At 47.9% G+C, this 72089-nt stretch overlaps 1 protein-coding gene across 4 annotated transcripts; it reads right to left on the bottom strand.

The window, feature by feature from the left end:
- Nucleotides 1–21454: 21454 nt before the first annotated feature.
- thnsl2 (threonine synthase-like 2) lies at nt 21455–68145 on the bottom strand. Of its 4 annotated transcripts, none has more exons than XM_070861236.1 (9): nt 68069–68145; nt 49695–49931; nt 47224–47418; nt 43355–43507; nt 34118–34348; nt 30388–30536; nt 24204–24329; nt 23334–23485; nt 21455–21808 (listed from the first exon to the last, which is right to left on the bottom strand). In XM_070861236.1, exons 2-9 carry the CDS (start codon nt 49915–49917, stop codon nt 21604–21606), a joined length of 1434 nt encoding a protein of 477 aa, XP_070717337.1. In that variant the 5' UTR covers nt 49918–49931; nt 68069–68145; the 3' UTR covers nt 21455–21603. The 4 variants fall into 4 exon arrangements, with proteins under 4 accessions (XP_070717337.1, XP_070717352.1, XP_070717360.1 ...); XM_070861251.1 differs by having other exon boundaries at nt 49695–49954; nt 68069–68114; XM_070861259.1 differs by having other exon boundaries at nt 49695–49927; nt 68069–68091.
- Between the last annotated feature and the right edge of the window lie 3944 nt (nt 68146–72089).

Below are 72089 nucleotides of genomic sequence, written 5' to 3'. Positions count from 1 at the left end.
TGATTCAACAACACCAGCTTTCACACCGAGACGATCAACCAGGACAAGAAGGCCCCAGTTCGACTCACATTGTAAATAGTTACACTATTGATTTTGTGGGGGAGTGTTGTTATATATGTAAACTTGTATTTACTCCGTACAGCCACCAGAGGGCTCATCCACTGGAGTCCCAAGGGATCCCATAATCCCTTGGGAGCACAGGTATTTAAGGAGGCTTCACAGATTGGAGAGTCACTCTGGAGACCTGCAATAAAAGACTAAGGTCACACTTTACTTTAAGCTCACGGTGTTCAGTCTGACTCTTTCTCCATACACAAGGATCTTGCGGAGACATCGTTGGTGGTATTTCTCCAGCGACTTGAGGTGTCTACTGTACATGGTCCATGATTCTGAGCCATACAGGAGGGTGGGTATTACTACAGCCCTGTGAACCATGAGCTTGGTGGCAGATTTGAGGGCATGAGGCTAGATTTTCCACTTTTGCGCTTATCATCCAAAAATGGGCATTATTTTCAGTGTGGGCGGTAAAAATAGTTTTTCAATTTGTTGGCTTCTCGCCCATTCTCAAAGCACCTAGTATCCATTTTTTTAAATGGGTGTTACCGCGAGCGATATGAAATGGGCGGAAGCGTTACATCTCGCTAACCTTCTGTCGTCAAGTGTCGTCGTCCTTAGCAACAGCTTGGCAATGCTCGATTCCCGCGATTCAGGCGGTCATGGGTCCTCATGACAGGCGCAGAAGAGGAGACAGAGAGAGATGGAGCTCAGAGGAACTGAAGGCATGTCTGGATGTGGTGTGGCTGCTTTGGGAGCTAGGGGGGAGACTTTGGAGCTTTACAGCAAGTAGGGAAACAAAAACGAGCAATTACCAGCCACATACTTGCCCGAATTTGGCCTATAATGGAGGGAGAGAAAGAGGCATCACAGCACGCTGTGGAGACTGACGCTGGAGAGAGCAGTGAGGTGGGAGAGGAGCACATTGGAGGGTGCAAAAGAGCCAGGAGGTTCTCGGACGAGGTAAAAGCCTCCCTTCTACAGGAGGTCGAGACACGCTGCGGTGATTTGACACAGGGAGGTCGTGGGAAGCCCATCCCAAAGGCTTACCAGAGGATATGGACCGAGACAGCAGAGATGGTCTCATCGGCGACCAATACCGCAAACGATGGAATGACCTTGTGGGATCTGCAAGAGTAAGTATTACATTGATTTATATGTACTTATGTATTTATATAATTTGATTTGTAACAGTCATGAGTGACTATCATCAGATTTGAGGTCTTTCACTTTTACCTGGAATGTTTGACTGAAAGCCTGCAGTCACAGTGTACATCTTTAGGTAAAGAATGATAATTTTCATAATAATCATGATTATATCTGTCGGTTATATGTTGCATCAGTCTCTGTGACAGTACCTAGCAATGATATCACGCAATTATCTCATGCCATGTTGTCCTGCCACCTTTTACAGAAGAAGTTATCGATGATGAGGTCCGTGCAGAGGCGAACGGGTGGGGGGGTCACCAGTCCCCAGAGACATCACGGACAGCCACGGATGCATCTGCAGACCCTGAAGTGATGCCTCGTGAGTAAAGCTTACACCATTGCGTGATGTAAAGTCAATAGATGCCACACCCACTCATATCCGAACAATCATACATGATAGATGATTTCTAAAATTGTCATTGAAATAATACTGGCCTAATGAAAATCATTGGATTGCAAATGTGCTGATGGTCATGAAATGTGATGTCTGTGATGATTTTGAGAGCGGTGGTGCTTTTGCCGCGCATTTGCTGTGTGTAGACCAAAGGGTGGGGTCGCCGTGCCCGACTCTCCGGACAATCCTACATCTGCTGAAGAGCTCCGATTCGCGCCCATCAATCTGCTGGGTCTGTTATCCACGGATGAGAGCGCGGACTTCGAGGAACTTGAATCGCCACGCTCCAGAAGCCATTCCACCTCAACACCATCTAGTGGTCCTCCGGTCATTCCCACCTCCACTCTGGAGGTACCGGCCCCAAGCACCTCACCACAGGCACCCGATTTGTCTCCAAGATGGCGCCGACCCCGCTGAGGCCTCATGGATGTGGCAGGTCTGGTCTATGAGCGCCACATGAGAGCGGAGAGATGGTACAGTTGTCCTGGAGGACTGTAGACATTGGTGACCAGTTCACTGAAGCATTGGGTGGCATATCCCGACAGCTGGCCACCATGACTGAGTACATTCCGTGGATGGCAGAGGCCTTGGATGCAATAGCCAGGAACACTGGCATAGGCCTCGCAGTGGTCCCAAAGCGCGGCACTCCACCCCTAGGTTCCCCACCACCACTAAGAACGACAGATGAGAGCAAGGACCAAGATCCTGCTTCTGCATCAGAGAATGTTGCCCCCTCAGCACGCCCCGCTCCCATACCCATCCAACCAACACATCTGCGTTCATCCCCCACAATGAGGCACCACCTGAGGAATTCCTCGGCCAGGCGCCATGGAGTGAGGGGGGGAAGGGGTAGAGGTGGGGAAAAGAAGAGGAGTTGGGAAGGAAGGTGAGGTGCATGTGCGCAGGTGATGGCTGTGTTATATCTCCATCTGGGTGTATGCAATTTGTTGTAATGTATGGGGGCTGGGGACCACACTCCTGCTTTGTCTTTGTATTCTGTGTTGCTGGACATGTTGAACAATTGATTGACGTCAATGATGGAAAAAGTGAGGTGTAGGCGGGGTTTGGGTGTTGTTGGCTGTGATACTTATGATTTTAGACCAATGTTGGTATAAAATTTTTGTTATTGAACATAACCTTGTTGCGCATTGTCTCTGATAGCTAGACCGTTACACACTGATGATTCGTTAACATGAAAGGGTTAAATAAAACTTAACTTCAATCAACATAAACTTTAACTGGCACCAAGCTGATGGGCACCATTGATGTCTGAGCTGCACACACACAGCTGTGAGTCAGAATTGTCACTCACATCAACGTTCTTTCAGGCAAATCGTTCAGATATCAGATTCTCACGTAAGAGTCTTGCAGCTATAGAAACATAGAAATAGGTGCAGGAGTAGGCCATTCGGCCCTTCGAGCCTGCAACGCCATTCAATGAGTTAATGGCTGAACATGCAACTTCAGTACCCCATTCCTGCTTTCTCGCCATATCCCTTGATTCCCCCTAGTAGTAAGGACTACATCTAATTCCTTTTTGAATATATTTAGTGAATTGGCCTCAACAACTTTCTGTGGAAGAGAATTCCACAGGTTCACCACTCTCTGGGTGAAGAAGTTTCTCCTCATCTCAGTCCTAAATGGCTGACCCCTTATCCTTAGACTGTGACCCCTGGTTCTGGACTTCCCCAACATTGGGAACATTCTTCCTGCATCTAACCTGCCTAAACCCTTCAGAATTTTAAACGTTTCGATGAGATCCCCTCTCATTCTTCTGAACTCCAGTGAATACAAGCCCAGTTGATCCAGTCTTTCTTGATATGTCAGTCCCGCCATCCCGGGAATCAGTCTGGTGAACCTTCGCTGCACTCCCTCAATAGCAAGAATGTCCCTCCTCAAGTTAGGAGACCAAAACTGTACACAATACTCCAGGTGTGGCCTCACCAAGGCCCTGTACAACTGTAGTAACACCTCCCTGCCCCTGTACTCAAATCCCCTCGCTATGAAGGCCAACATGCCATTTGCTTTCTTAACCGCCTGCTGTACCTGCATGCCAACCTTCAATGACTGATGTACCATGACACCCAGGTCTCGTTGCACCTCCCCTTTTCCTAATCTGTCACCATTCAGATAATAGTCTGTCTCTCTGTTTTAACCACCAAAGTGGATAACCTCACATTTATCCACATTATACTTAATCTGCCACGCATTTGCCCCATTCACCTAACCTATCCAAATCACTCTGCAGCCTAATAGCATCCTCCTCGCAGCTCACACTGCCACCCAACTTAGTGTCATCCTTAAATTTGGAGATACGACATTTAATCCCCTCGTCTAAATCATTAATGTACAATGTAAACAGCTGGGGCCCCAGCACAGAATCTTGCGGTACCCCACTAGTCACTGCCTGCCATTCTGAAAAGTACCCATTTACTCCTACTCTTTGCTTCCTGTCTGCCAACCAGTTCTCAATCCATGTCAGTACACTACCCCCAATCCCATGTGCTTTAACTTTGCACATTAATCTCTTGTGTGGAACCTTGTCGAAAGCCTTCTGAAAGTCCAAATACACCACATCAACTGGTTCTCCCTTGTCCACTCTACTGGAAACATCCTCAAAAAGCTCCAGAAGATTTGTCAAGCATGATTTCCCTTTCACAAATCCATGCTGACTTGGACCTATCATGTCACCTCTTTCCAAATGCGCTGCTGTGACATCCTTAATAATTGATTCCAACATTTTCCCCACTACTGATGTCAGGCTAACCGGTCGATAATTATCCGTTTTCTCTCTCCCTCCTTTTTTAAAAAGTGGTGTTACATTAGCTACCCTCCAGTCCATAGAAACTGATCCAGAGTCGATAGACTGTTGGAAAATGATCACCAATGCATCCACTATTTCTAGGGCCACTTCCTTAAGTACTCTGGGATGCAGACTATCAGGCCCTGGGGATTTATCGGCCTTCAATCCCATCAATTTCCCCAACACAATTTCCTGACTAATAAGGATTTCCCTCAGTTCCTCCTTCTTACTCGACCCTCTGACCCCTTTTATATCCGGAAGGTTGTTTGTGTCCTCCTTAGTGAATACCGAACCAAAGTACTTGTTCAATTGGTCTGCCATTTCTTTGTTCCCCGTTATGACTTCCCCTGATTCTGGCTGCAGGGGACCTACATTTGTCTTTACTAACCTTTTTATCTTTACATATCTACAGAAGCTGTTGCAGTCCGTCTTAATGTTCCCTGCAAGCTTCCTCTCATACTCTATTTTCCCTGCCATAATCAAACCCTTTGTCCTCCTCTGCTGAGTTCTAAATTTCTCCCAGTCCCCGGGTTCACTGCTATTTCTGGCCAATTTGTATGCCACTGCCTTGGCTTTAATAATATCCCTGATTTCCCTTGATAGCCACGGTTGAGCCACCTTCCCTTTTTTATTTTTACGCCAGACAGGGCTGTACTATTGTTGTAGTTAATCCATGCGGTCTCTAAATGTCTGCCATTGCCCATCCACTGTCAACCCCTTAAGTATCATTCGCCAATCTATCCTAGCTATGTAGCTATCACGGGCTCTTTCCTGCGTTCTGGAGGGGGTCATGGGCATGGTTGCATAGCATGATTGTCTGGCCCTAGGTCAGCGTCCAGCCCCTCATCGTCCTCTTCCTCTCTCTCCTGAGGTGGAGCATCAATGCCTTCTGCCAATTCTTGGCCCCTCCTGATAGCTTGATGCTGCACAACCTGGCTAACGGCCACGAATTTACCTACTCACTCCGGGTTGTATTGTAGCTTCCCTCCTGAGAGGTCCAAACATCTGAAGCACTGCTTAAGCACAGTTATTGTTTTCTGGACCACATTGCGTGTGTCTCTGTGGCTCCGGTTGTATCGCTTCTCAGCCTCCGTGTGGGTGTCACGCAAGGGGGTTCATCAGCCAGGCCATATCGGTTATCATCAAGCATCCAGCATTGTCCTTGTGGCTGACTCTTAAAGATGTCAGAGACAGCGCTCTCACAAAGGATGTGAGCCTCATCGAAGGTACCCGGACATTTGACATTCACTGCCAGTATGATCTTGTTGTGGTCGACAACTAGTTGGACCTTCAGGGAGTGAAATCCTTATCTGTTACAAAAAAGTTCTGGGTCCTGAGAAAGTGCCCGCATGGTGATGTGAGTGCACTGTATAGCTCCCTGCACACTGGGGAACTTAGCAATGTGGTAAAATGCTCCCGCCCTATCAGTTTGAGCCTCCGTGGTCATGGGGAAGCTGATAAAGTCCATCCTTCTCGCGTACAGGGCCTCCGTGACCTGTCTAATGCAGCAATGGGTGGCATGGTGAGACAGAGGGCAAATCTCGACTGCGGAGGCCCAAAAGGAACCGGACGCGTAGAAAGACAGTGCCGTGGTGAACTTGACCTCGACCGACACTGATGTTATGATGGCAGGCTGCATATGTGGCCTGATGTGCTCACATATTTCATTGATTACCACCTTATGGAAGCGCAGTCTCCGAAGGCAGGTGTGCTCGGACGGGTCGAGGTAAGACCTCTTTTCCTTGTACGTGGTGGGTGTGTATGGTCTGGCTCTCCTCCTCAATCTTGCACGTTTTAAATTGGGGACATAATGATGTGCATCACACATTGAGCCATCTGCACTCTGCAGCATCTGCGTATTAATCGATGCAGGCTGAGAAATGGCTGGCCCCATTGCAATGAAAGTATAATAGCGATTGATCAGAAGCAATAATTTCTTCACTAAAATATACGTAGAGTAAACCCCCAATTGTCCAGAGTCAGAAAATATGTCTGTTGAGATGGTCACTTCACCTGAGAAGAACTCCAGAGTCAATGCAAGCTCCCCCGAAGTTGAAGCAGCCTTTTGAATGAAGCGACCTGCAATTTTAAAAATGCCAGCCACACCGCTGGCATTCGTTCAGGACGGCTCCACTTTTTCTGGGCGTTTTTTTGGGCGAGTGATATTGTGGGCGATATATGTGCGAGGTGGTGAAAGTGATCTCCTGGACGTTAGTTTCACCAAATGTGCTCTTTACGACAAAAAAAAGTGGGCAGGCGGTATTATTGAATCTCGGCGTTAATTCCTTGCGGAAAGTAACACTGGGCGATATTATGGGCGTTGATTTCGCGCATTCTGATGATTCCGCCCAAAAATAGTGAGTGGGTGGTAATATTTTTTCCCGGCGTTAAGCACATGGGGAAAGTAACGCTCGGCGATAAGTTTCCTAAAAATGCCCGTCAGTTTCCATTTTGTGCCAAAATGGGCGATATATGGGCGTTATACGTCATTTCAGTGGTAAAAGGGGTGTTAAGTGAGCGTTAAGCATGCAAAAAAAGTGGAGGTTCGAGCCCCTGGCCTTCAAACATTCTTTTCCTCAGGCAACCGAAGGCTGCACTGGCGCACTAGAGGCAGTGTTGAATCTCGTCGTCAATGTCTGCTCTTGTTGCTAAGAGGTTCCCGAGGTATGGGAAATGGTCCACGTTGTCCAGGGCCGCACCATGGATCTTGATGACTGCGGGGGCAGTGCTGTGCTGCGGGGACAGGTTGGTGGAGGACCTTTACGGATGTTTAGCGTAAGGCCCATGCTTTCGTATGCCTCAGTAAATACATTGACAATGACTTGGAGTTCAGCCTCTGCATGTGCGCAGACGTTGGTTTTATAGGGTTTTCTTAACTGTGTCTTTGAGTGCCCCAGCGTTGATTTTTCTGCGGCTTTGCTTCTGTTGCTGTCGCTGTTTTGGGGCTATATTGTTGTTAATGATGGAGGGGATTAGGCGGTGGTCCATCCAGCAGTCGTCGGCTCCTGTCATGGCGCGGGTGATGCGCACCTCCTTGCAGTCCCTACCTCGGACGATGAAGTAGTCGAGCAGGTGCCAATGCTTGGAGTGAGGGTGTTGCCACAATGCCTTGTACTTGTCCATCTGACGGAACAAGTTATTGGTGATGACAAGGTCATGTTCTTGGCATTTGTCAGGAGCATTTGTTGGAGTTTGTTTTCCCTACCCCCTCTTTGCCGATCCCGCCTCCCCAGAGGGCTGTGTCCTTACTGACTCTGGCTTTGAAGTTGCCGAGGAGGATCAGTTTGTCGTCCATAGAGACTCGGAACAGGGATTGTTCGAGGCTGGAGTAGAATTCCTCTTTGGTCTCATCTGTTGCGTCGAGTGTTGGGGTGTATGCACTTTTAACTGTGGTACACTGGTTCCGGGCTAGTGAGCTGGAGAGTCATGAGACATTCGCTTATCCCACAATGGGAGTCTCTGAGATGGCCCACCAGCTCATTCTTGATGACAAAGCCAACTCCATGGAGGTGGCGTTCTTCTTCTGGTTTGCCTTTCCAGAAGAAGGTGTAACCACCACCTTGTTCTTTGAGCAGGCCTTCCTCTGCCCACCAGGTCTCACTTAGGACGGCGATGTCAACGTTGAAGCGTTTGAGCTCTCAGGCAACGATATCAATGCAACGTTCAGGTCTGTCACTGTTGGGGTTGTCCATGAGGGTCCTGATGTTCCAGGTCTTGAACTTCATTTTGAAAGGTGAAAGATGCCTGTGCGTGAGTTCTTTTAACATGGACTTAGCAGAGCAAGGTCCTGATCCAGTAAAAAGGGGGTCCAAGACGACTAGAGACCAGACTCTACTGTATCTATATTGTCTCAGCATCTGCCATAAAGATCTGGAACAACACTTTTAGATATCTCAGGATAGTAGAATAAGGGGCAATGGTTCAAAGGTTGTGAAGGGCAAGCTTAGAATAAACATAAAAAGTATTTCTTTACAGAAGGTGACCAATAGCTGGGAAAGTTTGCCAAGAAGGGCGGTAGTATTCTGGTCATTTAAGAAATTAGCAGCTGCTGTAACTGGACCACCGCCTAATCCCCTCCATTATTAACAACAATATAGCCCCAAAACAGCAACAGAAGCAATGCCGCAAAAAAATCAACGCTGGGGCACTCAAAGACTCGGGCATTTCCAGTGAAAAAGAAGGGCGGTAAGAGAAGGAATAACCAGCCGTGGATAACCAAGGAAATCAAATTAAAAACCAATGCGTATAAGGTGGCCAAGGTTAGTGGGAAACTAGAAGATTGGGAAAATTTTAAATGACAGCAAAGAATGACTAAGAAAGCAATAAAGAAAGGAAAGATAGATTACGAAAGTAAATTTGCGCAAAACATAAAAACAGATAGTAAAAGCTTTTACTGATGTATAAAACGGAAAAGAGTGACTAAAGTAAATGCTGGTCCCTTAGAAGATGAGAAGGGGGATTTAATAATGGGAAATATGGAAATGGCTGAGACCTTAAACAATTATTTTGCTTCGGTCTTCACAGTGGAAAACACAAAAACCATGCCAAAAATTACTGGTCACGGGAATGTGGGAAGGGAGGACCTTGAGATAATCACTATCACTCGGGGGGTAGTGCTAGACAGGCTAATGAGACTCAAGGTAGACAAGTCCCCTGGTCCTGATGAAATGCATCCCAGGGTATTAAAAGAGATGGCGGAAGATATAGCCGATGCATTCGTTATAATCTACCAAAATTCTCTGGACTCTGGGGAGGTACCAGCGGATTGGAAAGCAGCTAATGTAACGCCTCTGATTTAAAAAAGGGGGCAGACAAAAGGCAGGTAACTATAGGCCGGTTAGTTTAACATCTGTAGTGGGGAAAATGCTTGAAGCTATCATTAAGGAAGAAATAGCGGGACATCTAGATAGGAATAGTGCAATCAAGCAGACGCAATATGGATTTATGAAGGGAAAATCATGTTTAACTAATTTACTGGAATTCTTTGAGGATATAACGAGCATGGTGGATAGAGGTGTACCGATGGATGTGGTGTATTTAGATTTCCAAAAGGCATTCGATAAGGTGCCACACAAAAGGTTACTGCAGAAGATAAAGGTACGCGGAGTCAAAGGAAATGTATTAGCATGGATAGAGAATTGGCTGGCTAACAGAAAGCAGAGAGTCGGGATAAATGGGTCCTTTTCGGATTGGAAATCAGTGGTTAGTAGTGTGCCACAGGGATCGGTGCTGGGACCACAACTGTTTAAAATATACATAGATGACCTGGAAGAGGGGACAGAGTGTAGTGTAACAAAATTTGCAGATGACATAAAGATTAGTGGGAAAGCGGGTTGTGTAGAGGACACAGAGAGGCTGCAAAGAGATTTAGATAGGTTAAGCGAATGGGCTAAGGTTTGGCAGATGGAATACAATGTCGGAAAATGTGAGGTCATCCACTTTGAAAAAAAAAACAGTAAAAGGGAATATTATTTGAATGGGGAGAAATTACAACATGCTGAGGTGCAGAGGGATCTGGGGGTCCTTGTGCATGAAACTCTTTTAGAGTTTATCTGTAAAACAAAACATTAAACCGTGCCACCCGAACTGGGTGACACACCAGACATTTACAAGGCCCTTTTTTTTTCCTTTTTTTGTTTTTTTTGTGTTTTTCTTTTTTTTTTGGGCACTAAAATCACAATTTTTCTCCGGTGCCCCCTATAAAAGGGAAGGGGACACTAAAAGCACCGGCAATTAAAACAAATTAAACTTTAAAACGTAAAATCAAATTAAAATTTGGTTGCCGGGCGTGATGATGCATTCCAGTCCCTCCGGTGCCCACCTCTCGCGGAAGGCCGCGAGCGTACCGGTGGACACCGCGTGCTCCATCTCCAAGGACACCCTGGACTGGATGTAAGAGCGGAAGAGAGGCAGGCAGTCAGGTTGAACGACCCCCTCGACCGCCCGCTGCCTGGACCGGCTGATGGCACCCTTGGCCGTGCCCAGGAGCAGTCCTACGAGGAGGCCTTCGGACCTACCCGCTCCCCTCCGCACAGGGTGCCCAAAGATCAGGAGAGTGGGACTGAAGTGCAGCCAGAATTTCAGGAGCAGCCCCTTCAAATAATAAAACAGGGGCTGCAACCTCGTGCATTCCATAAAAACATGGAACACGGACTCTTCCAGACCGCAGAAATTGCAGGCGGCCTGGGAGTCCGTGAACCGGCTTAAAAATTTGTTGCACGGCACTGCTCCGTGCACCACCCTCCAGGCCAAGTCCCCGATGAATAGTGGGAGGACCCCTGCGTAGAGTGCCCTCCATCGGGGACCCCCGCCTCCTCCGGACGGCAAGATGGTACGCCATGGCGTGTCCGGACGGCCGGCGAGGATGGCAAAGTTGAGAGTGTGCAGGAGCAGCCCGTACAGGAAACACCTCCGCGCGGAACTGAAAGGCACGGAGGGGATTTCCCTGAGGCGGCTCAAGTTGTGAGGCGCCGGCCCCCGAGGGAGGTTCCGGGGTTTGGCGCCGATGAGGAATTCCGTCCGGACGGGGGTCAGTTCGGACGGGATCTCCCCACGTGCTTGAGCCTCCTCGATGCACCTAACGGGGTCAGGGCCCAGAGCTGTTTTTAGCGACTCGATGGCATCGGCCGCGTGGCGGACGTTGGCAGAATTTAGGCGCCGCGCCAGCGTGTCTGGCGCCATCCAGCCCGCTCCTCCGCCATCGAGCAGGTCCCTGACCCTGGTCACCTCACCAGCCACAGCCCTCTCTTCCGACCGCCACATAAAACCTCGGTCGTGGAGGTACGGATTCCCGAGCAGCGGCTCCTGCAGGACGGCCGCCACTCCAGCCGGCGGAGAGCTGCGCTTGGTGGAGACTTTGTTCCAGACCCTGATGAGTTCCTTGTAAAAGACAGGCAGCTCCCGGAGGGTGGTCCTGACACCCCCCAAGTTCACAAACAGGAGCTGCGTGTCATAATTGAGGTCACGCTGCTGGCGGAAGAAATACGTCGCCAGAGCACACCACCTAGGAGGGGGCTCGACGTAAAGGTATCTCTGCAGGGTCTGAAGACGGAAAGTCGCGAGCTGGGCGCTGACGCACACCAACGACTGACCGCCCTCCTCAAGCGGGAGACTCAAGACCGCAGCAGAGACCCAGTGCTTCCTGTTGTTCCAGAAGAAGTCCACCAGCTTCTTCTGTATCTTGGCGACAAACGCAGGGGGAGGGGTCAAAGTGACCAGCCGGTACCACAACATTGCGGCCACCAGCTGGTTTATGACTAGCGCTCAACCCCTGTAGGACAGCACTCGGAGCAGTCCTGTCCAGCGCCCTAGGCGAGCGGCGACCTTGGCCTCCAGCTCCTGCCAGTTCGCCGGCCAGGCTCCCTCGTCGGGGCTAAGGTAGACTCCCAGATAGAGGAGATGGGTCGTGCTCCAGGCAAAAGGCCTGAGCTCCTCCGGCAGGGAGTCCACCCGCCACTGACCCACCAGGAGTCCGGAACATTTCTCCCAGTTGATCCTGGCGGAGGACGCGGCCGAGTAAATCTCCTGGCACTCACGCATCCTCCGCAGGTCAGCGGGATCCTCTACCGCGAGGAGCACGTCATCGGCGTAAGCCGAGAGGACGACCCCGACGCCCGGCCCTTGCAGAGCCAGTCCCATCAACCTCGTCCGCAAGAGGCGCAGGAAAGGCTCCACGCAAACGGCGTATAACTGGCCGGACATGGGGCATCCCTGGCGCACCCCTCTCCTAAAGCGAAGGGCGCCATCAAGGACCCATTAACCTTAATCAGACACTCCGTGGCGGCGTACAAAAGTCGGATCCGGGCGACGAAATGCGTCCCGAACCCGAAAGCGCACAGAGTTCCGAGCAGATAGTCGTGATTCACCCTGTCGAACACCTTCTCTTGGTCGAGGGATAGGAAGGCGACCGACAGACCAGCCTCCTGGGAACAATGGATGAGGTCCCGGACCAGATGGATGTTATCGTGGATTGTCCGGCCCGGGACCGTGTAGGACTGGTCGGGGTGGATCATGTGGTCCAGCACGGCACCAAGGCGAGCAGACATTGCCCTGGCGAAGATTTTGTAGTCCGTGCTGAGGAGGGAGACCGGGCGCCAGTTCTTAAGGAGGCGGAGATCACCCTTCTTAGGCAGCAGGACGATGACTGCCCTGCACCAAGAGAGGGGCATCTCCCCGGTCGCCAGACTTTCCCCCAGGACCCGCGCGTAGCCGCTCCCCAGGACGTCCCAGAACGCCCTGTGGAACTCCACGGTCAGCCCGTCCAGCCCCAGGGATTTCCCCCTCGAGAGCCGGTCGAGGGCACCGGTCAGCTCCGCCAGGCTTAGCGGAGCTTCCAGATTTTCGGCGCCCTCCGGGCTGACCTTCGGCAGGTCCTTCCACAAAACTCTACACGCTTCCTCGCTGGACGGATCCGGAGAGAACAGAGCCCCGTAATATTCACGGGCCCTGTTGTTGACGCCCTCCGGATCCGAGACGAGAGAGCCGTCGTCGGCCAGCAGCGTCAAGAGCTGCTTACGGACAGTCTGCCTTTTTTCCAGCGAGTAGAAGAAGGGGGAGCCGCGGTCCAGATCCCGCAGGAACCGGATCCGCGACCTCACGAACGCGCCTCGGGACCCGACGAGCTGCAGGTCCTTCAGCGCGGCCTTCTTCGCTTCGTACACCGTCCGCAGGGCCGGGTCCTGGATGACTTGACGAGACGGGGCTTCCAGGTCGAGCACCTCTTTTTCTAGGCGCCCGACTCTGGCCGCCCGCCTCTTGGTCGACCCCCTCGCGTACTCTTGACAGAAGACGCGGACGTGAGCCTTGCCCACGTCCCACCATAGCCTCAAGGAGGGGAAGCCCCCCTGCTTCCTTCTCCAGTCGGACCAGAATCGACGGAACGAGTCCTGGAACCGCACGTCCTCCAGCAGCCGGTTGTTAAAGTGCCAGTACGCGGACCCCGTCCTCGCGCGGAGCGAAGCGAGCTCCGCCCACACCAGGTGGTGGTCCGAACATGGCACCGGCCGCATGGAGGCCGCCGGGACGCAGGAAACGTACGCCCGAGACACGTAAAGGCGGTCGACTCTTGACCATCCAACTCCAGGCCTCACCCAAGTAAAGGCGCTGGAGTCGGGGTGGAGATTTCGCCAGACGTCCACCAAGTCGAAGGACCCGACCAGGTCCCTCAACTTCTCCATCGCCGTCATGCACTGCGGGGCACCGGAGCGGTCCCTCGCCTCGAGGGTGCAGTTAAAATCCCCCCCGAGGACAATGCAGTCGCCGACGTCGACGGAGCCAAGAAGAGCGGACACCTCTTCAAAGAAGCGCGTTTGCTGCGGGCCGGGCTGAGGGACGTACACGTTCACGAGATGGAGCGGCACGTCCCCCAGGCGAACCGTTACATGCAGCAAGCGGCCTGGCACGGGCTCCTCGACCCCCAAGATCTCCGGCTGAAAATGCGGGCCCAGCAAGATGGCCACCCCACTAGAAATGGCGGCGAGGTGGCTCATGTGGACCTCTCCTTGCCATTCCAGGAGCCACGTGGCTTCGTCTCCCGGAACGGTGTGGGTTTCTTGCAGGAAGCACACCGCATATTTCCCCTCCCGCAGGAGCGAAAAATTGTCAAATCTACGGCGTGCCCCTCTGCCGCCGTTGATGTTGAGGCTGGCTATGGTTATCTTCATGGCAAAAGCATAGTGCAACCTCTACCTTAACCTATTGTGGGGGAGGGAGCGGAGTCTTTTGTTGAACTCCACTCCCTCCGCAGCCCAGCGAGGAGTCCCTCGAGCTCGCGCAGCTCAAGGTGTTGCGCCTTTGTCAAGGGCGCGCCCGCGGCCAAGGTTTTAGCGGCGGCGCGGACGGACCCCTTGATCAGCTCTGGCTTGGACCATTTTTCCAGGGCCAGTCGACCGGCTCTGGGCCAAAAAGTCCCGGAGTTCCTTTGCAGGAATGAGGATGGTCTCGGCGGCGGCCGCGAGCAGATCCACCGCCTCGCTGGCGGTGGTCTCTAGATTTTCCCCCGTGTCCCCCACCGAGTCCCCGTCCTCCTCCGGGAGGTGGCCGCCAGCAGCCGGCCCATCGACCGCACAAGGTACGGCAAATGAACCGGCCGCTCCAACCGGCCCTGGCTCTGCCCCGATCCCACCCCCAGGATCGTCGGCAGAGGAGTCCCCACTGGGCTCTTTTAAAAATTGTGCTGGGTCGGGAAATGACAGCGGAAGGGGTTCCCCCTCCGCCCCAGGAACCGGGGAACAAGGAGAGACCCGGCCATAGGAAATCCCCAGGCTCCCCAAGTGCTCCAGCTCCAAAGTAGGGGGCGAGGGTGGGTGTTCCTCCCCCTCCCCGCTGCCACCCCCCGGCCCAGCATGTTCAGTTTCATTAAAATTCTTGATAATTTTGGTTTCTGCCGGGTCGAGCAAATCCCGGGGGAAGTTGGGTATTGGCTGGGCGGGCTCAGGTTCGGCCTTTTCGGCCCTGCCCGCCTCAGTCCCCGGGACGCCCGGCCCGGCGGCAATGCTTTCCTCTGCGATCCCCACGCCCCCCACGACAGGCAGATCCTCCACGCCCTCCCCGGGAGGCAGAGGCTGGGCAGCCTCGACTGTCTCACCTTCCCCGGGGACAGACTCCTCCCGCCTACGGTGCTGCTTGGGGGCGTTGGTGGGGGACGCGGGACACATGGCGGGCACCGCCTCCTCCGCGGAGGGATGTTGTTCCCCCTCCGCCTCAACGGAGCGGCGCCTCCTTTTGTTGCTGGAGGTGCGCTGAGGCAGGGAGACCTCCATGTCTGCCGAGGCCTTCCGCTCCGCCCCCCCCCTTTTCCTTATCTTGCCCTCGCCCGAGCCCCTCTGCGGTATTGGTCAAGGGCTCGGGCACGGGCTCAGGGCACCCCGCGCTCGCCGGTGACTGGGTTGGGCTGAGCGCGGTGGTCAAACTTTCCGGCGCACTGAGGGGACCCGCCTCTAGATGTCTCGTCTTCTTCCGCGCCTTCTTTTCGATCGGACGCTCTCCCTCCCCCCCGCCGGAGGCTGTGAAAACAAAGGTCCCCGACGATGCCCGCGCACCCATGGCTCCCGGCACGCGGACGCAACTAGGGGGAGGGGTGGCGGCGGCGCCAGCCTTGGCCGCCCTCGGTGGTTTGGCGGCCTTGGAGGCGGGGCAGTTCTTACGAACATGCCTCACCTCCCTGCAGGCATGGCACCGCACGCCATCCGACGTCCAGAAGACGCGGTAGGCAGTCCCCTCGTACACCACATTGAAACTTCCCTCCGTCGTCTCCTCCCGCGCCAGCCGGACAAAGAGCTGGCAGCGGAAGGAGAACACGTGGCGCAGGCTGTTCTCCCTGAGGCCGAGCGGTATGGGGTTGATCCCCGACCTTACCTCCCCCAGTTGGTGTAGGTGAGGGAGGAGGAACTCAGCGGGAACAAAGGGCGGGACGTTTGAAATTATGACCCTCTGCGCGGTGGCCTCGAGAGGGTTCACCGGCAGGAACGTCCCGCCCACCGTGAGCCCCTTTTCAAGGGCCAGGGACACCACCCGCTCCGACCCCAGGAACAACACGGCCTTCCCAGACATCTTGGAGGCTGCGACAATGGCCGAGGGGCCGACTACCCCAGCCATCGCCCGCACGCACTCCTCGATGCTCATTGTGGGGTGAGTGTAGCTCTTGACCCCGTGTTTTTTTGTAATAAGTCTGAATGGTGGCAGGGCAGCAGGTGGTGCAGGAGGTGCCGTGGAAGCGGTTGCCACCTGCGCATATGTCTTCGCTGGCCCTGCCACTGGCGTGGATGGGGTCGCCATCACGGAGTCCCTTTAAGGGCTACACCCACCCCAAAGTCACAGGCCTTAATGGTCTTAATTGGCCTCTTATAGTAAGACTGAGCAGAGGAGCTCTTAACGAGGCACACCTCTCCCCTAGTTGGCAATTGGGGAGGGGCCTTGCTCCCTCTGCTCAGTTGTCTCAATTGTTTTTTCTCAATTAATTTGGGAGAAAAGGGCTCTCAGAGAGAGAGGGGAGAAACAGAGAGTAACAGAGAAAGAGAGAGGGGGGCGGGTCTCCCCTCGCAGCTGTGGGTGGGTGCAATCCCCAGATGGCAAAACACACAATAGTCTTTGGGGTGGTCTTCGGGTGAGGGGAGAAGATGTCTTCACCTGGGGCAGCTAGAGCCACCAGGCACACACTCCTAACGATGTTTAAAGAGGTGGTAAATAAATAAAATCTTCAGCCTGGTAGCTCCAGCTATCCCAGGCTAGGCAATGGGGGGGGGGGTCAATTGTGTGTGGGGCCTAGTTGTAAGCAAGGCCCCCACACACACTTCCACACACACACACCCCCCGCGATGTTCCGGCCCTCAGTGGTCTTCTTTCCTCCCCCCACCGATACAGCAAAGTCTTTACGGGGAAATGCACCAACACCCACCTGTAGAATGTTGTAGACTCTCCCTCCTTCCACACAGGTTGTTGTTTTTTCCCCCTCTCTCCAACTCTCTGTAGTTGTAATAAATGTTAAAATTGTTTCTGTGCTCCTCCTCTCCCTCCGGATGTTGAATGGGTAGCAAGCTAGCCCTTTCCTCCTCTTCCTGGGCTGGTCTCAGGGCTCACTCCAGGCTCTCCAGGCAGGAGCAAAAGTTGGTAGCTGCTCTCCTCACTGCAGCTCAGCTCCTACTGTGCAGGACACGCCTCCACTGCTCCACAATTGGTGTGCATGAATCCCAAAAAGTTAGTTTGCAGGTGCAGCAGGTAATCAGGAAGGCGAATGGAATGTTGGCCTTCATTGCGAGAGGGATGGAGTACAAAAGCAGGGAGGTCCTGCTGCAACTGTACAGGGTATTGGTGAGGCCGTACCTGGAGTACTGCGTGCAGTTTTGATCACCTTACTTAAGGAAGGATATACTAGCCTTGGAGGGGGTACAGAGATGAATCACGAGGCTGATTCCGGAGATGAGGGGGTTACCTTATGATGATAGATTGAGTAGACTGGGTCTTTACTCGTTGGAGTTCAGAAGGATGAGGGGTGATCTTATAGAAACATTTAAAATCATGAAAGGGATAGACAAGATAGAGGCAGAGAGGTTGTTTCCACTGGTCGGGGAGACTAGAACTAGGGGGCACAGCCTCAAAATACAGGGGAGCCAATTTAAAACCGAGTTGAGAAGGAATTTCTTCTCCCAGAGGGTTGTGAATCTGTGGAATTCTCTGCCCAAGGAAGCAGTTGAGGCTAGCTCATTGAATGTATTCAAATCACAGATAGATAGATTTTTAACCAATAAGGGAATTAAGGGTTATGGGGAGCGGGCGGGTAAGTGGAGCTGAGTCCACTGCCAGATCAGCCATGATCTTTTTGAATGGCGGAGCAGGCTCGAGGGGCTCGATGGCCTACTCTATATCCCTTTGCAGGCTCTTTGCATCCTCCACACAGCTTACTTCCCACTTCGCTGTGTATCATCAGAAAATTTGGATACATTTCATTTAAGTCATTAATATAGATTGTAAATAGCTGAGGCCCCAGCACTGATCCCTGCGGCACTCCATTAGTTATAGCCTGCCAACCTTAAAATGACCAGTTTATCCCTGCTCTCTGTTTTCTGTCATTAACCAATCCTCTATCCATATTCGTATATTACCCAACTCCATGTGCCCCTTCCATTGTCGAAGTTTCTTCAATAAATTTAGCTGCGAGTCTCTTCTTAAACCTTAATGCCCCAAGTCCCATTAGTATATGCTTATTTAGTAAAGAATAATGGGCTGGAACCTCCACTTTAGTGGTTATTGTCCAATGGACGATATTTCCGGCATGGGCGTTAAAAAAGGGTTTTCAGATCGCCGGCTTCTCGCCCATTCTCTAGCCACCTAGTTTCCACTTTTGAAAATGGATGTTACCACGAACGATATAAAATGGGCGGTAGCGTAAATTTTGTTTGACCTTCTGCCGTAAAGTGTGGCCGTCTTTAGCAACGGCATGGCAACGCTCGATTCCCGTGATTCTGGAGGTCAAGGGTCATCATGACATGTGCAGAAGAGGAGACAGAGAGAGAGGGAGCTCAGAGGGATTGAAGGTGTGTCTCCTTTCGGAGGATGGAGGGAGACTTTAGAACTTCACAGCAAGTAGGCAAACAAAAAGTAGCTATTACCAGCCACATATTTGGTCGAATTTGGCCTATAATGGAGCTAGAAAGGAGAAGGCATCACAGCACGCTGTGGAGACTGACACTGGAGAGAGCAGTGAGCTGGGAGAGGAGCACATTGGAGGGCGCAAAAGAGCCAAGAGGTTCTCGGACGAGGCAAATGCCTCCCTTCTGCAGGAGATTGAGTTACGCTAGGGTGATTTCACACAGGGAGGGCGTGGGAAGCCCAACCCAAAGGCCTACCAGAGGATATGGACCGAGATAGTAGAGGTGGTCTCGTCGGCGACCAACGAGGTTCGTGAGGGAAACAAATGCCGCAAATGATGGAACGACCTTGTGGGATCCGCAAGAGTAAGTATTACATTGATTTACATGTACTTATGTATTTATATAATTTGATTTGTAACAGTCATGAGTGACTACCAGCAGATGTGAGGTCTTTCATTTTTACTGGAAATGTATTACTCAAAGCCTGCAGTCACAGTGTACGTCTTTAGGTAAAGAATGATAATTTTCATAATAATCATGATTACATCTGTCGTTTATGTGTTGTATCAGTGACTGTGAAAGTACCTAGCAATGATATCACGCAATGATCTCATGCCATGTCGTCCTATCACCTTTTACAGAAGAAGCTATCGATGATGAGGTCCATGCAGAGGTGAACGGGTGGGGGGTCACCAGTCCCCAGCGACATCACTGAGATGGAGGAGCGTGTGCTCGCACTCGTGGGGAAGCATTCCCGGACAGCCATGGGTGCATCTGTAGACCCTGAAGTGATGCCACGTGAGTAAAGCTTACACCATTGCGTGATGTAAAGTCAATAGATGCCACACCCACTCATATCCGAACAATCATATATGATAGGTGATTTTTCAAATTGTCATATAAATAATGATGGCCTAATGAAAATCATTGCAATGCAACTGTGTTGATGGTCATGAAAGGTGATGTTTGTGATGATTTTGATAGCAGTGGTGCTTTTGTCGTGCATATGCTGTGTGTAGCGCTGGACTCACCTTGTGACCCTAGTGCCATCTTCTCCTCTAATAACCTCATTTGTGTTTTGCAGCTCAGCCAGCAGCATGGCCCCAGGCAAGACTACAGAGGCCAGAGGGTGTGGGCGTGGAGCAGGAATCAGCAGGCAGGTGCTGAGCAGCTCTGATTCTTGCCCGTCAATCTGCTGGGTCTGTTCTCCACGGATGAGAGCGCGGACTTTGAGGAACCTGCATCGCCACGCTCCAAAAGCCATTCCACCCCAAGGCCATCTAGTGATCCTCTGGTCATCCCGCCTCCACTCTGGAGGTACCTGGCCCAAGCACCTCATCACAGCGCACCCCATTTATCCCCAGGACGGCGCCGACCCCGTGGCGGCGGCAGGTTTGGTCCACGAGCGCCACATGACAACAGAGAGATGGTACAGTTGTCCAGGAGGACTGTAGACATTGTTGACCAGCGCATTGAAGCATTGGGGGAAGCATATCCCAACAACTGGCCATCATGACCGAGTACATTCCGCGGATGGCGGAGTCCCTGGATGTGATAGCCAGGAACACTGCTGGCACAGGCCTCCCAGATCATGGCACTCCACCCCTAGGTTCCGCACCACCACTGCGAACGACAGATGAGAGCAAGGACCAAGATCCTGCTTCTGCATCAGAGAATGTTGCCCCCTCAGCACCCCCCGCCCCACTTTTGTACCCATCCAACCAATGCCTCTGACTTCATCCCCCCAATGAGACATCGCATTTATATAGCGCCTTTCACAACCACCAGATGTCTCAAAGCACTTTACAGCCAATGAATTACTTTTGGCATGTAGTCACTGTTGTAATGTGGGAAACATGGCAGCTATTTTGCGCACAGCAAGCTCACACAAACAGCAATGTGATAATGACTAGATAATCTGGGGCTTTTTGTTATGTTGGTTGAGGGATAAATAGCCAGGTCACCAGGGATAACTCCCCTGCTCTTCTTCGAAAGATCTTTTACATCCACCTGAGAGGGTTTAACATCTCATCACAAAGACAACACCTCCGACAATGCAGCACTCCCTCAGCATTGCACTGAAGTGTCAGCTTAGAATTTTTTTTTTTAATGTGCTCAAAGTCCCTGGAGTGGGACTTGAACCTACAACCTTCTGACTCAGAGGCAAGAGCCTACCCACTGAGCCACAGCTGACACTCAAAGTAAGTTAGTATATATTTTATGACATTTATGAGGATGTTGCCAGCAGTGGAGATTCTTAACTATGAGGAAAGATTGGATAGGCTGGGTTTGTTTTCCTTGGAACAGAGGAGGCTGAGGGAAGATCTCATTGAGGTGTATAAAATTATGAGGGGTCTGGATATAGTGGATAGGAAGGACCTATTTCCCTTAGCAGAGGCGTCAACAACCAGGGGGCATAAATATAAAGTAATTGATAGAAGGTTGAGAGGGGATTTGAGGTGACATTTCTTCATGCAGAGGGTGATGGGGGTCTGGAACTCACTGCCTGAAGGGGTGGTAGATGCAGAAACCCTCACCACATTTAAAAAGTACTTGGATGTGCGCTAGAAGTGCCGTAACTTACAGGGTTACAGACCTAGAGCTGGAATGTGGGATTAGGCTGGATAGCCTCTTGTTGGCCGGCACGGACACGATGGGTCGATATGGCCTCCTTCCATGCTGTAAACTTCTATGATTCTATGATTCTATGATCCCTAGAGGGCAGGCAGCAATAATGAGTACCATAGGGAATGAGGGAGTGGGAAAAGGATGGAGCTGATGAACAGATTTGTTCATCTGAACTCCGATAACAGTCAAGTGCTGGCCCGTTGGAGAAACAGAACACCTCTGGGTTCTGGAAAGGGAAATTAAACCTGATGCTACAAGAAAAGGAAAAGATGAGGGAACTTGATGCTTGCCCCTTTATTTTACACTTAAAGCTTGCCTGCATTGGGTTTTAGATTATAAACACACACACATGCACACACACACTCGGCCTTCTACGTACAAAAGGTCAGTGTGGCAAAGCCACGGTATGTTTGATTCCGGGAAAGCATTCACGTTTTTCTGAGTGCACCGATTTCCTCGATTTTGTGGTACAGCATCTTTTCCCAGTCTTCTCCTCGCCTCATTGCCGTACAGCGCGTCTCCATGGTCTCCAGAGCACGTATCTCAGGTGGAATCTCTGGAGTTAGCCCAGCTTTCAACACGGCCTCCTGGAACTTAGCAGCTGAAGCAGTCGCGAGGCAGCATCTCAGGACGCTAGGTGCAGAAAGAATTAGCGGTCAGGAAAGCGATTTTGCTTTGTTTAGTTATTTCTGGACAACAATGACAACGAAACAAAGGCTTTTTATAGCACCATTTTAAAATGTTATTCTGTGTGCTCCTTTGTCAAATCATCCCTTAATCTCCTCTATTCTAATGAAAACAGCTTTTTCTGATTGCTTTATTTTCCCCTGCCCCTGACTTCCCACCATAACCATCCTTCCTTCCTTCCTAATTTGCATTAAACGAAGGCTCCGTCTGCCTGTTCGACCAGGAGCTATTCCAAGAACATCAGGGGGTCTTCATAAGAACATAAGACATAGAAGCAGTAAGCCATTTGGCCCTTCGACCTTGCTCTGTCATTCGACAAGATCACGGCTGATCTTCTACCTCAACTCTACCTTCCCGCCCGATCCCCATTTCCCTTGATTAGGGTCCAAAAATCTATTGATCTCTGTCTTGAATATACTCAATAACTGAGCATCCACAACCCTCTGGGGTGGAGCATTCCAAAGATTCACAACCCTCTGAGTGAAGAAATATCTCCTCATCTCAACCTTTCACCACTGCCCTGGTCAACATTCCTCCCTCAATTGACACCACCAAAAACAGACTAGCTGGTCATTCAAGGAAACGGGGGTAAGCCATTCAGCCCCCCGAGCCTGTTCCTCCATTTAATTAGATAATATCTTAACTCCATCTACCTGCCTTGGTTCCGTAACCCTCAGTACACTTGCCTAACAATCTCAGTTTTGACATTTTTAATTGACCCCCAGCCTCAACAGCTTTTTGGGGGAGAGAGTTCCCGATTTCCAATGCCCTTTGTGTGAAGAAGTGCTTCCTGTAATCACCCCCTGAATGCCTAGTTCTAATTTTAAGGTTATTCCTCCTTGTCTGGACTACCTTGTCAGAGGAAATAGTTTCTCTCTATCTACCCTATCAAAATCAAGGGAATCAAGGGATTATGGAGATCGGGCGGGAAAGTGCAGTTGATGATCAGCCATGATCTTATTGAATGGTGGAGCAGGCTCGAGGGGCCGAATAGCCTACTCCTGCTCCTATGTCTTATAATAATAGGAGCAAGAGTAGGTCATACGGTCCCTTGATCCTGCTCGGCCATTTAATATGATCATGGCTGATCCGATCATGGACTCCGAGCCCCTTCCCTGCCCGCTTCCCATAACCCCTTATTCCCTTATCAGTTAAGAAACTGTCTATTTCTGTCTTAAATTTATTCAATGTTATGTTATGTTCTTATGTAAATCCTTTAATCATCTTAAACTGCTCAATTAAATGTCATTGCTGCTGGCGCTGTATGATACATTGCTGCTTATTTTGCCCACATAATGCCAATCAGAGTAATTCAGTGTATGTGAAGCACTTTGGGACATTTCTTCCATCAATAGTGAGGTGCAATATGAATAAAGCGCCTTGCTTTGCAGTCTGAACAATTCCAGTTTGTTCGTTACACCAATTAAGGTTTAATTGGTTCTATGATTGACAGGATGACTAATACCATTACCTGCTTGGGCCCAGGTCCGATTGCTGATAATGGTATGTGACAGCGACAGCAGAGTGAGGGCATAGCAGATACTGATTCTCTTTCCAACAGCGGAGCATAGTCTCAATCACCTTGTCATCATTCACAGTGCAGGAACTGAGAGCGTGTGACAGCTGCATGATAACAAGAGAGGCAACAGGTTAAAGGTCATCTCAGTGACTTAGCAAATGCTCATAGTAACGTCCAACGGCCATTTGTGGTCTCCTCCCTCCTGTCCTTGAGCACATAAATCTAGGCTGACACTCACAATGCAGTACCAAGGGAGTGCTGCACTATCGGGGGTGCCGCCTTTTGGATGAGATGTTAAATTGAGGCCCCATCTGCTCTCTTAGGCGCCATTGCGAAGAAGAGCAGGGAAGTTCTCCCCGGTGTCCTGGCCAATATTTATCCCTCAATCAACATCACTAAAAAACAGAATACATGGTCGTTATCACATTGCTGTTTGAGGGAGCTTGCTGCGCGCAAATTGCCTGCTGCTTTTCCAACATTACAACAGTGACTACACTTCAAAAGTATTTAATTGGCTGTAAAGCATTGAGGACATGAAAGGTGCTATATAAATGCAAGTCCTTTTTTTGTAACCTCAAGTATTGAATATATAGCTCGTTTTATTGGTTCCCTCAAGGGTTTAGTGGGACCCCTTGGTCTCCTAGCCTCTAAAGAAACAAGCTCAACTTCCTGAAACATTCCGTCTAACTTGGGTGTCACCGGAGTTGATCGCCTTACAAAGTAATGCATTCCTTCCCATGAATATAGTGACAGTACAGCAGATGTTCAATGGATTATACTGTTCGTAAAAGATAATATCTTACTAATTATCCAAGTACAGACCTTTATGAACAATGCTTCTGGCAGATTGGCTTTGCCCAGTTTCTGGAATTCCTCCATTAACGTTTTTATTAAGGTGCTATCCTTGTCTGACAACAGCCAGAAAATTCTCTCCATGTTGTACGGCTCCTGCAGAAGAAAGAAAGGATTGTTATAAATAATTCTCTGTTTGCCTTCTTCCTCTCTGTGCTGTCTCTGGAGGCTGATGACGAGCGCACTCTCCATTATCTGCACGACCTGTGTCCCATGCCCATCCATTCTATCAAGTCAGCAAGCTCGTCTTTACCTTCCTCTTGATTTATTACCATCAACTTTTCCACACAAGACTAAACTCTAATCACTTTCTATGTGTACCCATAATATGGAACATAACCTGCCATCCTTACCTGGTCTGGCCTATACGTGACTCCAGACCTACAGTGTGGTTGACTGAAATGGCCCAGCAAGCCAATTGTACCAAACCGCTACATCAGTGGTTCAAGAACATGGCTTATCACATCTTCTCAAGGGCAATAAATGCTGGCCTTGCCAGCGACGCCCACTTCCCAGGAATAAGAACATGAGAAATAGGAACAGGAGTAGGCTATACGGCCCCTCGAGCCTGCTCCGCCATTCAATAAGATCATGGCTGATCTGATCATGGACTCAGCTTCACTTCCCTGCCCGCTCCCCATAACCCCTTATCGATTAAGAAACTGTCTATTTCTGTCTTAAATGTATTCAATGTCCCAGGTTCCACAGCTCTCTGAGGCAGCGAATTCCACAGATTCACAACCCTCAGAGAGAAGAAATTTCTCCTCATCTCAGTTTTAAATGGGCGGCCCCTTATTCTAAGATCATGCCCTCTAGTTCTAGTCACCCCATCAGTGGAAACATCCTCTCTGCATCCACCTTGTCAAGCCCCCTCATAATCTTATACATTTCGATACGATCACCTCTCATTCTTCTGAACGCCAATGAGTAGAGGCCCAACCTACTCAACCTTTCCTCATAAGTCAAACCCCTCAGCCCCGGAATCAACCTAGTGAACCTTCTCTGAACTGTCTCCAAAGCAAGTATATCCTTTCATAAATATGGAAACCAGGTGTGGCCTCACCAATACCCTGTATAACTGTAGCAAGTCTTCCCTGCTTTTATACTCCATCCCCTTTGCAATAAAGGCCAAGATACTATTGGCCTTCTTGATCACTTGCTGTACCTGCATACTATCCTTTTGTGTTTCATGCACAAATACCCCCATGTCCCGCTGTACTGTAGCACTTTGCAATCTTTCTCCATTTAAATAATAACTTGCTCTTTGATTTTTTTTCTGCCAAAGTGCATGATCTCACACTTTCCAACATTATACTCCATCTGCCAAATTTTTGCCCACTTAATGAATATTTTTTTAATGATTTCTTTCTTTTCTTATTCTAGTTCACATTCTTCATACACTATGGTTCATACATATAGTTAAAGCCACAATACATTTACAAAGGGGGGAAATAAAGAACATTGTTTATTTTTAATTCATTGTATTTTTTGTCTTTGGCTCTGGTTGAAGGGGTTTTGTTCCATAAGAGCATAAGACCATAAGAATAAGGAGCAGGAGTAGGCCATACAGTCCCTCAAGTCTGCTCCACCATTCAATAAGATCATGGCTGATTTTTGACCTCAACACTTTCCCACCCGATCTCCATATCGTTTGATTCCCCTAGTGTTCAAAATGTTATTCATCTCATCTTTGAGATGAGACGTTAAACCGAGGCCCCGTCTGCTGTCTCATGTGTATGTAAAAGATCCCATGGCACTATTTTGAAGAAGAGTAGGGGAGTTATCCGAGGTTTCCTGGCCAATTTTTATCCCTCAATCAACATAAAAAAGCAGATTATCTGGTTATTGTCCCATGGTCCTGAAAGGCACTATATAAATGAAAGTTTTTCTTTGAAAATATTCAATGACTCAGCATCCACAGCCCTTTGGGGCAGAGAATTCCAAAGGTTGACAACTCTAAGTGAAAAAATTCCTCCGCATCTCAGTCTTAAATGGCTGACCCCTTATTCTGAGATGCCCCCTAATTCTAGACTCTCCAGCCAGGGGAAACAACCTCTCAGCATCTACCCTGTCAATTCCCTTCAGAATCTGGTATGTTTCAATGAGATCACCTCTCACTCCTCTAAACTCCTGAGAGAATAGGCCCATTCTACACAATCTCTCCTCATAGGACAACCCTCTCATCCCAGGAATCAATCTAGTGAACCTTCGTTGCACCATCTCTAATGTCCTTCCTCAGATAAAAATCTTCAAAGGGATATAGATAGGCTAAGTGAGTGGGCAAACATTTGGCAGATGGAGTATAATGTGGGATAGCGTAAGATTTTCCACTTTGGCTGGAAAAATAAAAAAGTTAATTATTATTTAAATGGAGATAACTTACAAATGGCTAAATTACAAAAGTACAGAGGGATCTTGTGCATGAAACACAAAAAGTTAATATGCAGGTACAGCAGGTAATCAGGAAGGCAAATAGAATGTTGGCCTTTATTGCAAAGGAGATGGAGCATAAAAGCAGAGAAGTTCTGCTACAACGGTACAGGGTATTGGTGAGGCCATACCTAGAGTACTGCGTACAATTTTGGTCTCTGTGTTTAAGGAAGGATATACTTGCATTTGAGGCTGTTCAGAGAAGGTTCACTAGGTTGATCCCTGAGATGAAGTGGTTGACTTATGAGGAAAGTTGAGCAGGTTGGGCCTATACTCATTGGAGTTTAGAAGAATGAGAGGTGTTCTTATTGAAACATATAACATACTGAGGGGGCTTGACAAGGTAGATGCAGAGAGGATGTTTCCCCTCGTTGGGAAATCTAAACCTAGGGGCCATAGTTTCAGAATAAGGGGTCGCCCATTTCAAATTTTGATGAGGAGGAATTTCTTCTCAGAGGGTTGTAAATCTGTGGAATTCTCTGCCCCAGAAAGCTGTGGAGACTGAGTCATTGAATATATTTGAGGTGGAGATAGATTTTTGAATGATAAGGGAGTGAAGGGTTATGGGGAGTGGGCAGGGAAGTGGAGCTGAGCCCAAGACCAGATCTTATTGAATGGCGGAGCAGGCTCAACGGGCCAAATGGCCTACTCCAGCTCCTATTTCTTATGTTCTTATAAGGTGACTGTGCACAGTACTCCAGGTGTGGTCTCACCAAGGCCCTGTACAATTGTAGTAAAACTTCCTTACTGTTGTACTCCAACCCCCTTGCAATAAAGGCCAACATGCCATTTCCCTACCTAATTGTGCAGGTTAATCTCAGTGTTCAGTTCAGCTGACTACTGGTTATCTCTAGTCTTTTTTTTCTCAATTCAACTCATCTCAAAAATATATATTTTTTGTTAAATTTATATTATTTTCTTGATTACCTTTCATTGCATTTATTTATTTTGCTTGAATCATTGTGTGGCAGAAAGGTTGAGGAGTGCTGACCATGTTGGATGTCTCGAGATAACAGGGTGCCTCAGCCTAATTGCCTTGCTGAGCGGAAGGAGGTGAGGAGGTGAGGCCCAGGGAGCTCAGGAGCCCCTTATCTCCTCAACAGGGCTGGTGGTGGGAGGTTGGGACTTCTGCTCCCATTACTGTTTGTTCTCAACTCACCAAATCTCTCCGTTGAGCAGGCTTGGTTCTCAAGTTGGAAAAAAGGGATCACACACGCGTAAGAATTCGGCGAAAAATTTTTTTGGACTTTTTGGACATTGCTACTATATTCACTGTACAGCAGAAGAGCTGGCTGGGGCAAGTGACATGATAGGTCCAAGTCAGCATGGATTTGTGAAAGGGAAATCATGCTTGACAAATCTTCTGAAATTTTTTGAGGATGTTTCCAGACGAGTGGACAAGGGAGAACCAGTTGATGTGGTGTATATGGACTTTCAGAAGGCTTTCGACAAGGTCCCACACAAGAGATTAATGTGCAAAGTTAAAGCACATGGGATTGGGGGTAGTGTGCTGACGTGGATTGAGAACTGGTTGTCAGACAGGAAGCAAAGAGTAGTAGTAAATGGGTACTTTTCAGAATGGCAGGCAGTGACTAGTGGAGTACCGCAAGGTTCTGTGCTGGGGCCCCAGCTGTTTACATTGTACATTAATGATTTAGACAAGGGGATTAAATGTAGTATCTCCAAATTTGCGGATGACACTAAGTTGGGTGGCAGTTTGAGCTGCGAGGAGGATGCTATGAGGCTACAGAGTAACTTGGATAGGTTAGGTGAGTGGGCAAATGCATGGCAGATGAAGTATAATATGGATAAATGTGAGGTTATCAACTTTGGTGGTAAAAACAGAGAGACAGACTATTATCTGAATGGTGACAGATTAGGAAAAGGGGAGGTGCAACGAGACCTGGGTGTCATGGTACATCAGTCATTGAAGGTTGGCATGCAGGTACAGCAGGCGGTTAAGAAAGCAAATGGCATGTTGGCCTTCATAGCGAGGGGATTTGAGTACAGGGGCAAGGAGGTGTTACTACAGTTGTACAGGGCCTTGATGAGGCCACACCTGGTGTATTGTGTACAGTTTTAGTCTCCTAACTTGAGGAAGGACATTCTTGCTATTGAGGGAGTGCAGCGAAGGTTCACCAGACTGATACCCGGGATGGCGGGACTGACATATCAAGAAAGACTGGATCAACTGGGCTTGTATTCACTGGAGTTCAGAAGAATGAGAGGGGATCTCATAGAAACGTTTAAAATACTGACAGGTTTAGACAGGTTAGATGCAGGAAGAATGTTCCCAATGTTGGGGAAGTCCAGAACCAGGGGTCACAGTCTAAGGATAAGGGGTAAGCCATTTAGGACCGAGATGAGGAGAAACTTCTTCACCCAGAGAGTGGTGAACCTGTGGAATTCTCTACCACAGAAAGTTGTTGAGGCCAATTCACTAAATATATTCAAAAAGGAGTTAGATGTAGTCCATACTACTCGGGGGATCAAGGGGTATGGTGAGAAAGCAGGAATGGGGTACTGAAGTTGCATGTTCAGCCATGACCTCATTGAATGGCGGTGCAGGCTCGAAGGGCCGAATGGCCTACTCCTGCACCTATTTTCTATGTTTCTATGTTTCTATGGTCCAAACAAGTTTAACTTGGATACACATCAGCTGGGCAAGAATGAGAATGGCTGAAAGCAGGAACATCATGGTTGATGAATGCCTTTTGTGTCGTGGAATGGGAAGCAATCAGTGAGACATTAAGTAAAGTGGCCGAGGTTTCAGGCCATTGAAAGGCAAAGGTAAGCTATTTGACCACAGACTCATCGGAGCCACACATCGAGATACAGCCCAGTTGACAAAGGAACAGGCCAGAGACTTGAGTTTGCTTTTTCAGTTGCACAGCCTCAGAGAAGGACAGTTGGACTTTTGGCACGAGAAGATGCATTTTTGCAAGAAGAGAGGCAGTCTTGGCTGCCATCTCTCTCTCTCTCTCTCTCTCTCTCTCTCTCTCTCCTCTTCTACGCCTGCTTGCAGCGCACAAGGACAGAGCACTCCATCTGGGACGGAGAGAAGAAACACCAGAGAGCCTTGCTACTTCGACTGGGAAACTGACCTTAAGATTGGACTTGAAAAAGCAGTTTGGTACGGACCCTGAAGATACGCCTCATCGGGAGAAGCAGCGAGTCAGCCAGAGGGGTAATTGGTGAGCATTTATCCCAGCCCATGCATCATTAAGACCACTGCATAGTGTGAAAGGGTGTTGTGTGTCCCAACCAAGCCTTAGTGGTTTTAATGGGGAGGTTTTTGCAAGGATCATAAGCGTATGCACATTCTGTTGGACAGATCCAGTGGTGCAATTTTGAATCTGAGCAGGGGTGTTTTAGACATGGGTACTTCGTGTTAGGGGCCTGTTTAGACAAGCCAGACTGTGTGTTGTACTGTGGTTGTTTGTATTACACTACCAGGGTGTGTTTTTACTGGGTGCAGGTGTGTTTTAACTTGAATAAAAGCAATTTGACGGTAGAGACTGAAAAGATCTGTCTATGACTGTATATTGCTGTTCACGACAATAATTCCGGTGTCTAGAACTATTGTAAGAGGGGTGATTCAAAACCACCAGGGGCAAAACCACTTACACACACGACTGTACAACTGGACACTGCCATCAGGAATCAGTCAAAGCAATTTTCTACGAGTGGGGTAGCCCAGGAATTAGCCCCAACATTTGCATACCTGAATGTCAATGGATGGTGCCAACGAAGCTTTAACTGAATCGGCCAATGAGAAGTCACCATTCTGAATGGTTCTGTGAATTATGTCATTTTCGTTAACGACAGCGACTAGCCGGATTGGGAGACCCATCATCTGAGCGATACATCCAGCTGGGGTGGGGAGACGGGGACAGAATTAAAGAAATAAAAATACAATTAAACACATAAGTCTAAAGGAACAAAGAACTTGCATGGCAACCCCAACACACCATAATTGCTATGACAATCTGCTTTCTCATGGTCCATAGCAACCAGGTATGCACAACTCCCGAGCACACTTGACAGAATGCTGGGAGCGCCAGAATTATGGGATGGCTGTGCATGGCCACGGAAGTTAACAGAAAGAGGCCATTTGGCCGATCGGGTTTTTGCTAGCTATTTGCTAGCGCAATCCAAATCTTATCCTAATGTCAGCCGTGGCTCAGTGGTTGCAGAAAGGCATCCGACTCAGAAGATTGCGGGTTCCACAGACATGAGCATATAATCTAGGCCGACACTCCCAGTGCAGTACTGAGGGAGTGCTGCACTGTCGGAGGTGTTGTCTTTCGGATGAGACGTTAAACCGGGGTCCTGTGGATGCAAGCGAAAAGAATAGCGTAATGAAAAGTACCAATGCCCCCTAGTTCTAGACTCTCTAGCCAGGGGAAACAATCTCTCAGCATCTACCCTGTCAATCCCCTTCAGAATCTGGTACTTTGCAATGAGATCACCTCTCACTCTTCTAAACTCTTGAGAGAATAGGCCCATTCTACACAATCTCTCCTACTTAGTATATTCAGCAATTTAGTATACTGTATTCGCTGCTCACGATGTGGTCTCCTCTACATTAAGGAGACCAAGCTTAGATTGGGTGACCACTTTGTGGAACACCTCCGTTCAGTCCGTAAGCATAACCCTGAGCTTCCGGTCGCCTGTCACTTTACTTCTCCACTCCATTCCCACTCTGACCTCTCCGTCCTCAGACTCCTGCACTGTTCCAATGAAGCTCAATGCAAGCTCGAGGAACACCACCTCATCTTTCATTTAGGCATTTTAAAGCCCTCTGGACTCAACAGCGAGTTCAACAATTTCAAACCATAACCTCTGCCCATATTTTGCACCCTTACCTCCTTTTTTTTAAACCCCCCACCCCCCCGATCTTATGTATTTTTTCTCTCTGTTTCCAATGGCAGCTGGTAATTATTCTGCCATTCACATCCTATCTAGACTAATTTTTTTTAACGTCTGCCATTACCATCTCAAGTCGGCCCATCATCCCTTTTGTCTCTCAAATCTCTCCTGTCTCCCACCATAACATAGACCTTCCCTTTTGTTCTTTTCTCCCCTCCCCCTTTCAGTGCTCCTTAAGAATCTGTTCATTTCGAACATTCGCCAGTTCTGACAAACTGTACATAAGAACATAAGAAATAGGAGCAGGAGTAGGTCACCTGGCCCCTCGCGCCTGCTCCGCCATTTAAAAAGATCATGGCTGATCTGATTATGGACTCAGCTTCACTTCCCTGCCCGCTCCCCATAACCCTTTGTTCCCTTATCGCTCAAAAATCTGTCTATCTCTGCCTTAAATATATTCAATGACCCAGCCTCCACAGCTCTCTGGGGCAGAGAATTCCATAGTTTTACAACCCTCAGAGAAGAAATTCCCCCTCATCTCAGTTTTAAATGGGCGGCCACTTATTCTGAGACTATGTCCCCTAGTTTTAGTTTCCCCTATGTGGCAATATCCTCTCTGCACCCACCTTGTTAAGCCCCCTCATTATCTTATATGTTTCGATAAGATCACCTCTCATTCTTCTGAACTCCAATGAGTATAGGCCCAACCTACTCAACCTATCTTTATTAGTCAACCCCTTCATCTCCGGAATCCACCTAGTCAACCTTCTCTGAACAGCCTCCAATGCAAGTATATCTTTCCTTAAATATGGGGACCAAAACTGTACGCAGTATTCCAGGTGTGATCTCACCAATACCCTGAACAGTTGTAGCAGGACTGCTCTGCTTTTATACTTTATCCCCCTTGCAATAAAGGCAAACACTCCACGTACCTTCCTGATTAATTGCTGAACCTGCATACTCACTTTTTGTGTTTCATGCACAAGGAGTCCCCAGGTCCCTCTGTACTGCAGCACTTTGCAATTTTTCTCCATTTAAATTATAATTTAAAAAAATTCTGCCGAAGTTGATAACCTCACATTTTCCAACATCATATATCTGCCAAATTTCTGCCCACATAGCCTGTCTTTATCCCTTTGCAGATTTTTTGTGTCCCCCTCACAATTTGCTTTCCCACCCATCTTTGCATCATCATCAAACTTGGCTATATTACACTCGGTCCCTTCATAGAAACATAGAAACATAGAAAATAGGTGCAGGAGTAGGCCATTCAGCCCTTCGAGCCTGCACCGCCATTCAATGAGTTCATGGCTGAACATGCAACTTCAGTACCCCATTCCTGCTTTCTCGTCATACCCCTTGATCCCCCGAGTAGTATGGACTACATCTAACTCCTTTTTGAATATATTTAGTGAATTGGCCTCAACAACTTTCTGTGGTAGAGAATTCCACAGGTTCACCACTCTCTGGGTGAAGAAGTTTCTCCTCATCTCGGTCCTAAATGGCTTACCCCTTATCCTTAGACTGTGACCCCTGGTTCTGGACTTCCCCAACATTGGGAACATTCTTCCTGCATCTAACCTGTCTAAACCCATCAGAATTTTAAACGTTTCTATGAGGTGCCCTCTCATTCTTCTGAACTCCAGTGAATATAAGCCCAGTTGATCCAGTCTTTCTTGATATGTCAGTCCCGCCATCCCGGGAATCAGTCTGGTGAACCTTCGCTGCACTCCCTCAATAGCAAGAATGTCCTTCCTCAAGTTAGGAGACTAAAACTGTACACAATACTCCAGGTGTGGCCTCACCAAGGCTCTGTACAACTGTAGCAACACCTCCCTATCCCTGTACTCAAATCCCCTCGCTATGAAGGCCAACATGCCATTTGCTTTCTTAACCGCCTGCTGTACCTGCATGCCAACCTTCAATGACTGATGTACCATGACACCCAGGTCTCGTTGCACCTCCCCTTTTCCTAATCTGTCACCATTCAGATAATAGTCTGTCTCTCTGTTTTTACCACCAAAGTGGATAACCTCACATTAATCCACATTATACTTCATCTGCCATGCATTTGCCCACTCACCTAACCTATCCAAGTCGCTCTGCAGCCTCATAGCATCCTCCTCGCAGCTCACACTGCCACCCAACTTAGTATCATCCGCAAATTTGGAGATACTACATTTAATCCCCTCATCTAAATCATTAATGTACAGTGTAAACAGCTGGGGCCCCAGCACAGAACCTTGCGGTACTCCACTAGTCACTGCCTGCCATTCTGAAAAGTACCCATTTACTCCTACTCTTTGCTTCCTGTCTGACAACCAGTTCTCAATCCATGTCAGCACACTACCCCCAATCCCATGTGCTTTAACTTTGCACATTAATCTCTTGTGTGGGACCTTGTCGAAAGCCTTCTGAAAGTCCAAATATACCACATCAGCTGGTTCTCCCTTGTCCACTCTATTGGGCCCGCTGAGATTTCCAGCATTTTCTGTTTTTATGAATGAAAAGTACGGTCACTGTACAGTTAACCAGAGTTAGTCAGCTCCTGTGCAAGGCAGGATACTCCGTCTTATTCTTGCCCGTAATGTTGCCTGCTGCTCCTGTTGGTACAACAACCTCCACCAAAGGGAGGGGGGTCTCCTTCATCGAAGGGCTGCAGTGGAAGTAGGCGTAGAAGTAGTGGGCAATCTGCACCATGACCCGGGCCCAGTTGATGGAATTTAAGCTCATGATATTGTGTTTCTTCACAAACTCTGTGTCAGCAAACACGTTCCGGATTGGCTCGTCCAGCTCATCACTGGTGCCGTCAACTGAAGAAAAAGCGCAGGGCAGTGTAAAAATACATAGAAATACAGAGGTTGCAACACAGAAGCAGGTCATTTGGTTATAACCAGCAAGTAAACAGTCCTAATCGCACATATCCCTACCCTGTTCCCATATATCTTCTTCATCTTTTTCTTCATCCACTTATCCAATCTAATTAGTAATGGTGATACCGTTTCTGCCTCAGCCACTGATGAAAAAAAGAAAGGAAAAGAAAAGAAAAGAAAAGAAAAGAAAAGAGAGGGGAGGAAGGGAGGGAGGGAGGAAGGGATGGACTTGAATTTATGTAGCACCTTTCACGACCACCGGATGTCCCAAAGCGCTTTACAGCCAATGAAGTAATTATTGGAATGTAGTCACTGCTGTAATGTAAGAAATGCAGTAGCCAATTTGGGCACAGCAAGCTCCCACAAACAGCAATGTGATAATGACCAGATCATCTGTTTTTTTTTTGTAATGTTGATTCAGGGATAAATGTTGACCCCAGGACACTGGAAATAATTCCCCTACTCTTAATAGTTTGCACTGACTGACATATTTATGCTCACGCACAGACTCTACACCATCACTATCAACTGCCCAGCGATGAACAAGACACTATTTATCACCGTCAACCCCAGGTATCGTACTGAGTGACCTGGAGTGGGTAGACCAGAGTTAGACTGTCAGTTCCCCGCATCGCGATCTACCCAAGGAAATGCGGGGCTCGGTTAAATCTCTACTCACTGTAAAAAAAAAAGTTAAAAATGAAGTTCAAACACATTCTCAGATAGGTTGCAGCTTTGTCCTCCACCCATTGCAGGACACTTCATTACAGAGGGTTACATAGGGCTAGAAATTCGTTTTTTGGTGATAGCGGTAATTTTTGGCCGAAAAAATACCGCTATCACTCCGGTAGTTTTTTAAGGCCTAAGTTTCGCGAAAAAATGCGGGCAGCGGTAAAAATCGGCGTTGCACAAGGATTCGCAGCAGAAACCGCGATCCACACCAACTTTATTCCGAGGCCAATTACCGCTGCGAGAGAGGCCTTAGGAGGGGGAGAAACACCCCAAAAATGTTTTCAAAAACCAAAGAAATAAAACATCCCAAAACATTCACAAGATACTTAACTATCGAATCGCTGAAAAAGAATTAAAAAAGAAAAACTTCAACTTACCTTTTTTGCAAGTCTTTATATCCACCACTGTTCCAAGGGCTGCAACGCAAGTTTTTCCCGGGCGCTTTTTTTCGCGCAGAATTCGGGTCGCCGCTGAGACAAAATTTTGCCGAAAGCGATATTTCGACTCTTGCATGACGGCGGTCTGCTCCCCAGTGGGATTGAAAAACCACCGGCGCAAGTCTTCCCCGAAACTACCGGTTCACCGTTTTTTGCCAAAAACGGCAAAATATCACCGAAAAACCGGGCGCATGGTTGGCGAATTTCTCTATATACAATTTCCAGCATATAATCAGGCCATTTAGTCCAACTAGTCCATTCAGTCCAACCAGTCCATGCTCCACTCGAGCCTCCTCCCATCTTTCCTCATCTAACTCTATCAGCACAACCCTTCTAGTCCCTTCTCCCTCATATGCTTGTCCAGCCTCCCCTTAAATACATCGATACTATTCGCCTCAACCACTCCCTGTGGTAGTGAGTTCCACATTCTCACCACTCTCTGGGTACAGAAGTTTCTTCTGAATTCCCGATTGGATTTCTTGATGACTATCTGATATTGATAGCCTCTAGTTATGCTCTTCTCCACAAGTGGTAACATTCTCTCTGTATCCACTCTATCAAAACCTTTCATCATTTTAAAGACCTCTATTAGGTCACCCCTCAGCCTTCTTTCCTCAAGAGAAAAGAGACCCAACCTGTTTATCCTTTCCTGATATGTATACCCTCACATTTCTGTAAAGCTTCTGTACATCCTTGTAAACCTTCTCTGCACCCTCTCCAGTGCCTCTATATCCTTTTTATAATATTGCGACCAGAACTGTAGGCAATATTCTAAGGGGGCGAAATTCCCTGCGCCGTGACTGGGGGTGGTAACCTGCTGGGGCTGGGACTTCCTACGCCCGGCGCAGAACTCCCGCCCCGGCCGCTGAATTGGGCTTACCTCAAAGGAAGTGGAGCGCAATCTTACGCGCGCCACCTCATTTAGCGGCTGTTCCAGAGGCACTAATGGAGGGAGATGTATCACAGGAATGTGGGAAGGGAGGACCTTGAGACAATCACTATCACTAGGGGGGTAGTGCTAGACAGGCTAATGGGACTCAAGGTAGACAAGTCCCCTGGTCCTGATGAAATGCATCCCAGGGTATTAAAAGAGATGGCGGAAGTTATAGCAGATGCATTCGTTATAATCTACCAAAATTCTCTGGACTCTGGGGAGGTACCAGTGGATTGGAAAGCAGCTAATGTAACGCCTCTGTTTAAAAAAGGGGGCAGACAAAAGGCAGGTAACTATAGGCCGGTTAGTTTAACATCTGTAGTGGGAAAAATGCTTGAAACTATCATTAAGGAAGAAATAGCGGGACATCTAGATAGGAATAGTGCAATCAAGCAGACGCAACATGGATTCATGAAGGGGAAATCATGTTTAACTAATTTACTGGAATTCTTTGAGGATATAACGAGCATGGTGGATAGAGGTGTACCGCTAGATGTGGTGTATTTAGATTTCCAAAAGGCATTCGATAAGGTGCCACACAAAAGGTTACAGCAAAAAGGGGTCAGAGGGTCTAGTAAGGAGGAGGAACTGAGGGAAATCCTTATTAGGCGGGAAATTGTGTTGAGGAAATTGATGGGATTGAAAGCCGATAAATCCCCAGGGCCTGATGGACTGCATCCCAGAGTACTTAAGGAGGTGGCCTTGGAAATAGCGGATATATTGACAGTCATTTTCCAACATTCCATTGACTCTGGATCAGTTCCTATGGAGTGGAGGGTAGCCAATGTAACCCCACTTTTTAAAAAAGGAGGGAGAGAGAAAACAGGGAATTATAGACCGGTCAGCCTGACATCGGTAGTGGGTAAAATGATGGAATCAATTATTAAGGATGTCATAGCAGCGCATTTGGAAAGAGGTGACATGATACGTCCAAGTCAGCATGGATTTGTGAAAGGGAAATCATGCTTGACAAATCTTCTGGAATTTTTTGAGGATGTTTCCAGTAGAGTGGACAAGGGAGAACCAGTTGATGTGGTATATTTGGACTTTCAGAAGGCTTTCGACAAAGTCCAACTCAAGAGATTAATGTGCAAAGTTAAAGCACATGGGATTGGGGGTAGTGTGCTGACATGGATTGAGAACTAGTTGTCAGACAGGAAGCAAAGAGTAGGAGTAAATGGGTACTTTTCAGAATGGCAGGCAGTGACTAGTGGGGTACCGCAAGGTTCTGTGCTGGGGCCCCAGCTGTTTACATTGTACATTAATGATTTAGACGAGGGGATTAAATGTAGTATCTCCAAATTTGCGGATGACACTAAGTTGGGTGGCAGTGTGAGCTGCGAGGAGGATGCTATTAGGCTGCAGAGTGACTTGGATAGGTTAGGTGAGTGGGCAAATGCATGGCATATGAAGTATAATGTGGATAAATGTGAGGTTATCCACTTTGGTGGTAAAAACAGAGAGATAGACTATTATCTGAATGGTGACAGATTAGGAAAAGGGGAGGTGCAATGAGACCTGGGTGTCATGGTACATCAGTCATTGAAGGTTGGCATGCAGGTACAGCAGGCGGTTAAGAAAGCAAATGGCATGTTGGCCTTCATAGCGAGGGGATTTGAGTACAGGGTCAGGGAGGTGTTGCTACAGTTGTACAGGGCCTTGGTGAAGCCACACCTGGAGTATTGTTTTGGTCTCCTAACCTGAGGAAGGACATTCTTGCTCTTGAGGGAGTGCAGCGAAGGTTCACCAGACTGATTCCTGGGATGGCGGGACTGACCTATCAAGAAAGACTGGATCAACTGGGCTTGTATTCACTGGAGTTCAGAAGAATGAGAGGGGACCTCATAGAAATGTTTAAAATTCTGATGGGTTTAGATAGGTTAGATGCAGGAAGAATATTCCCAATGTTGGGGAAGTCCAGAACCAGGGGTCACAGTCTGAGGATAAGGGGTAAGCCATTTAGGACCGAGATGAGGAGAAACTTCTTCACCCAGAGAGTGGTGAACCTGTGGAATTCTCTACCACAGAAAGTTGTTGAGGCCAATTCACTAAATATATTCAAAAAGGAGTTAGATGAAGTCCTTACTACTAGGGGGATCAAGGGGTATGGCGAGAAAGCAGGAATGGGGTATTGAGGTTGCATGTTCAGCCATGAACGCATTGAATGGTGGTGCAGGCTAGAAGGGCCGAATGGCTTACTCCTGCACCTATTTTCTATGTTTCTATGTTTCTATGTAAGATAAAGGTACGCGGAGTCAGAGAAAATGTATTAGCATGGATAGTGAATTGGCTGGCTAACAGAAAGCAGAGAGTCGGGATAAATGGGTCCTTTTCGGGTTGGAAATTGGTGGTTAGTGGTGTGCCACAGGGATCGGTGCTGGGACCACAACTGTTTACAATATACATAGATAACCTGGAAGAGGGGACAGAATGTAGTGTAACAAAATTTGCAGATGGCACAAAGATTAGTGGGAAAGTGGGTTGTGTAGAGGACACAGAGAGGCTGCAAAGAGATTTAGATAGGCTAAGTGAATGGGCTAAGGTTTGGCAGATGGAATACAATATCGAAAAGTGTGATGTCATCCACCTTGGGGAAAAAATCAGTAAAAGGGAATATTATTTAAATGGGGAGAAATTACAACATGCTGCGGTGCAGAGGGACCTGGGGGTCCTTGTTCATGAATCCCAAAAAGTTAGTTTGCAGGTGCAGCAGGTAATCAGGAAGGCGAATGGAATGTTGGCCTTCATTGCGAGAGGGATGGAGTACAAAAGCAGGGAGGTCCTGCTGCAACTGTACAGGATATTGGTGAGGCCGCACCTGGAGTACTGCGTGCAGTTTTGATCACCTTACTTAAGGAAGGATATACTAGCTTTGGAGGGGGTACAGAGACGATTCACTAGGCTGATTCCGGAGATGAGGGGGTTTCCTTATGATGATAGATTGAGTAGACTGGGTCTTTACTCATTGGAGTTCAGAAGGATGAGGGGTGATCTTATCGAAACATTTAAAATAATGAAAGGGATAGACAAGATAGAGGCAGAGAGGTTGTTTCCACTGGTCGGGGAGACTAGAACTAGGGGGCACAGCCTCAAAATACGGGGGAGCCAATTTAAAACCGAGTTGAGAAGGAATTTCTTCTCCCAGAGGGTTGTGAATCTGTGGAATTCTCTGCCCAAGGAAGCAGTTGAGGCTAGCTCATTGAATGTATTCAAGTCACAGATAGATAGATTTTTAACCAATAAGGGAATTAAGGGTTACGGGGAGCGGGCGGGTAAGTGGAGCTGAGTCCACGGCAAGATCAGCCATGATCTTGTTGAATGGTGGAGCTGGCTCGAGGGGCTAGATGGCCTACTCCTGTTCCTAATTCTTATGTTCTTATGGGATGTTCCGCGCTATGCGGATGCTCCGCATAGTGCTGACGCACATCAACGCCCCTCCCCTTCATGTAAATGGGAGGGCCGCCGTGCACCCTGCAAGGCCTTTGGTGGCCTCCACTGGATCACCGGAGCAGCGTGGTGCTGGGGCTGCAGCCCGACACCCAAAATGGAGTGCCAGGCTGCACGATGGCAGCTCCGTCTGCACCTCCCAGTGGTGCTAATGGCAGTCTGAAAAAGGAGCAATTTCGCCCCCATGTCTGGTCTAACCAAGGTTTGATACAGGTTTAGCATAACTTCCCAACTTTTCAAGTCTATACTTCTAAATGTACATAGTATTTACAGCACAGAAACAGGCTATTTGGCCCTACAGGTCCATGTGGGTGTTTATGTTCCACAGAAGCCTCCTCCCACCATTCTTCATCTAACACTATCAATATATTCGCTTTTATTCCCTTCATAAGATCATAAGAAGAACATAAGAAATAGGAGCAGATGTCGGCCATTTGGCCCCTCAAGCCTGCTCCGCTATTCACTCAGGTCATGACTGATCTGATCATGGACTCAGCTCCACTTCCCTGCCCGCTCCCCATAATCCTTTACTCCCTTATCGCTCAAAAATCTGTTTATCTCCGTCTTAAATATATTCAATGACCCAGCCTCCACAGCTCTCTGGGGCAGAGAATTCCACAGATTTACAACCCTCTGAGAGAAGAAATTCCTCCTCATCTCAGTTTCTTCCTCATGTATTTAACAGCCTCCCCTTAAATGCATCTATGCTTTTCACCCCAACTGCTCCATGTGGTAACGAGTTCCAGCTTCTAACCACTCGGAGTGAAGAAACTTCTCCTAAGTTCCTTCTTGAATTTATTAGTGACTATTTAAGTACACTCATGGGATGGGTCCCATTAAATGAGTGCCTATTCCAAGTCTTCACATGGCTTGTCCACGGTGCAAAGTCCCGCGAGTTCTCACAGGCCAAGGAGGGCCGCGAGTACTTGGGTGTTTGGGAGGACCGGGTAGATGTTCATGAGTACAGGCGGCCAGCACAGTCTCACCAAACATGGATGCCACCACCAAGGTAGTGGCGATACTGAGTCATTGTCGTGAGGTATAGGTTAAACACCCTTTAGTCATCATCTGTTGACACGCGTTATTATAACAAACAATACCTCAATGATAACAAACAAAAAAACTAACCAGGCACAACAACAACGATTATTGACACTCACACCCCTGTGTGGAACCTGATCTGGTTCCAATCCCACACCCTGGGGCTCGAAGTGAAATCCCGGGCAGTTTTTGGACAGCTCAGTCTCTTCAACGGTTTCGAGAGATGCTTCTCCTCAGTGTCCTTTTTGACATCATCGACTTGCAGAATCTTCTCGTGGCCCCTGACCCCTTGGAATGGTGACGGCTGATGGCCCCGAGTTCGGCTCTTGCCCACCAGTGGAAACATCTTCTCTGCGCATACCCTATCAAACCCTTTCATAATCTTAACCACCTCCATCAGGCCAGCCCTCAGTCTTCGCTTTTCTGGAGAAAAGAGCCCCAGCCTGCTCAATATTTTATTGATAGGTATATCCTCTCAGCTCTGGTACCATTTCAATAAATCTTTTTTTGCACCTTCTCTAGTGCCTCTAGTGCACGTTTTACACTATCTGCTTCAATTGGATAATTTCGGGCTTGAATTACAATGAATAGTTTGCAGTGCTAAATCTGCTTCATAACCACACAACATGTGTAGTGTAATTGATCTGTGCCTCCAATAATAAAAAATAAATGAACATGGAATCCTGACTTCTATTCAGTCTCTTAAGTTGTATTGATCCACATGTGACCCTGCTGTAATCACTGCCCCGCCCTTTGCGTTTGGTGCTGCCCTGAATACAGTTGCCTGGTTTGTGACTCCCGCTAGTGCCTGTGGGTGGGCGGGGGGGGGGGGGTGGGCCGGTAAGGGGTTACCGACCGGGTGCGGCAAAATCACCGATTGGACTTCCCTGGCGGTTTTGCGCTGACATCATCTGGTGCGCAGCGCCCCGTTACCGCCCTGGGTGTGATATTCGCTCCCGCCCTCTGCAGCATCATCGGGCATCAATAGCGACAGCTGCAGGAGGCATGGTCACCTCGGCTGGCTGTTTGGGGAGCGATATTTCAAGGCAGTGGTGGTCAGGTCGGGCAAAATGTATTTATCGCCCCAGTCCTCCTGCTTTCTTTTGCCCCCTCTGATTCCTCAGCCCTGCACTCTCTCGGAATGCTTGGGGCTATTATGCACATAGCGCAGGCCCCGTGGCCCCACAGAGACAGCAGGAGGATTGATTCAACCCAACATTGGCCCTTCCCTTTAAGCGAGGGAAGGAGCCTGTACAGACAGCCCTCACAGACGATACCGCAATCTCACTTCCTTTAGCGCTCTAAGGGAAATGGTAGCGCTTGATTTAACGCCCCACTTCCCTCTTGGAGAGCTAAAGCAGAAGTTCTTGGCACCAGCAAATCTTTGCCGCCCGCCGTTACTTTAGCGCTCCTTGCAAAGTTACCACCCCAAATGGGGCACTTCGCAATTTCTAGCCCATAGAATCATTCGGCCCATCATGCCTGTGCTAACTCTTTGAAAGAGCTAACCAATTAGTCCACCTCTCCTGCTCTTTCTCCATAGGCCTGCAAATATTTCAAGTATAAGTATTTCATTGGCTGTAAAGCATCCTGAGGTTGTGAAAGGTGCAATTTAAATGCAAGTTCTTTCGTTCTTTTTTCATTATTGCCAATATAAGGTTTGATTTTGCAAGGCCCCTTGCCATTGACAGGGCCTCACACAAGGCCAGTGTATGTGGGATAATCCAGGCACACTTGCCTGTTATTTTCCGTCTGTTGATCTCTCAGCCTACGATTATCCGCTAAGTGGTGACTGCGTACGAGGCTCTACCGATGGGAAAGGACCTTGTAATGCTCACCCTACAATCATAGGCAGTCCCTCGGAATCGAGGAAGACTGGCTTCCACTCTAAAAATGAGTTCTTAGGTGACTGAATAGTCCAATACGGGAATTACAGTCTCTGTCACAGGTGAGACAGATAGTCATTGAAGGAAAGGGTGGCCTTACACTAAACATCCGTAAGACAAACATCCTCCACAAACCTGTCCCCACCGCACAGCACTGCCCCCCAGTCATCAAGATCCACGGCATGGCCCTGGACAACGTGGACCACTTCCCACACCTCGGGAGCCTCTTATCAACAAGGGCAGACATTGACGACGAGATTCAACACTGCCTCCAGTGCAGCCTTCGGCCGCCTGAGGAAGAGAGTATCTGATGGTCTACAGGGCTGTAGTGATACCCACCCTCCTGTATGGCTCAGAGACATGGACCATGTACAGTAGACACCTCAAATCGCTGGAGAAATACCACCAAGGTTGTCTCCGCAAGATCACCCTACAATGTCAACTTGAGGAATGGCAAATGGTCACAAACCTGAAAAAACATGGATGTTGTCTTCAATCACGGTTGTCATCTGCAGCTCTTGAATCAGACTGCAGCGGCCATGTGGCAGCAACACGATGATATTCATGCTCTCTGCCCCGCGGATACTCTCGATGGCAGAGCTGCCAGTGTCTCCGGATGTCCCTGCGGTTGAGATGAAATCTATTACTTTTTCCTTTACTGAGGTAAAGGCCCATAGCACAAGGCATAAACACAGTAGAAAGAAAACACGGTTAATCAAGGATAGCGATTATGTGGATTGTACTCTCTTGTCCGTATCCTAACTCGCACCAAGTCCCGTTCACTCATTGCCCATGTGCTCGCTAACCTACTTCGGCTCCAGTTCTACCAACGCCTCAACTTTAAAATCCTCATCCTTGTGTCCAAATTCCTCATGACCTCGCCCCTCTCTATCTCCTCCAGCCCTCTGGGAACTCTGCGTTCCTTCAATTTTGATCCCTTGTGAATTCACCATTTCCTTTGCTCCACAATTGGCAGCTGTGCATTCAGCCGTCCAGACCTAAAGTGCTGGAAATCCCTCCCTAAATCTCTCCGCCTTTCTCTCCTCCCTTACAACACTTCTTAAATCTCTTCAACTAAGCTTTTGGTCAGTCTACTTCTTTGGCTCGGAATCAATTCTTGTTAGCCTGCTTACATTCCCGTGAAGTGCCTCACAACGTTTTACTGTTAAAAGTTGCTGTATGAATTCAAGTTGTTGTTGCTGGCTGATTCACCGTTTTAAGGGCCGAAGAAAGAATTAGTTACTGCAGGAGATTGTGAGATGAATCTTCGTTGCAGTGCAGTACGCATGTTGGATAACGAATGTGTAGGACTTTGTATCTGATGCTTAGAAAGAAGATAAAAGAAACCTCAGAACAATGATGGCCATTGTAGAAAAAATAGAAGCAAGAACTGCAGTCCTCACCTTGAATATTGTGTTCAGTTTTGGTCTCCTAATCTGAGGAAGGACGTTCTTGCTATTGATGGAGTGCAGCGAAGGTTCACCAGACTGATTCCCGGGATGGCAGGACTGACATATGAGGAGAGACTGGATCGACTGGGCCTGTATTCACTGGAGTTTAGAAGGATGAGAGGGGATCTCATAGAAACATATAAAATTCTGACAGGACTGGACAGGTTAGATGCTGGAAGAATGTTCCCGATGTTGGGGAAGTCCAGAACCAGGGGTCACAGTCTAAGGATAAGGGGTAAGCCATTTAGGACCGAGATGAGGAGAAATTTCTTCACTCAGAGAGTTGTTAACCTGTGGAATTCCCTACCTCAGAGAGTTGTTGATGCCAGTTCATTGGATATATTCAAGAGGGAGTTAGATATGGCTCTTACGGCTAAAGGGATCAAGGGGTATGGAGAGAAAGCAGAAAAGGGGTACTGAGGTGATTGATCAGCCATGATCTTATTGAATGGTGGTGCAGGCTCAAAGGGCCGAATAGCCTACTCCTGTACCTATTTTCTATGTTTCTATGTTTCCATCTCAATGATTAGTCACTATTACAGGAAGATTCCAGCTTGTGACAAACCACCCACTAACTGGTTTTAGCCTTTTGAGCTATTGTCACACAGGCAGGTTTATTCGATAACTAATTAGTAAAACTGTAGCTATAATCACCATAATTTGTTCGAGTGTTAGACCGGGTGATAGGGTTAATCAACATTTTGGTTTGTTTGGGGGTGAAATTCATTATCGTTTCTCGCACTTGTTGGAGGTGAGTGTGGAGGAGACAAGGCAGAGGGGTTTAAGAAGATGGTTAGCAGTAGAGAATAATAGCCGGGGGTTATTTTTGCATTCCAAAACGATCCTGAATTAATGGGGGTTTTGGCAGATGAGAGCAGGGCCCAATAGTTCTATATGTGGTCCAGTCAGCTCTGGCAGTGAATGGCTAAACCAGTTGTCCACCATGTCCGTTGAAATCTGCATCCCTTGGCCTTTAGGGAGGGAAGATCAGGGCTGTACCAGGGTGGGAGAGACTAATGGTTTTAATAGGGACTAGGGCATCAAAGATGGTGATGAGGGTGTGATTGGGCAGATCAATAGCTGCAGAGATGTCATGGTAAATACAGAGCCAAAGGCTGGACAGTTGGAAGTTGTTAAGTGCAGTTGTAAGAGAGTTGGGGAGAGATTTTCCAGGGGTGGTCACAGAAGGAGGTCGAGTTGGGGGGTGAGGGGGGAGGTGAAAAGGGGATGTGGGTGGAAAGCGATTGACACGATGGGAGTAGCAAGGCCACGAGAGATGGCAAGGTCGAGGGGCTGTCCGTGAATATAGGTTGGGGAGTTTACATGGAGGGAGAGATTAAGGGAGGATAGGAGGCTAGTGAACTCAGAGGAGAGAGAGCATGATGAATTGAGATGGAGGTTGAAATCACCGAGGATGAGAAGTCGTTCGGTGCAGAGGCAGAGGGAGGAAAGTAGTGAAGAAATATCGGTAATAACATTTTGGTAAATAAAACATTAGTAACATAGTTAGAATTGTAAAGCTGAGAAGGGTTGGCCAGTGTCAATGCTTCCTCTAGTAAATCTATTCCTCCTATGCATATCCTTAAAAATGTCAAACAAAGGGGGCTGGGTGGTGCTCTGCATCTGGCATAACATTTCACATCTGTGTGAACCAAAATAATGAGCAAAATGCTGAGAAACCAGCCCAAAAAAAGCTTACAATCGAAAAACGGCCCTGACATGTAAACATTAGTTACTTGCTATTGAGGGAGTGCAGCGAAGGTTCATCAGACTGATTCCCAGGATGGCGGGACTGACATATGAGGAGAGACTGGATCGACTGGGCCTTTATAGAAGGATGAGAGGGGATCTCATAGAAACTTACAAGATTCTGACAGGGCTGGACAGGTTAGATGCGGGAAGAATGTTCCCGATGATGAGGGAAGTCCAGAACCAGGGGACACAGTCTTAGGATAAGGGCTAAGCCATTTAGGACTGAGATGAGGAGAAACTTCTTCACTCAGGGAGTTGTTAACCTGAGGAATTCCCTACCGCAGAGAGTTGTTGATGCCAGTTCATTGGATATATTCAACAGGGAGTTAGATATGGCCCTTGCAGCTAAAGAGATCAAGGGATATGGAGAGAAAGCAGAAAAGGGGTACTGAGGGAATGATCAGCCATGATCTTATTGAATGGTGGTGCAGGCTCGAAGGGTCGAATGGCCTACTCCTGCACCTATTTTCTATATTGAAAGTGCAGCGGGACATGAGCTTCTGATGTAGGTTGTTGATTTTTCCCTCACTTTAAGTACATAAAGACCTGAATTGTCCTCTGATTACTGATGCTCCTGTACTGTATTTCCTTTTGGGTTCTCTGCTTAAGAATTCATAGCAACACATTGCTAGTTGGTTTATGAACAAAGGTTTGACAATCACACTAAACATTACTAGTCCACTGGGCTCACAACTGCATACCTCATCGTTAATGACCTAGACCCAACTGACTGGGGTTTTATTCAGTCTTGTGAATATCACGTGACTGGCTAAGCCACTCACAATGCAACAGTTCTACAAACCTACGAGCACCCTCCCAGGTGCGTACATTAGAGCTCCTGCCAGTGGAAACAGTTTCTCCCTATCTATTCTTTCAAAACCTCTCATAATTTTCAATAGCTCTATTAAATCTCCCCTTAACCTTCACTGCTCTAAGTCTCTCTACGTTACTGAAGTCCCTCATCCCTGGTACCATTCTGACCAATCTCCTCTGCACCCTTCCTAAGGCCTTGACGTCCTGCCTAAAGTGAGGCCCCAGTTGTGGCCTAACCAGTGATTTAGAAAGCGATTTGTGAAATAAACCAACCTCAAAGGTTGTCAAGAGAGGAACATGTCTCTCCTTGTATTCCACTTACCGACTAGAATAGTAACGTGCTTATTTCTCTTTCTCAGGAAATACTGGAGCAGCTGTCCGACACATGACATTGCGAGGTCCTTAAAGGCATAGGTCACGCCATGCCACAGCTCCAGAACGTTCAGCCCATTTTTCAAGGTAGCTAGTTCTATGATGTTCTTGTGTCGAAATCTCCTGAACGCCTCGTTGACCAGGTCTGAAAATTGAACAAAAACCATTTACATTGTAATTGGGTGCAGTGTAATATATTTGCTTCATGGGTTGTTTGCTTAAGAATTCATAGCAAAACATTGCTATTAAGAACTAGTTGGTTTATTAACAAAGGTTTAACAATCATACTACACATTACCAGTTCATCGACCAGGCTCACAACCAGCTGCCTCATTGTTGATCCTCCAAACCCAACTGGCTGGAGTTTTATTGAGTCTTGTGAACATCACATAACTAGCTAAGGCACTCCCAATTCAACAGCTCCACCAACCTGTGAGCATCCTCACATGTGTATACAGTATGACAGTGTGACAGTATTTTCTGTTCCTCAGAGAGCTGTGGAAGCTGGGACATTGAATAAATTTAAGACAGAAATAGACAGTTTCTTAACCGATAAGGGAATAAGAAGTTTTGGGGAGCGGGCAGGGAAGTGGACCTGAGTCCATGATCGTATTAAATGGCGGAGCAGGGTCGAAGGGCCATATGGCCGACTTCTGCTCCTATTTCTTATGATCTTATTATCTGGCCCCAAGCCCGAGAAATTCAGCCTTGAAATCCTGGCGAACTGGGATCACATTGCCCGGGATTTTGTGGTGGTAATGACGGTGAAACTTACCGCGTTCACCTTCTGAAACTGACTGTGACTTCAGGATTTAGAGCATGCGCAGTTAAACGTGGAAATCCTGAAATTGAGGTCAGTCATTCCCAGCTCCACTACGGGCTGTACTGTGCACCCCCCCGAGCCAACAATCAGCGAAATCACTTGAACTGATGAAAACTTCTCCCGTTTCTGTTAAACACCCCATAAAAAGCTACACCTTGTTCAAATAGTTGTAACTGGGGTTTTAATGGTGCATTGACTGCTGAATAATCGTTATGGCCCTGAAAAATTAATTTTATATTTATGGAATGTCAAAGTTATAATAAAAATGACCAGCTTTTTAAAATAGTAAAAGATATTTTGTTATGTTTAATAATTGATGGTGGTGGGTACACATTTAATAGTAGGCTTCAAAAGGGAATTGGACAACTACTTGAAGGAGAAACAATTGAAGGAATAGAAACATAGAAACAGAGTAAGCCATTCGGCCCTTCGAGCCTGCATCGCCATTCAATGAGTTCATGGCTGAACATGCAACTTCAGTACCCCATTCCTGCTTTCTCGCCATACCCCTTGATCCCCCTAGTAGTAAGGACTTCATCTAACTCCTTTTTGAATATATTTAGTGAATTGGCCTCAACAACTTTCTGTGGTAGAGAATTCCACAGGTTCACCACTCTCTGGGTGAAGAAGTTTCTCCTCATCTTGGTCCGAAATGGTTTACCCCTTAGCCTTAGACTGTGACATTGGGAACATTCTTCCTGCATCTAACCTGTCTAAAACCGTCAGAATTTTAAACATTTCTGTGAGATCCCCTCTCATTCTTCTGAACTCCAGTGAATACAAGCCCAGTTAATCCAGTCTTTCTTGATATGTCAGTCCCGCCATCCCGGGAATCAGTCTGGTGAACCTTCGCTGCACTCCCTCAATAGCAAGAATTTCCTTCCTCAAGTTAGGAGACCAAAACTGTACACAATACTCCAAGTTCGGCCTCACCAAGGCCCTGGACAACTGTAGTAACACCTCCCTGTCCCTGTACTCAAATCCCCTCGCTATGAAGGCCAACATGCCATTTGCTTTCTTAATCGCCTGCTGTACTTGCATGCCAACCTTCAATGACTGATGTACCATTGACACCCAGGTCTCGTTGCACCTCCCCTTTTCCTGATCTGTCACCATTCAGATAATAGTCTGTCTCTCTGTTTTTACCACCAAAGTGGATAACCTCACATTTATCCACATTATATTTCATCTGCCATGCATTTGCCCACTTACCTAACCTATCCAAGTCACTCTGCAGCCTCCTAGCATCCTCCTCGCAGCTCACACTGCCACCCAATTTAGTGTCATCCTCAAATTTGGAGATACTACATTTAATCCCCTCATCTAAATCATTATGGGGAAAGAGCAGGAGAGGGGGACTAACTGGATTATTCCTGGAAAGAGACTCGATGGGCCGAATGGCTTCCTCCTGCACTGTACTATTCTATGATTCTACCAGCTCTCTCCAGGCTGATACATGAAGAATGGGCACATGGGCAAAACGCATCAGACCGCCTGCCAGCGACAAAACTGTGCCCTGGCACAAGCCAATGACTGCAGGAGAGGAAGAGGGAGGGGGGGGGGGAAATTGGAAACTAAAAAGACAAAGAAAAGCTTACCGCATAAATCATCTCTTGGCAAGTCTTCTCTGGAAATGAACAGTGAGCAAATCTCCTCCACCAGCTCCGGGTAACTGTAACCACTCCATGTCTGTAGTGTGGCCAAGTCAAGGCTTGGGATTTCTTCCGGCATGAAGAGGCCACAATCTGGGGCGTAACCTGAGAGGAGGACCTGTTCGAAGCTCACACCGGCCAGTCCACCCCGTGTACTTTGGTATTTCATTTTGCTCCACCTGTCTGAGAGGATGAGAATTAAAAGCCTGCAATTGGGGACACATGGGGAAATCTGTTTGTGCAGGCACAGGACGTGCCTGAGCTAATCAATCACTTTGCACCTGTTTGCATTACAGGCTGAACATCCCTTATCCAGAACTCCCTTATCCAGAAACACGCCGCGTCCAGAACCAGTCCTGGCCACCGGGTGGCGCATGAGCAGAACTCCAACATGAACAAATTTAAGTCCTTCCTCGCTACTGACTCCCGCAATCACTGGCCTGACCCCACGATCCACCGCCCCCCTGCCGCCCCCCCCCCCCCACCCCCAACCACCCCATGATCTCTCTGCTGCACTCCCAGCCCTAAATCAGCCAGCCCCGATATCCCCTTGCTCAGTACCTGTACCATCCAATTTAACGTGACCACCCCTCGTCCAAAAATATCCCTTATCCAGAACCGGCCAGGTCCCGAGGGTTCCGGATAAGGGACGTTCAACCTGTACTTTGAAAACTTTGTATTTGCCTTCACAAAAGAAGAGGATGAAGTTAATGTTGAGGTAGAGGAGGAGGGGGGAGGAGTGGAAGTAGAGATGTTGAATAGGATGAACATAGATAGAAAGGAGGTGCTAAAACAGATTATCTGGTCACTATCATATTGCTGTTTGTGGGAGCTTGCTATGCGCAAGTTGGCTGCCGCGTTTCCTACATTACAACAGTGACTGCACTTCAAAAAGTACTTCATTGGATGTAAAGCACTTTGAGACATCTGGTGGTTGTGAAAGGTGCTATATAAATGCAAGTCTTGTCTCTTTAAATAAATGATGCTACAGGGCAGCCCCTTCTCTGAATGTGTAAAATTTCAAAGCTCTAATGAGGCTGGTGCACTGGAGCAACACAAGCCTACTGCTCCCAGACGCTGCCTGGTCAGAAAATAGCAATTCAGATGATTGGTATCAGTCCCCAGTGTAACCTATGCACCTGAGATGTTATCATCATCATCATCACAGGCAGTCCCTCGAAACGAGGATGACTTGCTTCCACACCAAAAAAAAGGATGAGTTTAAAAGAAGAACCTGAACTACATCCTGAAGGGTGGAAGATGCCTGTGCGTGGATTTTTTTAACGTGGGGTGGCCGTTGCACACCAGCCACCACACGGGCTTGACAGAGCTAGGTCTTGGTCCAGTGGCAAGGGTTAACCAAGACGACTGAAGACCAGCTCTGCTTCACAGACCTGGTGCGCACACATATCGCAGTGTGGGCTGGACCGTGCTGCCCCTGGGCCCCTGGCCCCGATGTTAACAAGACTTAATAAAACCCCAGTCAGTTGGGTCTAGGTCATCCACGATGAGATATACAATTGCGAGCCCAGTGGGTGACCCGGCCCGGAAATCGGCACAGTCCCGGCCTGCAAGACCGTCAGCAGGCCGGGGCAATTAGAGGGAGCAATGTGTAGCGACATACCACTGCAGGGAGCAGCGCGTGCTGCTGCAGGAGGACGATGGCTTCGAAGCCAGGTCGCTGATTGCAGTGCGGGCAGGCACTGCAGGAGGGGTGAAGGAGTGGCACGAGTTTGGGGCTCAGAACAGGCGAGGGCCCAGGTGCAGCACCGGCCAGCCCACACTGAAATATTTGTGTGTGCTCAGTCCGTGCAGCAGAGCAGGTCTCCAGTCGTCTTGGTTAATCCTTGCCACTGGACCAAGACCTAGCTCTGTCAAGCCCGTGTGGTGGCTGGTGTGCAACGATCACCACACGTTAAAAAAATCCACGCACAGGCATCTTCCACCCTTCAACATGTAGTTCGGGACCTGGAATATTAGGTCCTTCATTGAAACACCTGTGAACTTTTTAGCGTGGAAGCAAGTCATCCTCGCTTCGAGGGCCTGCCTATGATGATGAGGATGAATTGGTACTGTGTTGCTATGAATTCTTAAGCAAAGAACCCATGAAGCAAATGCATTACACCCGCATGCACTCACATCACTGTGAATGGAAAATATAACCTGAAGGATGTGCGGGAATGGATACTTGTAAGGGAAGGCTCTGGTGTGAAGCACAATGCGTTATCTCGTGGTGGACAATTCAAGCACTTCAGTGGATTGTGAGGGGCTGGGAAAGCGTTGGACAAGTGGACTACAGTACATTCTGGCGAGATCTGGCTGGCTTCCTCTGCTTTGGCTGGCCATTAAATATTTTGCAACAAACACCGGACCTGGCACTTACTTCCCTCAGTGACATTACAACAGTGACTACACTCCGAAAGTACTTCATTGGCTGTAAAACGCTTTGTGATGTCCAGCGGTCGTGAAAGGCGCTAGAAAAATGCAAGTCTTTCTTTCTCGGCAACTACGTCCACTTGTATGCTGGTGCGCTCCTTGGGACCCTGTGCCTGTCAGTGCCAAACAGTGCCTTACTCTTCCTGTCCCTGGCCTCAGCAGGATCAGTTGAACACCTGCATCTTGGAAGGTGGTGGGGTGGGATGGGGTGGGGTGGGGTGGGGTGGGGTGGTTGTGTGCGGTGAGTGGGGTGGGTGGGTTGCTCTCATCTCTCTCATCTGGAGGGAGGAGAGCATGCCGGGAGATCTCAGACATGCAGTGATCGTGACCATCTTTAAAAAAGGGGACAAGTCCGACTGCGTCAACTACAGAGGAATCTCCCTGCTATCAGCCACTGGGAAAGTCGCCGCTAGAGTCCCCCTCAACCGTCTTCTCCCCGTGGCCGAGGAGCTCCTCCCGGAGTCACAGTACGGATTTCGTCCCCTATGGGGCACAACGGACATGATTTTTGCACCGGGACAGCTGCAGGAAAAATGCAGGGAACAGCAGCAGCCCTTATACATGGTCTTCTTCGACCTTACAAAGGCCTTTGACACTGTCAACCGTGAGGGTCTATGGAGCGTCCTCCTCCGCTTCGGATGCCCCCAAACGTTCGTCACCATCCTCTGCCTGCTCCATGACAAAATGCAGGCCATGATCCTTACTAACAGGTCAATTACAGGCTTCACAGGTTGGAGAGGCACTTGGAGACCTGCAATAAAAGACTGAGGTCACACTTTACTTTGAGCTCACAGTGTTCAGTCTGACTCTTTCTCCATACACAAAAACTGACGAGGAGATACAGATAGCGAACCCAAAGATGCAGAGAACTGTGGGCATCCTGGAGAAATTCTCGAGGGAGATGATTGGGAAATTTTTATGGTGACTCGACCAATACTTCGTGGCCAACGAGCTAGATGGGTAAGAGAGCCAAACGAAAGGCAATCCTCCTCACCGTCTGTGGGGCACCAATGTATAGCGTCATGAAGAATCTGCTCACTCCAGCGAAACCCACGGAGAAATCATACGACGATTTGTGCACACTGGTCCGAGAGCATTTGAACCCGAAGGAAAGCGTTCTGATGGCAAGGTACCGGTTCTACACCTACAAAAGGTCTGAAAGCCAGGAAGTGGCGAGCTATGTCACCGAGCTAAGACGCCTTGCAGGACATTGCGAATTTGAAGGACATTTGGAGCACATGCTCAGAGACTTTTTCGTACTTAGCATTCGCCACGAAACCATACTTCGCCAAACTTTGACTGTAGAGACCCCAACCTTGAGTAAGGCCATAGCGATAGCTCAGGTGTTCATTGCCACCAGTGACAATACGAAGCAAATCTCTCAGCACACAAGTGCTGCTACAAGTACTGTGAACAAAGTAATGTTGTTTTCGAATCGTAATGTTTGGGCAGGTCACACATGCCTGCAGATACACGTCCACAGCTGTCTCAGAGTCCACCATCAAGGGTGATGAATGCAAGGCCATTAACACCTTGTTGGCGCTGCGGGGGTGATCATCGCTTCCATTCATGCAGATTCAAAGAGTACGTTTGCAAGAGCTGTAGAACAATACGACACCTCGAACATATGTGCAAGTGAGCTGTAAAGCCTGTTAAACCTGCAAACCACCACGTTGCAGAGAAGGACAGATCCATGGAGGATCACGATGAACCAGAGCCTCAGATCGAGGAGGCAGAGGTACATGGGGTGCACACATTCACCATGAATTGTCCCCAGATAATGCTGAATGTTGAACTCAATGGACTCCCGGTGCCAATGAGCTGGACACAGGCGTGAGCCAGTCCATCATGGGCAAAAAGACTTTCGAAAGGTTGTGATGCAACAAGGACTCAAGGCCAGTCTAAACTCCAGTGCGCACGAAACTAAGAACTTACACAAAAGAACTGATTCCTGTAATTGGCAGTGCTACCGTAAAGGTCTCCTAAGATGGAGCGGTGCACAAGCTAACACTCTGGGTGATACCGGGCTATGGTCCCATTCTGCTCGGCAAGAGCTGGCTGGAAAAGATATGCTGGAACTGAGACAATGTCTGAGCGCTATCACCCGCTGACGACACTTCGTGTGCCCAGGTCTTAAACAAATTTCTTTCGCTGTTCAAACCAGGCATCGGGAAATTCCAAGAAGCAAAAGTGCAGATCCACCTAATTCCGGGGGCGCCACCCATCTATCACAAGGCAAGAGTAGTATTGTACATGATGAGAGAAAGGGTAGAGATCGAGCTAGACCAGCTGCAAAGAAAGGGCATCACTTCCCCGATCAAGTTCAACGAGTGGGCCAGTCCGATTGTCCCAGTCCTCAAGGGAGACGGCACCGTCAGAATCTGTGGCGATTACAAAGTAACTATCAATCGTTTCTCCCTGCAGGACGAATACCCATTACCAAAGACCGATGACCTCTTTGCAACGCTGGCGGGAAGAAAGACGTTCACGAAGCTGGATCTGACTTCAGTCTACATGACGCAGGAATTGGAGGAATCATCAAAGGCCCTCACCTGCATCAACACGCACAAAGGTCTTTTTGTTTATAACAGGTGCCCGTTTGGAATCCGATCGGTGGTGGCGATATTCCAGAGAAAAATGGAAAGCTTACTGAAGTCGGTCCCGCACACCATGGTCTTCCAGGATGACATCTTGGTCACAGGTCAGAACACAGTCGAGCATCTGCAGAACCTGGAGGAGATTCTAAGTCGTCTCAACCGCATGGGGCTCAGGTTAAAATGCTCGAAGTGCATTTTCCCGGCACCTGAAGTGGAGTTCCTGGGAAGGAGGATTGCGGCAGACAGCACCAGGCCCACCAACGCGAAGACGGAGGCAATCGAGAACGCACCGAGACCACAGAACGTGACGGAGCTGCGGTCGTTTCTGGGACTCCTGAACTATTTTGGTAACTTTTTACCAGGGTCTCAGCACACTGTTAGAAACACAGCACGGCTTACTACGAAAAGGGAATGAATGGGTTTGGGCAAAAGCCAAGAAAATGCCTTTGTAAAAGCAGAAAATTGTTATGCTCAAACAAATTGCTTGTGTTGTAAGATCCATGTATGCGTTTGGTACTAGCATGTGATGCATCGTCATATGGCCACGGGTGTGTATTGCAACAAGCTAATGATTTCGGGAAACTGCAACCGTTTGCTTATGCATCCAGGAGTCTGTCTAAGGCTGAGAGAGCCGACAGCATGATTGAGAAAGAAGTGTTAGCGTGTGTCTATCGGGTAAAGAAAATGCATCAATACCTGTTTGGGCTAAAATTACAATTGGAAACTGGCCATAAGCCACTTATATCCCTGTTCTCCGAGAGTAAAGGGATATATACCAACGCATCGGCCCGCATCCAGAGATGGGCACTCACGTTGTCCGCATACAACTACGCCAACCGCCACAGGCCAGCCAAAGAAAGCTGCAACGATGCTCTCAGTAGGCTGCCATTGCTCATCACGGGGGTGGAAATGGCGCAGCCCGCAGATCTAGCCATGGTTTGGAAGCATTTGAGAGTGAGCAATCACCCGTCACTGCCCGGCAGATCAAAACCTGGACAAGCCAGGACCCCTGGTCAAAAGCTGTGTGCTTCACGGGAGCTGGTCCAGTGTCCCAATCGAAATGTAGGAAGAGATAAAGCCGTTTAGCGGGGCATAGATGAAATGTCGATACAAGCAGACTGCCTTCTGTGGGGCAATCGAGTAGTGGTTCCCAAGAAGGGCAGAGACACCTTCATCAATGACCTCCACAGTACCCACCCAGACATCGTAATGATGAAAGCGATAGATAGAACCCATGTGTGGTGGCCTGGTATCGGTGCAGACTTAGAGTCCTGCGTTCACAGATGTAATACATGCTCGCAGTTAAGCAATGTACCCAGGGAGGTGCCACTGGGTTTATGGTCTTGGCCCTCAAAACCGTGGTCGAGGGTACATGTCAACTTCGCAGGCCCATTCTTGGGCAAAATGTTCCTTGTGGTTGTAGACGCGTACTCGAAGTGGATTGAATGTGATATAATGTCGGCTAGCACGTCCGCTGCCACTACTGAAAGCCTGCGGGCCATGTTTGCCACACATGGCCTACCCGATGTCCTGGTGAGCAATAACGGGCCATGTTTTACTAGTGCTGAGTTCAAAGAATTCACGACCCGTAATGGTATCAAACATGTCACATCTGTCCCGTTTAAACCAGTGTCCAATGGTCAGGCAGAGAGAATAGTGCAAACCATCAAGCAAGGCTTGAAGAGGGTAACTGAAGGCTCACTACAGACTCGCCGATCCCGAGTACTGCTTGACGACCGCACGAGACCCCACTCACTCACTGGATCCCACCTGCTGAACTGTTCATGAAAAGAGCACTTAAGACAAGGCTCTCGTTAGTTCACCCTGACCTACATGAACGGGTAAAGAGCAGGCAGCCTCAACAAAGTGCATACCATGATAGCGCAAATGTGTCACGCGAGATTGAAATCAATGATCCTGCATTTGTATTAAATTATGAACAAGGTCTCAAGTGGCTTCCCGGCACTGTCGTGGCCAAAGAGAGGAGCAGGTTGTTTCGGGTCAAACTTCAAATGGACTCATTCACTGGAAACACTTCGACCAAATGAAAATCAGATTCATAGAAACATAGAAACATAGAAAATAGGTGCAGGAGCAGGCCATTCGGCCCTTCGAGCCTGCACCACCATTCAATAAGATCATGGCTGATCATTCACCTCAGTACCCCTTGCCTGCTTTCTCGCCAACCCCTTGATCCCTTTAGTCTAAAAAGGCCATTTTTAACTCCCTCTTGAATATATCTAATGAACTGGCATCAACAACTCTCTGCGGTAGGGAATTCCACAGGTTAACAACTCTCTGAGTGAAGAAGTTTCTCCTCATCTCAGTCCTAAATGTCCTACCCCTTATCCTTAGACTATGTCCCCTGGTTCTGGACTTCCCCAACATCGGGTACATTCTTCCTGCATCTAACCTGTCCAGTCCCGTCAGAATTTTATATGTTTCTATGAGATCCCCTCTCATCTCGCAAAGAGTAGGAGTAAATGGGTACTTTTCAGAATGGCAGGCAGTGACTAGTGGGGTACCACAAGGTTCTGTGCTGGGGCACCAGCTGTTTACATTGTACATTAATGATCTAGACGAGGGGATTAAATGTAGTATCTCCAAATTTGCGGATGACACTAAGTTGGGTGGCAGTGTGAGCTGCGAGGAGCATGCTATGAGGCTGCAGAGTGACTTGGATAGGTTAGGTGAGTGGGCAAATGCATGGCAGATGAAGTATAATGCGGATAAATGTGAGGTTTTCCACTTTGGTGGTAAAAACAGAGAGACAGACTATTATCTGAATGGTGACAGATTAGGAAAAGGGGAGGTGCAACAAGACCTGGGTGTCAATAGTACATCAGTCACTGAAGGTTGGCATGCAGGTACAGCAGGCAGTTAAGAAAGCAAATGGCATGTTGGCCTTCATAGCGAGGGGATTTGAGTACAGGGTCAGGGAGTTGTTTCTACAGTTGTACAGGGCCTTGGTGAGTCCACACCTGGAGTATTGTGTACAGTTTTGGTCTCCTAACTTGAGGAAGGACATTCTTGCTATTGAGGGAGTGCAGCGAAGGTTCACCAGACTGATTCCCGGGATGGCGGGGCTGACTTATCAAGAAAGACTGGATCAACTGGGCTTGTATTCACTGGAGTTCAGAAGAATGAGAGGGGATCTCATCGAAACGTTTAAAATTCTGACGGGTTTAGGCAGGTTAGATGCAGGAAGAATGTTCCCAATGTTGGGGAAGTCCAGAACCAGGGGTCACAGTCTAAGGATAAGGGGTAAGCCATTTAGGACTGAGATGAGGAGAAACTTCTTCACCCAGAGAGTGGTGAACCTGTGGAATTCTCTACCACAGAAAGTTGTTGAGGCCAATTCACTAAATATATTCAAAAAAGAGTTAGATGTAGTCCTTACTACTAGGGGGATCAAGGGGTATGGCGAGAAATGGGGTACTGAAGTTTCATGTTCAGCCATGAACTTATTGAATGGCGGTGCAGGCTCGAAGGGCCGAATGGCCTACTCCTGCACCTATTTTCTACATTTCTATGTTTATATCCTTCTAAACTCCAGTGAATACAGGCCCAGTCGATCCAATCTCCTCATATGTCAGTCCTGCCATCCCGGGAATCAGTCTGGTGAACCTTTGCTGCACTCAGTCAATAGCAAGAACGTCCTTCCTCAGATTAGGAGACCAAAACTGAACACAATATTCCAGGTGAGGCCTCACCAAGGACCTGTACAACTGCAGCAAGACCTCCCTGCTCCTATACTCAAAACCCCTAGCTACGAAGGCCAACATACCATTTGCCTTCTTCACCGCCTGCTGTACCTGCATGCCAACTTTCAATGACTGATGTACCATGACACACAGGTCTCGTTGCACCTCCCCTTTTCCTAATCTGCCGCCATTCAGATAATATTCTGCCTTCATATTTTTGCCACAAAAGTGGATAATCTCACATTTATGCACATTATACTGCATCTGCCATGAGTTTGCCCACACACCTAACCTGTCCAAGTCACCCTGCAGCCTCTAAGCGTCCTCCTCACAGCTCACTCCGTTACCCAGCTTAGTGTCATCTGCAAACTTGGAGTAGTTAGGAAGGACATTAGGTTGGATAATGTGGAATCTATATGGGTAGAGCTGCAGAACACCAAAGGGCAAAAAAACGATAGTGGGAGTTGTGTACAGACCTCCAAAGAGTAGTAGTGATATTGGGGAGGGCATCAAACAGGAAAATAGGGGTGCATGCAATAAAGGTGCAGCAGTTATCATGGGTGACTTTAATATGCATATAGATTGGGCTAACGTAACTGGAAGCAATACGGTGGAGGAGGATTTCCTGGAGTGCATAAGGGATGGTTTTCCAGACCAATATGTCGAGGAACCAACTAGAGGGGAGGCCATCTTAGACTGGGTGTTGTGTAATGAGAGAGGATTAATTAGCAATCTCATTGTGCGAGGCCTTTGGAGAAGACTGACCATAATATGGTGGAATTCTGCATTAGGATGGAGAATGAAACAGTTAATTCAGAGACCATGGTCCAGAACTTAAAGAAGGGTAACTTTGAAGGTATGAGGCGTGAATTGGCTAAGATAGATTGGCGAATGATACTTAAGGGGTTGACAGTGGATGGGCAATGGCAGACATTTACAGACCGCATGGATGAACTACAACAATTGTACAGCCCTGTCTGGCGTAAAAATAAAAAAGGGAAGGTGGCTCAACCGTGGCTATCAAGGGAAATCAGGGATAGTATTAAAGCCAAGGAAGTGGCATACAAATTGGCCAGAAATAGCAGCGAACCCGGAGACTGGGAGAAATTTAGAACTCAGCAGAGGAGGACAAAGGGTTTGATTAGGGCAGGGAAAATGGAGTACGAGAAGAAGCTTGCAGGGAATATTAAGACGGACTGCAAAAGTTTCGACAGATATATAAAGAGAAAAAGGTTAGTAAAGACAAATGTAGGTCCCCTGCAGTCCGAACAGGGGAAGTCATAATGGGGAACAAAGAAATTGAACAAGTACTTTGGTTCGGTATTCACGAAGGAGGACACAAACAACATTCCGGATATAAAAGGGGTCGGAGGGTCTATTAAGAAGGAGGAACTGAGGGAAATCCTTATTAGGCGGGAAATTGTGTTGGGGAAATTGATGGGATTGAAGGCCAATAAATCCCCAGGGCCTGATGGACTGCATCCCAGAGTACTTAAGGAGGTGGCCGTGGAAATAGTGGATGCATTGACAGTCATTTTCCAACATTCCATAGATTCTGGATCAGCTCCTATCGAGTGGAGAGTAGCCAATGTAATCCCACTTTTTAAAAAAGGAGGGAGAGAGAAAACAGGGAGATATAGACCGGTCAGCCTGACATCAGTAGTGGGTAAAATGAAGGAATCAATTGTTAAGAATGTCATAGCAGCGCATTTGGAAAGAGGTGACATGATACGTCCAAGTCAGCATGGATTTGTGAAAGGGAAATCATGCTTGACAAATCTTCTGGAATTTTTTGAGGATGTTTCCAGTAGAGTGGACAAGGGAGAACCAGCTGATGTGGTATATTTGGACATTCAGAAGGCTTTCGACAAGGTACCCACACAAGAGATTAATGTGCAAAGTTAAAGCACATGGAATTGGGGGTAGTGTGCTGACATGGATTGAGAACTGGTTGTCAGACAGGAAACAAAGAGTAGGAGTAAATGGGTACTTTTCAGAATGGCAGACAGTGACTAGTCGGGTACCGCAAGGTTCTGTGCTGGGGCCCCAGCTGTTTACATTGTACATTCATGATTTGGACGAGGGGATTAAATGTAGTATCTCCAAATTTGCAGATGACACTAAGTTGGGTGGCAGTGTGAGCTGCGAGGAGGATGCTTTGAGGCTGCAGAGTGACTTGGATAGGTTAGGTGAGTGGGCAAATGCATGGCAGATGAAGTATAATGTGGATAAATGTGAGGTTATCCATTTTGATGGTAAAAACAGAGAGACAGACTATTATCTGAATGGTGACAGATTAGGAAAAGGGGAGGTGCAATGAGACCTGGGTGTCATGGTACATCAGTCATTGAAGGTTGGCATGCAGGTACAGCAGGCGGTTAAGAAAGCAAATGGCATGTTGGCCTTCATAGTGAGGGGATTTGAGTACAGGGGCAGGGAGGTGTTACTACAGTTGTACAGGGCCTTGGTGAGTCCACACCTGGAGTATTGTGTACAGTTTTGGTCTCCTAACTTGAGGAAGGACATTCTTGCTATTGAGGGAGTGCAGCGAAGATTCACCAGACTGATTCCCGAATGGCGGGACTGACATATCAAGAAAGATTGGATCAACTGGGCTTGTATTCACTGGAGTTCAGAAGAATGAGAGGGGATCTCATAGAAACGTTTTAAATTCTGACGGGTTTAGACAGGTTAGATGCAGGAAGAATGTTCCCAATGTTGGGGAAGTCCAGAACCAGGGATCACAGTTTAAGGATAAGGGGTAAGCTATTTAGGACCGAGATGAGGAGAAACTTCTTCACCCAGAGAGTGGTGAACTTGTGGAATTCTCTACCACAGAAAGTTGCGGAGGCCAATTCACTAAATATATTCAAAAAGGAGTTAGATGCAGTCCTTACTACTAGGGCGATCAAGGGGTATGGCGAGAAAGCAGGAATGGGGTACTGAGGTTGCATGTTCAGCCATGAACTCATTGAATGGCGGTGCAGGCTCGAAGAGCCGAATGGCCTACTCCTGCACCTATTTTCTATGTTTCTATGTTTCTATGTTTCTATATTACACTCAATTCCTTCATCTAAATCATTTATGTACATTGTAAACAGCTGTGGTCCCAGCACCGAGCCCTGCAGCACTCCACTCGTCACTGCCTGTCATTTTGAAAAGGACCCGTTTATCCCGACTCTCTGCTTCCTGTCTGCCAACCAGTTCTCTATCCACGTCAGGACATTACCCCCAATACCATGTGCTTTAATTTTTCACACCAATCTCTTGTGTGGGACCTTGTCAAAAGCCTTTTGAAAGTCCAAATATACCACATCCACTGGTTCTCCCTTGTCCACTCTACTAGTTTCATCCTTAAAAAATTCCAGAAGATTTGTCAAGCATGATTTCCCTTTCATAAATCCATGCTGACTTGGACAGATCCTGTCACTGCTTTCCAAATGCACTGCTATTTCATCTTTAAACATTTTCCCCATGACTGATGCCAGGCTCACCGGTCTATAATTACCTGTTTTCTCTCTCCATCCTTTCTTAAAAAGTGGTGTTACATTAGCTGTTCTGCAGTCCATAGGAACTGATCCAGAGTTGATAGACTGTTGGAAAATGATCACCAATGCATCCACTATTTCTATGGCCACTTCCTTAAGTACTCTGGGATGAATACTATCAGACCCCAGGGATTATCTGCCTTCAATCCCATTAATTTCCCTAACAATTTCCAGCCTAATATGGATTTATTTCAGTTCCTCCTTCTCACTAGACCCTCGGTCCACTAGTATTTCCAGAAGGTTATTTGTGTCTTCCTTCGTGAAGACAGAACCAAAGTATTGGTTCAATTGGTCTGCCATTTCTTTGTTCCCCATTATAAATTCACCTGAATCTGACTGCAAGTTTGTTTTCACTAATCTTTTTCTCTTCACATATTTATAGAAGCTTTTGCAGTCAGTTTTTATGTTTCCAGCAAGCTTCCTCTCAGACTCTATTTTCCCCCTCTTAATTAAGCCTTTTGTCCTCCTCTGCTGAATTATAAAATTCTCCCTGTCATCAGGTTTGCTGCTTTTTCTGGCTAATTTGTATGCCTCATCCTTGGATTTAACACTATCCTTGTTAGCCACGGCTGAGCCACCTTCCCCGTTTTATTTTTACTCCAGACAGAGATGTCCAATTATTGAAGTTCATCCATGTGATTTTTAAACATTTGCCATTGCCTATCCACCGTCAACCTTTTAAGTATCATTCGGCAGTCTATTCTAGCCAATTCACGTCTCATACCATCGAAGTTACCTTTCCTTAAGTTGAGGACCCTAGTCTCTGAATTAACTGTATCACTCTCCATCTTAATAAAGAATTCTACCATACTATGGTCACTCTTCCCCAAGGGGTCTCGCACAACAAGATTGCTAATTAGTCCTTTCTCATTTCACATCACCCAGTCTAGGATGGCCAGCCCGCTAGTTGGTTCCTCGACATATTGGTTCAGAAAACCATGCCTAATACACTCCAGGAAATCCTCCTCGACTGCATTGCTACCAGTTTGGTTATCCCAATCAATATGTAGATTAAAGTCACCTATGATAACTGCTGTACCTTTATTGCACGCATCCCTAATTTCTTGTTTGATGCTGTCCCCAACCTCACTACTACTATTTGGTGGCCTGTACACAACTCCCACCAGTGTTTTCTGCCCTTTGGTATTATGTAGGTCCACCCATACCGATTCCACATCATCCAAGCTGCGTTCATTTCCTCTTTAACCAGCAATGCCACCCCACCTCCTTTTGCTTTCTGCCTATCCTTCCTGAATGTTGAATACCCTTGGATGTTGAGTTCCCAGCCTTGGTCATCCTGGAGCCATGTCTCCGTGATCCAATTACACCATATCCATTAACAGCTATTTGCTCAGTCCACCTTATTACGAATACTCCTTGCATTGAGGCACAGGCTTGTCTTTTTAACACACTTAGCCCCTTTAGAATTTTACTGTAATGTGGCCTTTTTGTTTTTTGCCTTGGGTTTCTCTGCCCTCCACTTTTACTCTTCTTCTTTCTATCTTTTGCTTCAGCCCCCATTCTACTTCCCTCTGTCTCCCTGCATAGATTCCCACCCCCCTGCAATATTAGTTTAACCCCTCCCCAACAGCACTAGCAAACAGCTTGAACCCTACCTTTTTTGATTCCCCAACATACACAGCAGTGGCAACCGGCACCACGGTTGACCACGAAGCAGAACCCATCATCCACAGCAGCCCAGCAGGGCCCAACACACCAGGCAGCCCAGCAAGGCCAGCTGCACAGCAGCCCAGTGACGGCCCAACAAATGATTCAACAACACCAGCTTTCACACCGAGACGATCAACCAGGGCAATAAGGGCCCCAGATCGACTCACATTGTAAATAGTTACACTATTGACTTTGGGAGGGAGTGTTGTTCTTTTGTATGCTTGTATTTACTCTGTACAGCCACCAGAGGGCGCATCCCTTGGAGTCCCAAGGGATCCCATAATCCCTTCGGAGCACAGGTATTTAAGGAGGCTTCACAGGTTGGAGAGGCACTTGGAGACCTGCAATAAAAGACTAAGGTCACACTTTACCTTGAGCTCACAGTGTTCAGTCTGACTCTTTCTCCATACACAACACTATCCTTTTATGTTGAATGCACAAGTACCCCCAGGTTCCGTTGTACTGCAGCACTTTGCAATCTTTCTCCATTTAAATAATAACTTGCTCTTTGATTTTTTTCTGCCAAAGTGCATGACCTCACATTTTTCAAAATTATACTCCAACTGCCAAATTTTTGCCCACACATTTAGCCTGTCTATGTCCTTTTGCAGATTTTTTGTGTTCTCATCACACATTGCTTTTCGTCCCAGCTTTGTTTCGTCAGCAAACATTACACCCAATCCCTTCTTCCAAATCGTTAATATAGATTGTAAATAGTTGGGGTCCCAGCACTGATCCCTGCGGCACCCCACTAGTTACTGATTGCCAACCAGAGAATGAACCATTTATCCCGCCTCTCTGTTTTCTGTTAGTTAGCCAATCCTCTATCCAAGCTAATATATTACCCCAACCCGTGGACTTTTATCTTGCGAGGTAACCTTTTATGTGGCACCTTGTCAAATGCCTTCCGGAAGTCCAAATACACCACATGCACTGGTTCCCCTTTATCCATCCTGTTCGTTACATCCTCAAAGAATTTCAGCAAATTTGTCAAACATGACTTCCCCATCATAAATCCATGCTGACTCTGCCTGACCTTATTTTGCTTTTCCAAATGTCCTGCTACTGCTTCTTTAATAATGGACTCCAACATTTTCCCAAACACAGATGTTAGGCTAACGGGTCTATAGTTTCCTGCTTTTTGTCTGCCTCCTTTTTAAATAGGGGCGTTACATTTGCAGTTTTCCAATCTGCTGGGACCTCCCCAGAATTCAGGGAATTTTGGTAAATTACAACCAAAGCATCCAATACATTAATGATTTAGACAAGGGGATTAAATGTAGTATCTCCAAATTTGCGTATGACACTAAGTTGGGTGGCAGTGTGAGCTGCAAGGAGGATGCTATGAGGCTGCAGAGTGACTTGGATAGGTTAGGTGAGTGGGCAAATGCGTGGCAGATGAAGTATAATGTGGATAAATGTGAGGTTATCTACTTTGGTGGTAAAAACAGAGAGCCAGACTATTATCTGAATGGTGACAGATTAGGAAAAGGGGAGGTGCAACGAGACCTGGGTGTCATGGTACATCAGTCATTGAAGGTTGGCATGCAGGTACAGCAGGCGGTTAAGAAAGCAAATGGCATGTTGGCCTTCATAGCGAGGGGATTTGAGTACAGGGGCAGGGAGGTGTTGCTACAGTTGTACAGGACCTTGGTGAGGCCACACCTGGAGTATTATGTACAGTTTTGGTCTCCTAACCTGAGGAAGGACATTCTTGCTATTGAGGGAGTGCAGCGAAGATTCACCAGACTGATTCCCGGGATGGCGGGACTGACATATCAAGAAAGACTGGATCAACTGGGCTTGTATTCACTAGAGTTCAGAAGAATGAGAGGGAATCTCATAGAAACGTTTAAAATTCTGACGGGGTTAGACAGGTTAGATGCAGGAAGAATGTTCCCAATGTTGGGGAAGTCCAGAACCAGAGGTCACAGTCTAAGGATAAGGGGTAAGCCATTTAGGACCGAGATGAGGAGAAACTTCTTCACCCAGAGAGTGGTGAACTTGTGGAATTCTCTACCACAGAAAGTTGCGGAGGCCAATTCACTAAATATATTCAAAAAGGAGTTAGATGCAGTCCTTACTACTAGGGCGATCAAGGGGTATGGCGAGAAAGCAGGAATGGGGTACTGAGGTTGCATGTTCAGCCATGAACTCATTGAATGGTGGTGCAGGCTCGAAGGGCTGAATGGCCTACTCCTGCACCTATTTTCTATGTTTCTATGTTTAACCGTAAGACAAAGGTCCTCCACCAGCCTGTCCTCGCTGCACAGCACTGCTTCCCAGTCATCAAGGTCTACGGCGTGGCCCTGGACAACGTGGATCATTTCCCATACCTCGGGAGCCTCTTATCAACAAGAGCAGACATTTGACAACAAGATTCAACACCACCTCCAGTGCGCCAGTGCAGCCTTCGGCCGCCTGAGGAAAAGAGTGTTTGAAGACCAGACCCTCAAAACTGCCACCAAGCTTATGGTCTACAGGGCTGTAGTAATACCTGCCCTCCTGAATGACTCAGAGACATGGACCATGTACAGCAGACACCTCAAGTCGCTGGAGAGATACCACCAATGATGTCTCCGTAAGATCCTACAAATCCTCTGGGAGGACAGGCGCACCAACATCAGTGTCCTTGGCCAGGTCAACATCATCAGCATTGAAGCACTGACCACACTTGATCAGCTCCGCTGGGCAGGCCACGTTGTTCGCATGCCAGACACGAGACTCCCACAGCAAGTGATCTACTCGGAACTCCTTCACGGCAAACGAGCCAAAGGTGGGCAGAGGAAACGATACAAGGACACCGTCAAAGCCTCCCTGATAATGTGCAACATCCCCACTGACACCTGGGAGTCTTTGGCCAAAGACAGCCCTAAGTGGAGGAAGTGCATCCAGGAGAGCACTGAGTACCTCAAGTTTCATCGCCGAGAGCATGCAGAAACCAGGTGCAGACAGCGTAAATAGTGTGCGGCAAATCAGTCCCACCCCAGCCCTTCCCTCAACGACTATCTTTCCCACCTGTGACAGGGACTGTGGCTCTCATATTGGACTGTTCAGCCACCTAAGGACTCATGTTAAGAGTGGAAGCAAGTCTTCCTCGATTCTGAGGGACTGTCTATGATGATGGGTGGGGTAGGGTGGGGGCAGTGGGTGTGTGGGGTGGGGTGGTGTGTGTGGGGTGGGGTGGTGTGTGTGGGGTGGTGTGGGTGGGTGGGGTGTGGGGTGGGATTCTTTGCCCTGCAGTGGGACAGTTTGACTTCTGGTGAAATGACAGCAGGAGCTCTCCCCGGTAGGTTCGCTGTGCCTGCAGCTTTGTTTGCCGTGTGCCGGCTAGAACCGGACATCACGTACTTGGTGATGGAGCAAGTTACGAGAAGGACAGCTCTCCGTGTTTCCCACACTACAACAGTGACTACACTCCAAAAGTACTTCATTGGCTGTAAAGCGCTTTGAGACGTCCGGTGGGCATGAAAGGTGCTATATAAATGCAAGTCTTTCTTTCTTTTCCAGTCCCAAAGAGGAGGCCAGCGACGACATGTCGATCCATGGTACCGAGTATTTACAGCACGAAACTGCCCATTCGGCCCAACTGGCCTATGTCCAAGTTCATGCTCCATACAAGCTTCCTCCCACTCTACTTCGTCTCATGCTAGCAACATATCCTTCTATTCATTGCTCCCCCATGTGCTTATCTTGCTTCCCTTTAAATGCCACTCTGCTATTTGAATCAACCATTCCCTGTGGTAGTGAGTTCCACATTCGACGCACTCTCTGGGGCAAACAAGTTTCTCCTGAATTTCCTATTGGATTTATTAGCGACTTCTTTCTATTTATGGCCCCTAGTTTTAGACTCCCCTACAAGTGGAAACGTCTTCTCTTTGTCTTCCCTATCGAACCCCTTCATCATTTTAAATTTGCTTGGTTAGATTCTCAGGTTGTCAATGAGCATTGCCGTCTTTGAGTTTCAATATCAGCACTATCATGCCCAGTCGTTTAGATGATAACCTTCGATGGCAGTCACTGACGCCCTCAGCCAAGCACGGATGTCAAGCCTGTAAAGCAAATGTAATGACAGTGGCAGATTGCAGTGAATGTCACGTGACCAAACCTCCAGGAATAGGTCCAACCAAAGTTACCAGCCCTCTATAAACATATCAGTGTATCACACAAGAGCTTGGCAGCACTGCCTCATTAAATATTTCTAAGTCGTCAAACTGCCCAGCAACACAAAGAGTGTCCAGCTATAATTATAATGATAGAAAGTGTTAGTGAACCTAGGCTCAACTTACAGTTCACTCTCTGCTCCGGCAATGTTACAAGTACAAGTTCTAATTTTCCTTTTCGGTAACTCTTATCATACTTACTTTCAGCAGACAGTAAGACAACAGAACCCTCTGGAGACTTTGGACGGGAGCAATTTCAGTGACAGTTCGAAACAAGAACAGCTGAGCTCCAGCCACTGTTCAAACTCTCCCCACAGCACCCTCTAGATAGGAAGGCCTCAACAGGCTTCCTGACCAGAGTCTGAAAGGCACTCACAACGCTCCCAATCCTTGGCTGTGCTTTTCAGCAACAATGCACATTGACATGTAACATCTATAATAAAAATAGAATTTGCATCCCCATTGGACATGTAAATCTTTGGGTAAATTTTCCAATCAATTGTGTCGCGATTAACAAGCGGAAAGTGGCTACGATCGAAGAGATTCAATATGCCCTTTTAGCATTCCATGCAATTTTCCAGTCAGGTTTTCTACCAGTGTTCGATGATATTTAAATGTTTCCCTGTTCTCCAGGTACTTGTGGCTGTACAGCACTCAGTCACCTAACCTCTCATATAACTTGGGGTATCATGCTCGCCATCATCATAGAGAGTCCCTCGAAACGAGGATGACTTGCTTCTATGCCAAAAAGGGATAAGTTCACAGGTGTTTCAATGAAGGACCTAATATTCCAGGTCCGAACTACATCGTGAAGGGTGGAAGATGCCTGTGCGTGGATTTTTTTAACGTGTGATGGCCGTTTCACACCAACCACCACACGAGCTTGACAGAGCTAGGTCTTGGTCCAGTGGCAAGGATTATCCAAGACTAACTGGAGACCAGCTCTGCTGCACAGACCGAGCGCGCACACATATCGCAGTGTGGGCTGACCCGTGCTGCCCCTGGGCCCTCGCCTCTTCTGGGCCTCAGATTCATGCCTCTCCTGGGCCCTGGTCACTTCCCTCTATAAACTCTTGCCACTCCTTCGCCCCTCCTGCTGAGCCTGCCCGCACTGCAATCAGCGACCTGGCTTCGTAGCCGTCGCCCTCCTGCAGCAGCACGCGCTGCTCCCTGCAGTGGTATGCCGCCGCACGCTGGTCCCGGCCTGCTGATGCTCTTGCAGGCTGGGACCGCCCCGATTTCCAGGGTATAGGGCTGCTTGGGTGCACCTTGTACAGAACGAGGAACATAAGGACAGGTCTGTTCTATTTCCCGCACCTCTGCTCTCACCCCTTCCTCTCCCTCTCAGGGTTCCCCTTGTCCTCACCTTTCAACCTACCAGCCCCTACGTTCAATGGATCATCCTCCGCCATTTCCGCCGCCTCCAGCCTGATCCCACCACCAATCAGATCTTCCCCTCCCCTCCCCACTCAGCATTCCGAAGGGACCACTTCCCCCCGCGACACCCTGGTCCATTCCGCAGTCACCCCCAGCACCCCCTCCCCTTTCTGTCCAAGCGCAGGAGATGCAACACCTGCCCTTTTACCTCCTCCATTCCCATTAACCAGGGCCCCAAACACTCCTTCCAGGTGAAACAGCGATTTACTTGTACTTCTTTCCATTTAGTATACTCTATTTACTGCTCACGATGTGGTCTCCTCTACATTGGGGAGAACAAACGTAGATTGGGTGACCGCTTTGTGCTGCACCTCCGTTCAGTCCGTAAGCATGACACTGAGCTTCCGGTCGCCTGTCACTTTAATTACCCGCTCCATTCCCGCTCTGACCCCTCTGTCCTCAGTCTCCTACACTGTTCCAACAAAGTTCAACGCAAACTCGAGGAACAGCACCTCATCTTGCGTTTAGGCACTTTACAGCCTTCTGCACTCAACATCGAGTTCAACAATTTCAGAGCATAACCACTGCCAATCTTTGGCTCCCTTGCCCCCTCCCCCCATCCCACCCCGCCCCCCCGGCCCCCCTCAGAGTCTGTTTCGTTCTTTTTCTCTCCTTGTCTCTAATGGCAGTTGGTCATTATCCCACCATTCACACCCTATCTCAACTAATGTTTTTCTAACTCCTGGCATTACCATTTGAATTTGGGCCATAATCCCTTTTGTCTCTCTAATCTCTCCTGTCTTCTACCCTATCACAGACCTTCCCTTGTGTTCTTTCTTCCCCTCCCCCTTTCAGTGCTTGTTAAAAATCTGTACATCAATTGTACATCCCGATCTGGACTAAAAATAAAACGGGGAAGGTGGCTCAACCATGGCGAACAAGGGAAATTAAGGATAGTGTTAAATCCAAGGAAGAGGCATATAAATTGTCCAGAAAAAGCAGCAAACCTGAGGACTGGGAGAAATTTAGAACTCAGCAGAGGAGGACAAAGGGTTTCATTAAGAGGGGGAAATTAGAGTATGAAAGGAAGCTTGCTGGGAACATAAAAACTGACTGCAAAAGCTTCTATAGATATGTGAAGAGAAAAAGATTAGTGAAGACAAACGTAGGTCCCTTGCAGTCAGATTCAGGTGAATTTATAATGGGGAACAAAGAAATGGCAGACCAATTGAACAAAGGAAGACACAAATAACCTTCTAGAAAAAATAGGGGACCGAGGATCTAGTGAGAAGGAGGAACTGAAGGAAATCGTTATTAGTCAGGAAATTGTGTTGGGGAAATTGATGAAATTGAAGGTCGATAAATCCCCAGGGCCTGATAGTCTGCATCCCAGACTACTTAAGGAAGTGGCCTTAGAAATAGTGGATTGATGATCATTTTCCAGCAGTCTATCAACTCTGGATCAGTTCCTCTGGACTGGAGGGTAACTAATGTAACACCACTTTTTAAGAAAGGAAGGAGAGAGAAAGTGCGGATTATAGACCGGTTAGCCTGACATCAGTAATGGGGAAAATGTTGGAATCAATTATTAAAGATGAAATCGCAGTGCATTAGGAAAGCAGTGACAGGATCAGTCCAAGTCAGCATGGATTTATGAAAGGGAAATCATGCTTGACACATATTCTAGAATTTTTTGAGGATGTAACTAGTAGAGTGGACAGGGGCAAACCAGTGGATGTGGTGTATTTGAACTTTCAAAAGGTTTTTGACTAGGTCTCACACAAGAGATTGGTGTGCAAAATTAAGGCTCATGGTATTGGAGGTAATGTATTGACGTGGATAGAGAACTGGTTGGCAGAGAGGAAGCAGAGAGTCGGTATAAATGGGTCCTTTTCAGAATGGATGGCAGTGACTAGTGGGGTGCCGCAGGGCTCAGTGCTGGGACCCCAGCTATTTACAATATACATCAATGATTTAGATGATGGAATTGAGTGCAATATCTCCAAGTTTGCAGATGACATTAAGCTGGGTGGTGGTGTGAGCTGTGAGGAGGATACTAAGAGGCTGCAGAGTGACATGGACAGGTTAGGTGAGTGGGCAAATACATGGCAGATGCAGTATAATGCAGATAAATGTGAGGTTATCCACTTTGGTGGCAAAAATATGAAGGCAGAATATTATCTGAATGGCGGCAGATTAGCAAAAGGGGAGATGCAACGAGACCTGGGTGTCATGGTACATCAGTCATTGACAGTTGGCATGCAGGTACAGCAGGTGGTGATGAAGGCAAATGGCATGTTGGCCTTCATAGCTAGAGGATTTGAGTATAGGAGTAGGGAGGTCTTACTGCAGTTGTACAGGGCCTTGGTGAGGCCTCACCTGGAATATTGTGTTCAGTTTTGGTCTCCTAATCTGAGGAAGGACGTTCTTGCTATTGAGGGAGTGCAGCGAAGGTTCACCAGACTGATTCCCGGAATGGCAGTACTGACATATGAGGAGAGACTGGATCGACTGGGCCTGTATTCACTGGAGTTTAGAAGAATGAGAGGGGATCTCATAGGAACATATAGAATTCTGACAGGGCTGGACAGGTTAGATGCAGGAAGAATGTTCCCGATGTTGGGGAAGTCCAGAACCAGGGGACACAGTCTAAGGATAAGCCATTTAGGACCGAGATGAGGAGAAACTTCTTCACTCAGAGAGTTGTTAACCTGTGGAATTCCCTGCCGCAGAGAGTTGTTGATGCCAGTTCGTTGGATATATTCAAGAGGGAGTTAGATATGGCCCTTGCAGCTAAAGGGCTCAAGGGGTATGGAGAGAAAGCAGGAAATGGGTACTGAGGTGA

The sequence above is a fragment of the Pristiophorus japonicus genome, chromosome 2 (genome assembly GCF_044704955.1).
Source record: "Pristiophorus japonicus isolate sPriJap1 chromosome 2, sPriJap1.hap1, whole genome shotgun sequence".
Lineage (NCBI taxonomy): Eukaryota > Metazoa > Chordata > Chondrichthyes > Pristiophoridae > Pristiophorus > Pristiophorus japonicus.
The sequence above is the reverse complement of the archived record's forward strand: the minus strand, read 5'-3'. Positions and strand labels throughout refer to the sequence as shown.

Bases quoted from the DNA above. Each gene is read 5' to 3' on its own strand.
- thnsl2 (XM_070861236.1), bottom strand. From the start codon at position 49,917: ATGAAATACCAAAGTACACGGGGTGGACTGGCCGGTGTGAGCTTCGAA. The intron at 43,508-47,223 runs GTAAGTGGAATA...TCTCAACCGCAG, and splicing joins GCACGTTACTATTCTAGTCG to GGACATCCGGAGACACTGGC. The intron at 30,537-34,117 runs GCAAGAATAAGA...TCCCCACCCCAG, and splicing joins AGCAGCAGGCAACATTACGG to CTGGATGTATCGCTCAGATG.